This window comes from Bos taurus, chromosome 5 (assembly GCF_002263795.3).
Source record: "Bos taurus isolate L1 Dominette 01449 registration number 42190680 breed Hereford chromosome 5, ARS-UCD2.0, whole genome shotgun sequence".
Lineage (NCBI taxonomy): Eukaryota > Metazoa > Chordata > Mammalia > Artiodactyla > Bovidae > Bos > Bos taurus.
In genome coordinates, this window is record NC_037332.1 from 28,962,742 (window position 1) to 29,034,552 (window position 71,811).

A 71,811-nucleotide genomic window follows, 5' to 3' on the forward strand; every position below is an offset into this window, starting at 1 on the left:
TGACCCATGCCTCACAGGAGACTCTCAAACAGTCACAAGCAGGTCTAGCTTAGTCTCTTGTGGGGTCACTGCTCCTTTCCCTGGGTCCTGGTCCACAGAAGGTTTTGTTTGTAGCTTCCAAGAGTTTCTGCTTCCCCAAGTCCTGTGGAAGTTCTGTAATCAAATCCTGCTGCCCTTCTAAGTCAGATTCCCTGGGGATTCCCAGTTCCTTTGCTGGACTTCCAGGTTGGAAAGTCTGACATGGGGCCTAGAACCTTCACAGTAGTGAGAAATCTTCTTTGGGATTACTGCTCTCCAGTTTGTGGGTTGCCCACCTGGCCAGTATGGGATTTGACTGAAACATGATTGCACCCCTCCCACCATCTCACTGTGGCTACTCCTTGGTCCTTAGACACGGGGAATCTTTCTTCATGGGTTCCAACATCCTCCTGTCGAAGGTTGCTCAGCAGCTAGTTGTGTTTTGGGCGTTCTTGCAGGAGACGATGGGCACACATCCTTCTACTCTGCCACCTTGATATCTCATTTTCCACTATACTATACTAGAAATGTTTTCTTTCTATGATTTTACAGTGTGCATTTGGTGTCCTGAGCACTCATATGATCTCATTTTAATTCTTACAACTAAAGAATTAGCCTCTATACAGATGAAGTAACTGAAAGGCCAAAAAGAGGCTGTTGGTACCTAGCGGCAACAACGTTCCTAAAACCCCAGGTAATACCAGTGGGCTAAAAGGAGACTCAGTGATTGTCCCATGGTGAATGCAGAGGAGAGAAAAAGAGTAAGATACAACTTCACAAATGCCAGTACAAACCATTGGGATTAGGTCTCTAGGAGTGAGTCTGGCAATATATTTTTTTGCTTTGTTTTCATATTTATTTTTTGTCCACACTGGGTCTTGGTTGCATCTCGCAGGATCTTTCATTGCCATGCGCAGGCTTCTCTCTGGTTGCTGCTTGTGGGCTCCAGAGCCAGAGCTTGCTTAGTTGCCTCCAGGCATATGGAGTCCTAGTTCCCAGACCAGGGCTCAAACCTATGTCTCCTGCCTGACAAGGTGGATTTTTAACCATTAGATCACAAGGAAGTTCCTGGTAATGTGTTTTAGAAGCAGCTAAAGTAATTCTTATTCAATCTGATAAACGTTTGGGACCGTTAGTCATCTCCTTTTCTCTTAGCACATGCCATTTTATTATTATTTTTAATGAAAGGCTTTTCTCTGCTCAGGTGTCAAAGGATATTAAGGCCCAAATAATAGGGCTCAGGTGTCAAAGGATATTAAGGCCCAAATAATAGGGCTCAGGTGTCAAAGGATATTAAGGCCCAGATAATAGGGCTCAGGATTTACACCATTTGAAATTTGATTTCTTTTCTCTTTTTTGGCCACGCTGTGCAGCTTATGGAATCTTAGTTCCCTCACCAGGGACTGAATGCTAACCCTCAGCAGGAAAAACTCAGAATCCTAACCACTGGACTGCCAGAGAATTCCCTGAAATTTTATTTCTAACACACTTGGTATTAAAGTATAAAAGCTCACAGTGCATTTGCTCTTAATATCCTGATCAGAAACACCCATCCTGAGGTAGAGTGTCATAAGAATAGTTAAAGTGAAAATTTTGCATTTGGTATTACCTCAATCTTGATTTTAGCTCATATAGATTATTTTATATACAATAAACCATTCATCTGTCTGTAAGCCATTTATTTTCTGAAAGAAAATCAATATAGCAGAACTGAAACAAGAGCTACTTTTATATGCTGATTATAGGTACTTAAATTCCAATTTTAGAAACTAGCAAATCAGTCTAAGCCTTTTCCATCTTTTTGTCCTCAGCACCATCTGGGGTTGACAGTTCAACCTGAATGAACTCTACCTTGCGAACACCGCGGACGCTGACTCACTTGTGTCTAGATGGCGACAGCCTGACCAACTAATATGACCCACTTTCTCTCAGTCCTTTGTGCAAAGTGTCATGTTAATAAATGTTTGTTCAGTGGTGAGTTTTGTTCAAACATTTTGAACAAAAGGTAAAGATTTCCTCATAGGAAGGGCATGAAAGGCTGAAAGCTGTCAAGTGTAGGCCAGAGACCCACCCACCTCACAACAGTCCTACAGCTGCCAGAGTTAAATGATTAGCCTGTGGTGGCCACACACCCCTATGGGCTTGTGCCTGGACTTCTGGAATTAAATATATGTGTGTGTGTGTTTATGTAAACCTGAACTTACTGGTTTGGGTAGAGTTTTATATAAACATGATAGATATGTTGTATTTTTTAAAACAAATATTGCTCAGATAAATCAGATATTTATTTTGTCTGAATCACAAATGACAAAAGAAAAAGAGCACTGTTCTTTTTCAGAAAGAACTGGTCAAATTGACTTATTTTTAAAGTGATACTTGACTATGGCCCGTTAAACTTGACTTGGATTTAATTAAACAGCCCTTGGTAACTACTAGTATTTGCACTGCTGCTGCTAAGTCGCTTCAGTCGTGTCCGACTCTGTGCGACCCCAGAGATGGACCCCGCCAGGCTCCCCCGTCCCTGGGATTCTCCAGGCAAGAACACTGGAGTGGGTTGCCATTTCCTTCTCCAATGCATGAAAGTGAAAAGTGAAAGTGAAGTCGCTCAGTCGTTTCCAACTCCTAGCGACCCCATGGACTGCAGCCTACCAGGCTCCTCCGTCTATGGGATTTTCCAGGCAAGAGTACTGGAGTGAGTTGCCATTGCCTTCTCCAGTATTAGCACATCATTTCCAAAGAAGACTTTTCTTTATTTGACAGTTATATTTCATCCTGGTTGTCAGTATCCTCCATGATTGTCATTTTCTCTATTGTTTTTCTTGAAATTTTTTCCCCAGAGATATGATGGTATTTTCCAAAGAGCTTAATACCTAGGAACAGGATCCAGAAATTATACTTTAACCAATGATCAGTTTTCCATTCTGCACTGTAACTCAGCCCATTCTAACATTGTGGGTATAAAAAGAATTCTAACACTGAGCTTTGTAAGGCCCAACAGAAGATAATGATAATTTTCTTCCTAATGTATGTATAGTCCCACCATGTCTTTTCTTCCCCCTTTTCCCATTAATACTCCAGACATGATTTCTAGGTCAAAGTCTATTTCTGTAGTGGCTAATGTTTCTAATGCTGACTCTCCTAGGGAATGTTAAGCATTTTAAGTTATTTATAGCAAGTGGTATGAGATTACAACTAGACTGGGGCTTGGAAGATTAGTCCACAGGTCACAAACTGCCTGCCTGCATGTGGGTTATAGCTTTTTATTTTGACCCAGAGGTCTGACAGAATGTGATCCACTGGAGAAGGGAATGGCAAACCACTTAGTATTCTTGCCTTGAGAACCCTATGAACAGTATGAAAAGGCAAAATGATAGGATACTGAAAGAGGAACTCCCCAGGTCAGTAGGTGCCCAATATGCTACTGGAGATCAGTGGAGAAATAACTCCAGAAAGAATGAAGGGATGGAGCCAAAGCAAAAACAATACCCAGTTGTGGATATGACTGGTGATAGAAGCAAGGTCCGATGCTGTAAAGAGCAATATTGCATAGGAACCTGGAATGTCAGGCCCATGAGTCAAGGCAGATTGGAAGTGGTCAAACAAGAGATGGCAAGAGTGAACGTCGACATTCTAGGAATCAGCGAACTGAAATGGACTGGAATGGGTGAATTTAACTCAGATGACCATTATATCTACTACTGTGGGCAGGAATCCCTTAGAAGAAATGGAGTAGCCATCATGGTCAACAAAACAGTTGAAATGCAGTACTTGGATGCTATCTCAAAAACGACAGAATGATCTCTGTTCATTTCCAAGGCAAACCATTCAGTATCACAGTAATCCAAGTCTATGCCCCAACCAGTAATGCTGAAGAAGCTGAAGTTGAACGGTTCTATGAAGACCTACAAGACCTTTTAGAACTAACACCCAAAAAAGATGTCCTTTTCATTTTAGGGGACTGGAATGCAAAAGTAGGAAGTCAAGAAACACCTGGAGTAACAGGCAAATTTGGCCTTGGAATACGGAATGAAGCAGGGCAAAGGCTAATCAAGTTTTGCCAAGAAAATGCACTGGTCAGAGAAAACACCCTCTTCCAACAACACAAGAGAAGACTCTACACATGGACATCACCAGATGGTCAACACCGAAATCAAATTGATTATATTCTTTGCAGCCAAAAATGGAGAAGCTCTATACAGTCAGCAAAAACAAGACCGGGAGCTGACTGTGGCTCAGATCATGAACTCCTTATTGCCAAATTCAGACTGAAATTGAAGAAAGTAGGGAAAACCACTAGACCATTCAGGTATGACCTAAATCAAACCCCTTATGATTATACAGTGGAAGTGAGAAATAGATTTAAGGGACTAGATCTGATAGAGTGCCTGATGAACTATGGACAGAGGTTCGTGACATTGTACAGGAGACAGGGAGCAAGACCATCCCCATGGAAAAGAAACGCAAAAAAGCAAAATGGCTGTCTGGGGAGACCTTACAAATAGCTGTGAAAAGAAGAGAAGCGAAAAGCAAAGGAGAAAAGGAAAGATATAAGCATCTGAATGCAGAGTTCCAAAGAATAGCAAGAAGAGATAAGAAAGCCTTCCTCAGTGATCACTGCAAAGAAATAGAGCAAAACAACAGAATGGGAAAGACTAGAGATCTCTTCCAGAAAATTAGAGATACCAAGGGAACATTTCATGCAAAGATGGGCTCGATAAAGGACAGAAATGGTATGGACCTATTAGAAGCAGAAGATATTAAGAAGAGGTGGCAAGAATACACAGAAGAACTGTACAAAAAAGATCTTCACGACCCAGATAATCACAATGGTGTAATCACTCACCTAGAGCCAGAGATCCTGGAATGTGAAGTCAAGTGGGCCTTAGAAAGCATCACTATGAACAAAGCTAGTGGAGGTGATGGAATTCCAGTTGAGCTATTTCAAATCCTGAAAGATGATGCTGCCAAAGTGCTGCACTCAGTATGCCAGCAAATTTGGAAAACTCAGCAGTGGCCACAGGACTGGAAAAGGGCAGTTTTCATTCCAGTCCCAAAGAAAGGCAATGCCAAAGAATGCTCAAACTACCACACAATTGCACTCATCTCACACGCTAGTAAAGTAATGCTCAAAATTCTCCAAGCCAGGCTTCAGCAATACGTGAACCATGAACTTGCAGATGTTCAAGCTGGTTTTAGAAAAGGCAGAGGAACCAGAGATCAAATTGCCAACATCCACTGGATCATGGAAAAAGCAAGAGAGTTCCAGAAAAACATCTATTTCTGCTTTATTGACTGTGCCAAAGCCTTTGACTGTGTGGATCACAATAAACTGTGGAAAATTCTGAAAGAGATGGGAATACCAGACCACCTGATCTGCCTCTTGAGAAATTTGTATGCAGGTCAGGAAGCAACAGTTAGAACTGGACATGGAAAAACAGACTGGTTCCAAATAGGAAAAGGAGTACATCAAGGCTGTATATTGTCACCCTGCTTATTTAACTTATATGCAGAGTACATCATGAGAAATGCTGGGCTGGAAGAAGCACAAGCTGGAATCAATATTGCTGAGAGAAATATCAATAACCTCAGATATGCAGATGACACCACCCTTATGGCAGAAAGTGAAGAGGAACTAAAAAGCCTCTTGATGAAGGTGAAAGAGGAGAGTGGAAAAGTTGGCTTAAAACTCAACATTCAGAAAGCGAAGATCATGGCATCTGGTCCCATCACTTCATGGGAATTAGATGGGGAAATAGTGAAAACAGTGTCAGACTTTATTTTTTTGGGCTCCAAAATCACTGCAGATGGTGACTGCAGCCATGAAATTAAAAGACGCTTACTCCTTGGAAGGAAAGTTATGACCAACCTAGATAGCATATTCAAAAGCAGAAATATTACTCTGCCAACAAAGGTCTGTCTAGTCAAGGGTAGGGTTTTTCCAGTGGTCACGTATGGATGTGAGAGTTGGACTGTGAAGAAAGCTGAGCACCGAAGAATTGATGCTTTTGAACTGTGGTGTTGGAGAAGACTCTTGAGAGTCCCTGGACTGCAAGGAGATCCAACCAGTCCATTCTAAAGGAGATCAGCCCTAGGATTTCTTTGGAAGGAATGATGCCAAAGCTGAAACTCCAGTACTTTGGCCACATCATGTTTTCTAAAGTGTTGACTGAAACACGTCTGTTTGTTGGTGGCACCTGAAGAGCCTCATAGTAGGTGCAGATGGCAACTTTAAAAATAATTACCCTGAGCCAGTAGAGAAGAGTGCATATAATACATAGAACAGTGAGTTAGTGTCTAGACTGCAGATAGATGTTCAAACATTCTTGCATTTTTCCCTTCCCCAAACGCTAGACTTCACCTTCCTGTCAGAGTATTTCTCTACTACAGAAAATATCAAGGAAGAGGAAATCATCACCACAGATCATATTACATGCATTTTAGTGTATTTTTTGTTTTTTTTACCTTGCATTCTTGTTTTTATCTCAGTGGGTACTTTCTTTTCCCCACTTTGGTTTTCTTTCCCATGCCTGGAGTCAGAATAAATCTGAGGCATAGCAGTTAGGACTTCAACAAGATGGAACTAGTTTTTACAACCCTAGGGCTTACAGAGGAGCTTGGGGCCTCAGGTATACTTCACGTTTATTATCTTCTTTGTTTCTTGTGTTTTCTGCAGTGTCATGCCAGATTAGCAGTAGCCCAAAAGGACTAAATCTTTCCACTCCCACAATACTGCCATTTGAGGGAAAAGGGATTGTTGTAGCAATTTACCTTTGTATTCTTAGAAATACTTTCAAAAAGTATAAAGATGAATACACAAGTATTTAATGTTAGACATTTATGTTTGTGGTAAATAAGTCAAGTTTCTGTATGAGAGTGAGGTGTAGAGTGGTAAACCAATTTTTTTTTTTTTTTAATTTCACTGGCACCCGCCTTGCAGTGCACAGCCCTGCTGCCCCACAGGGGCCCTCAGGGCAGAACCAAATTTAAATAACAACGTGGCCATTCATTTGCCTCTGATGTAATTTTTGCCGATTCTAAAAAGGACTTTGTGAAAGCCTTAATTACCCTGCCCTGTCTGGAGAGAATTAAGCGATGAATACAGCATCACATTTAATATGAAGAAATTTTTTCTATAGCCATTATATAACTTCTAATTTTCAGATTGATTTGGCATAATATAGATTATTTTCTGCCACTAACTAAAAAATAAGAAATTTAAAAGTCAGAAAATCATGTCCTAGGTTCTAAAAGACATCAACAAATACATTTTTTAGTTGACTATTTATGATTGTTGATTTGGAAGTCAACATCTTAAACAATTGAAGGCTATGAGAATGCTGGCTGAAACTTCTGCAGTATAATTGGCCACATATTGAAAATTCATTCTTCGTAGGTACTTTTCAGAAGGCTTCTTATTTTTCTTGTGTGTAACTTCATTTTTTGTACCTATTGAAGAATCGAGGTCTAATGTAATCCTTGTACATAGAGTAGAGAACACCTAGAAACAAAATACGTATATCAATAGAGTATTCACGGGAAACAAACACTGCATTTCTTCACTTGTATTTTTTCTAAAACTAACCTACAATTAAAAACAAACACCCTCTATCTTATTAATTTTGGGTTTAGATCATACAAGTGGCTCCAGGAAAAAACAAAACAAAACTCAACTTCGATCCCTGAGTTGGGAAGATCCCCAGAGTAGGAAACAGCAACACACTTGAACCAACCCAGTATTCTCGCCTGGAAAATCCCATGGACAGAGAAGCCTGCTGGGCTATACAGTCCGTGGGGTCACAAAGAGTTGGACACATGCACGCTACCTCTTAAATGTAGGTGTTTCCTGCAGTTCTGATCCCAATGCTTTTCTCACCTCATTCACACCTGTTGTTTCACTTGTAAGCAAGTAGATCTCTCTTCTGAGAGTGAGACCCACATATAGACTATATTAAATGTGACATTTCTACATTCCATATGTAGATGGTCTCCAAAACTTGTATATAAGCAAATATGTTGAGCATGCCCCTCAAAATGTACACTTATAAACAAAATAAATGTACTATAGTCAGTCAATATACTGATAAATCTTTTTTGTTTTGTTTTGTTTTTGGCTTTGGCTGCGCAGTGTGGCATGTGTGCTTGGGTGCAAAATCATCTCGGTTGTGTCTGACTCTTTATGACCTTATGGACTGTAGCACACTGGGCTCCTCTGTCCATGGGATTCTCCAAGCAAGAATACTGGCATGGGTTGCCATGCCCTCCTCCAGGGGATCTTCCTGAACCAGGGATCAAACACGTATCTCCTGCCTTGGCAGGCAGGTTCTTTACCACTAGCACCACCCGGGAAGCTCAGTAAGGCATGCAGGATCTTAATTCTTCCACCAGGGATAGAACCCATGCCCCCTGAATTGGGAGTGGGGAGTCTTAATCGCTGGACTACCAGGGAAGTCCCCCCACAGGCATCTTTCTAAACTGTTATCCTGACTATGTTTAAACCCTCCCCTGTTTAAACCCTTCGCTGGTTTACTTCATCTTGTTACTCCTCAACTAGCAACCATGAAAATCTACAGGGGGATCTGTTTTATATCAATTTAGCTCAGCTGTCACTATGTTTTCCAGGATTCCCTTCTCTGCATGGTGGTGGTGGTAGTTTAGTTGCTAAGTCGTGTCCGACTCTTGCGATCCCGTGGACTGTCGCCCGTCAGAATCCTCTGTCCAAGAATACTCTAGTAGTTTGCCATTTCCTTCTCCAGGGATCTTACCTGACCCAGGGATCAAACTCGTGTCTCTTGCACTGCAGGCAGATTCTTTACCAACTGAGCTACTAGGGAAGCCTCCTTTTCTGCATAGTTCTGAGTTAGCTTGGCCATGAGAGACATTTGACTTGAGATCTGAAGGTGAAAAGTGAAGCAGCACCTGCCAAATACTTTTTGCACTTGTTAGGCTTAGTATAGAGGACCAGGTGCTATTATAGTTTGTGTGTGTTGTTTATCTGCTGGCTGTCTCTGCTACTGTTGGGCAGCAGTCAAGCCCACAGGCCTTTCAGCTCCTTGTGAATCTCCTCTATTAGCTTTTCTGGCTCCTGGGCCAGATGTGGATAATAGAAGGTGCCAGCTTTTCTGAACAGGCATGCCATCTAGATCAGAGTCGACAAGATTCTGACTCAAGTTTCCACCTGTCTTTGTGGGTTCCACTTCATCCTTGCAGAGTCTAGTTTCTTTTTCCTTCCCAACTGCTGCGTTATTCAGGTGCCAGGATTAGAAATATAACCAACAGCCTAACATGGACTGTTTGACCAGCTCCCCAAATTGCTTAAGGTCATATCTCTATAATAAATCCCTTTTTCTATATCACTACTAGTAGTTTTTGAAGGAAATGGCAACCCACTCCAGTATTCTTGCCTGGGAAATCCCATGGACAGAGGAGCCTGGCTATAGTTCATGAGGTTATGAAAGAGCTGGACATGACTTAGTGACTAACAACAAAAACAGCTAGTAGGTTTGCTTATCGGATTGAACAGAATGATACAGAATTTGGTATTAGAAGCTCCCAGAGGAACATAACCCTAACATAACATAACATAACCCAGAGGATTGGTTCTGTGAATTAGTTCTGGGTTATTTGGAGTTGATTCTCTAATCTGATTAGATTTAAAGGTATGAATGGCCTTTCTCCCCACTTTCAGTGGCTAAGAGTATGCTGGCAGTCCATGGCATACATTAGCAAAACATTTAAAAAATTATCACCTTGCAGATACCCTTAACCAGGTGCCTATAGAAAGCAAGACCTTAGGTGATCAAGTATATACTGCCGCAGAACATTTAGTGGGAATATGAAGTATAATATAGTTGGTTACTTCTAAGTGTACTGGAAAACTTGGGAAAACTATACAATGGGCTCATGGCTTTTTTTTTTTTTAAAGATGCAATTTATTTTTTTATTTAGATACACAAGGTCTCACAAAGTTGCAGCATGTGGGATCAAAGCCAAGTCCCTGCATTGGGAGCTTGGAGCCTTAGCCACTGGACCTCCAGGGAAGTCCCTGGGCTCATAGCTTTTAATTCCTAGCTCAGGTTTGCAGGAGGGATCTGAAAGCTTTATGACTTTCCAAAAAGAAACTCAATTCCTATGGCCATGAGATTGCTACTTTTGAAAAATATCCACAGAGTCTCATCTTGTGAGTGATTAATCACAACACAAAATGAATTCCCAACCTCACAACACCTCTTATATTAAAGTTTAGGGCATTGCTTTGGAAGGAATGGGACTCTGAAAATTGAAATGGGGACATATGGTCAGATTTCAGTGAAAGTGGGTCCTTGAGCCCCGATATCTTACTGACACTCCTTTGCCAGGAGAAACAGTCCTCTACATCTGTCTGAGAAAGATTGAAACTTGGACCAAAAAGTAGTCTCCACTAAATGAAGCTGAAATACCAGAACTTCCTTAGTATACTTCCATGGTAGAGCAGTGGTTCTTCTGACCTGTGGAGTAAGGGCTCTTATGGTAGGGAAAGCTAAGTGTAAACCATTCTATATGCATCTATTATCAAAGTAATACTGCATTCCCAGGGGGACTGTACAGCTTAGTGTCATCAGCAACACCTTTAAAGATGCCAGGGTGGCGATTTCTACCACATCTCTATTCATTTTGCCTCTTTTGCCAGAAGGCAGAGAGATCTTAGAGAATGATAATGGATTTATAAAAACTTAATCAGGTGATCAGTCTAATTGCAGCTATCATACAGGTGTGGTTTCAGTGCTATAGCAAACCAACATAATTTTTGCTACCTGATTTGCAGCTGTTAATCTGATGGATTGCTTTTTTCTGTACACCTTTTAGTATAAAAAGACTGTCAGAAGCAGTTTGCTTTCATCTGGCAGGGTCAGTGGTATACTTTCAGTGTTCAGTCTCAGGACTGTGTGAACTTTTCAGCCCTATGCCACAATCTAGTCTGTAGGACCTTGATCATCTCTGTTCCACAGGATAGCATATCAGTCCATTACACTGATCTGATCTATCAAGGGGAAATTGCTGCTATATTGTTAGGCTAGGGAAAAGGGTGTCTGGAATGTATACCTTCTGGGGCATTTCTTAGTACTCCCATGTCCTGTGATTAAAGAAGGTGGAAAATTACACCCAATACAGGAAGGATGATTAATGACCCACATCATTTAAGAATGAAGGTTTGGGTTAACAGCCCAGTCAAATAACTATGAATAGCCAAGGTGTTTTTGGAAGGCAAAGGATGGAAAAATGCCTAGTGGAAAAACATGGTTATAATATGAGCCATGCTTACCTGACCAGTTGCAAAAACAAAGACTGTGATGGTTAGGAATATTTATTCCTTGTTTTTATATGAATACACTTGTGTATATTCACCAGTTTTTGTTTTTGTTTTTGTTTTTTTTTTTTACTGTTTGCCACTTTCATTTACCTACCATCTAATATAAAAAGTGTTAATAGTAGTTAAACTTATATCTCAGTATTTAAGTCACAGGATATCAAAAGGGAACATGACTCAGCTCAAAAATGAATCAACATCACCCAAAGGGAAACTTGGGGAGAGAGCATGTTTTCGGTTATACAAGGCATGTTTGATTTTGCCATTTGTTTTTATTTGAAGGTAAGTGTATTAAGAGATGTATATATGGATGCCAGGTGGACAAGTAGTAGAAGGTGATGGATTTGTGTTGTGTCAACTTAGCTAAAATGTAACTAGGTTTTCCAAAATTCCTTTCCTTTTGTCAACTACAAATTGGAACTTGCCATCTACCTTGATAAGTATTAAATCGTGCGCTGCTGCTGCAGCTCTTGATTTTCAACACCCCCCGAAAGGAGTTTAGGGTAGAAAGCAGAAATGAGGCACTCTGTGCTCAGGGAAAACCTGGGAAGGCAGGTCTTCAGATAGTTAGATATTTTCAGGAGCTGACTTAATGAGCCCAATTCTTATATCTCCTATCTAGAAAAGCACTAAAATCCTTCATAGTGATGACTATTCTTTGTGACCACCAGAAAGCTTCACAAGACTAGCAGAAACCTTCTGGAAGCTATGTGTTTGACTCCATGTATTCCCCCTTCACCAAAATCACATACAGAATGATGTTACCCCCACTCCACCCGACCCCTGCCTCTTTGGAGTAATTTCTCAGAGCTATCTGAGGTGCTGCCTCCCAGGCTGAAATCTTCATTTTGCCCCAAATAAACCTCAACTCGCAACTGTCACATTGTGCATTTTTTTAAGTTGACACTTTCATTCCCTGAAAAACTGCACAGGAGATATTTAGCATGAGCCTAGAAGGCAGAGGTAAAGCAACAGCCAAGGTCTCTTAACCCGACAAGGCACTGCTGCAGCGTGTTTTTGCGTATCTGCTGGACCACTTCGTTGGCATGGGGCAGCAATCAGGAGTGCAGCTACCATGGCTCCCGCTGACTTTCCTCTTTCACTTTCTCTGACTCCTTGGCCAGGTCTGTGTTTAGTTCCAGGATGAGGGGCATCAGCTTTTTCTATGTCACTCCCAGCATCTACTTTGAAGGCTTAGAAATGGTGAGAACTCCACAAGGATTCCAGAATATCCTGTGTGTTCTAGGTCATCCTTGTAGGTTCTAGATTTTCCTTGCTTTTCTCATTTTTCATCTACCATTTCTTAATAACTGCTTGCTCTGACCACTTCAGGTCCCAGTTCCTGATACATAAGCAAGAGCCTTACGATTACATAAATCCAAATACCTATAACAATTCTCTTACTTTATGTTACTACTAGTAGTTCTACAGTCTCAACAAACACAGATTTATCTCCTACCATACCAAGCTATGTAGAGTTCCACTAACACGCCATGCTTTTGTGACTTTTTCCTCTGCCTAGAGCCCCAACTTCCTTCCCTGCTTAGTTATTTCCTCTATATTCTTGGCTCACCACATGGTTTGCATCCTTAGAGAGGCCTCCCTGGATTCTCAGCTCTAGATGCCCCTCCTTTGTGCTTGTGCTTCCATGGCAACCTGTGTTATTTTGCTGTCGTCCATTTGACTTTATACTGTCTTTTCCTGCTCTTGGTCTCAGAGAAGGCAATGGCACCCCACTCCAGTACTCTTGCCTGGAAAATCCCATGGACGGAGGAGCCTGGTGGGCTGCAGTCCATGGGGTCGCTAAGAGTCAGACACGACTGAGCGACTTCACTTGCACTTTTCACTTTCATGCACTGGAGAAGGAAATGGCAACCCACTCCAGTGTTCTTGCCTGGAGAATCCCAGGGATGGGGGAGCCTGGTGGGCTGCTGTCTATGGGGTCGCACAGAGTCGCACACGACTGAAGCGACTTAGCAGCAGCAGCAGCTCTTGGTCTCTCTCCCTAAGGAGACTAAACTGTTGGAGGGCAGGGAGTTACTTTTTATATCCCTAGACCAGCACAGTGCCTTGCACAGAGCACGTGCTCAGGGTTTGCTGAATGATGAAAATGAGAACACATTACTCTGTAGTAACGTTTCCTGTTGTATTTTGTTCAAGTATCACATATCACAACTCATAGTAAGAAGATAATTACCATATAACTCCCTCTAGGCAAGTCCCACACTCATCATCTCATAATCCTAGATCTACTCAGGCAGAATCTACTTTGCACAGTATGAAGGGGAGCTAAGAACATTGTGACTTGTTCTTATTAATGTAGACAAGAAACCCTAGATAATTTAGGTCCCAAAGTAAATTCTTTGTCTATCTGAACTATCTGATTTAGCTGTTGATATAGCCTGAATAAACCAGATAATTTTACACCATTCTTTGGATTTTACTGTGTAAATGTCACTTAATTTACAGACTAATAAAAAAAATTGCCTATTGCTCAAGCTGAATAGCTGAGTTACATAGGGTATAAACTATTCACTGGTCCTTTTATCACAGAGGATAATACAAACTATAACTTAGTTATTTACCGGGTTTTTCCTTTTAAAAATTGAAGTATATTTCACATACAACATTATGGTATACAACATAATGATTCTGTATTTGTATGTATTGTGAAATGATCATCACAATAAGCCTAGTTAACATTTATCACCAGATATAGTTACAGAATTTTTCCTTTTGATGAGAACTTTCAAGATCTACTCTCTAGGCAACCTTCAAATATGCAATACAGCATTATTAACTATAGTCACCATGCTATACATTATATCCCCATGACTTATGCATTTTATAACTGGAATTTTGTACCTTTGCCTACTGAGGTTTTTTCAGTGCTTAAAATACCACGACATTAAGCCTATAACTGGGCAGCAACCTCAACCAAGTGAAGATCGCTGCCTTTCTTTCCAATCCTCCTCCATTAATCATCTTGATCCAATATTCATGAATGAATATAAATGAATGAATAAATAAAAATACTCTAATCTGAATGAATGAATAATGAAAATACTCTCAAAGATGGTTAAATCATATACAAATTAAGTAGGTTACCTAGAGTCACAGCTCCTACAACAAATCCTTGGGCAGCAACTCTCATGTGAATAAGATGAATGGACATTTTCTGATCTCTTCTGTATTTTAACTTGTAAAGACCATAGGACACCACAGTCACAAAGCCTGCTATCCCTGTAAATTAAAAAAGTAGAGATTATATAAATAGCAGGCTAAAATTTCCCAAGAACTTAGAAATTTGAATAAAGGGCTGCCCATGGGATCAGTATGTGGAAGATAAGCAAGCAAAACACCAAAAAAATACTTCATTAATGGATTCAGTATCTGCAGTTTTGACTCTTTCAGAAAAAATCAAATTATATAGTATAGAAACTTGTCTAGTGTTTTCCTGAGGCATGGTTTCAAATTTGTAAGCAGTAAGACTTTTATTTGGGGCAAGCTGTTTAACCAGTGAGTGAACCAACCAAAATCTCAGCATTCAAAGCTTTTGGGTGTTTGGCTTTATTCCTCTCTACTTTTTATTAATATTAAATAAGGAGTAAATCTAGTGAAGTGAAAGAAACTTTAATATCTTAAGTGAAAATGACCTGTTGATTTTTAATAAGAGGTAAAAAGGTGTGAATATTTGCATGAGAAGCCTGTGAATCTGGGAAGAACTGTGATTCTAAAAAATTCCAGAAGCCCATACAAATATTTTTGTATTCCTTACACATGTCAAGAACTGAATATACAGCTGTGACAACCAAGATTGTATGCAGTTGACTCTAAAACAGAAACCTGAATAGCAATCAACTGAATAGGGAAAATTCTAGTAAGTGATTTGAAACAGTGTGAGAAGTTAATCCATGACAAATCAAAATAACCATATAACAAATAAGGGGATGACTATCTGAATTAGCTTGAATTTACATCTCACACCAGACCCTCCAAAAAACTCTGGATGGGTTAGAGTTAAGTATGAAAACAAAACAAATTTATTAAGAAAATCTAGAAGAAAATAGAACAGAATATTTATGACATCTAAAAAAGGGGTAAGGTAGACTTAAAGTGAGGACAAAAATGCTGTATTTTGATGACAGAATAAAGGAAACTTCTGCATGGTAAAAGCGTGGCTCTATTTGGGGGCTCTCTGTTCTACTGATTTATGCACCTACTTTCATCAATACCACATTGTCTTGACTACTATATCTCTATAGTAACCCTTAACTTCAGGTAAGGATGATTCCTCCCGCTTTTTCTCAAAAAGGTTGCTTTATGTCAAATCTCAACATGAATCAGCCGTAGGTATACATGTATCCCCTCTTGAAGCTCCCTCCCATCTCCCTCCCCATCCCAGCCCTCTAGGTTAATACAGAGCCCCTGTTTGAATTTCCTGAGCCATACAGCAAAGCAATTATCCTTCAATAAAAAATAAATAAATTTAAAAAGAGGTTGTTTTAGTCATTCTAGAACTTTTGCCTTTATATGAATTTTAGAATAAGTTTGTTTACATCTACAAAAAAACCCCATTGCTGGTATTTTGATAGGAATTACACTAAACCCATAGATGAGTTTGGGGAAAACTGACATCTTTATTGAGTCATACAATCCACGAACACAACAGTCTCTATATTCATTTAGGTCTTCTTTGATTTCTTTCATTAGCATTTTGTATTTTTCACCATACAGATTTTATACATGTTTTCTGAAGCTTGAAAGTGAAAGCGTTAGTTGCTCAGTCGTGTCTGACTCTTTGCAACACCATGGACTGTAGCCTGCCAGGCTCCCCTGTCCCCTGTCCATGGAATTTTCCAGGCAAGAGTACTGAAGTGGGTAGCTATTCTCTTCTCTAGGGAATCTTCCCGACTCAGGGATTGAACCCACGTCTCCTGCACTACAGGCAGATTCTTTACTGTCTGAGCCACCAGGAAAACCCTAATCATTTCGTTTTCTTTAGAGTGACTGTAAATGGTCTCATGGCTTTAATTTTGGCTTCCATGTGTTTGATGTTAGTATATGGAAATGCAATTGGTGCTTAACTAGAATAGCAAGTTTCGACTAACTATGTTGGCGTGTGTTTGCCTCTATGGGTGGGTGAGGATATATTTATTCTAAGAATCAGAGTAAATAATCACATTTATATGAAAATTTTGTATGCTAATTAGCAACAAGTGAAATTGAAATAAAAATGACAAACAAAAACAGCAAAAAACAAATTACAGTAAAACAGTGATGGCAGGTACACTGAGAAACAGGTACAATGCTGAAAGCTCTGTAAAGATTTAGCCAAATCATTCTGGAAAGAAATCTGAAAAGATATAATAATTGATATTAAACTAACATATGAGAAGTTTAAGAGGGAAGGGACATATGTGTACCTATGACTGATTCATGTTGATATATGACAGAAACCATCACAATATTGTAAAGTAATTACCCTCCAATTAAAAATAAAATTAAAAAAAAACTGAACATGCTTCATGCCCTGAAAATTCTACTTTGGGGAAAATACTCCAAGGAAGTAAGCAAAAGAAAAGTCAAGAAGTTGACACAGATGTTTATGGCTACACTATGAATGAGGAAAAACAAAACAACCCAAATGGCCCAAACAGAGGAAAAACTATCAGAGCTGTAAAAAAAATTGTAAATATAATTATGCTTACATTATAGTATAATATACTACTATGAAATATTAAGTAAAAGAAGCAAAAATAAATAATCTATTGACACAGAGTTTAAATAACATGTAATGTTTTGAAGTGTCATTATTTAGACCTTAGCAGTGAGCATAAGATTTTAAACAATATAAATCAATTATAACGACAGAAGTCAAGATAAGAAATTAAAACGTTCTATAAATTATCTGCATAGAATACTCCATCCTGCGGAAGAAAATACTTAGTAGATATTCTTAATAAAACGAGTAAAACAAACCAGTAATATATAACACAAATTTTATCATTTAGTTTTCTAGCAAAAACTTGGCTCTCTTCCCTTATCAAGACTCTGTTCTTACTGAAATTTGTTTTGCTTCTTTTAGAGATTAAAGTCAGACCCTTTACTGTTTTCCATACAGAATCTCTGTAGTTTGTATATAATTGAGTTTAGCTGGAAACACTTTCATCTTTCTACTTTAATCACCCTAAATGTCTCTGGAAAAACAATTTAATTTACAACAGACACAGTGATTAATCTGTTCATTATAGTGATCTGTTCAAGTGACACTGAGTTCTTGAATTTTTTTTCTAGTTAAAAATGCTAAAGATGATAAAATAATCACTATAAAATTATTTGCCTCCCTTTCTTGTGCTATTACAAGCCTTAATCAAATTAAGTGAAACTTTTAAACACAGAATACTACTTTAAAGTAAAATTTTGATTATTTTTGATACGTGAATAATGACACATAAAGTTGCTAGATTTGTAGTGACATTTAATGGAAACATATGACTTATACCTATCTAGAAGCTTTTGTGGAATTAATCACAAACTTATGTTTGTCTGATTTATATATATATACATTTAAATTTTATTGAAGTATAATTGATTTACAACCTTGTGTTAATTTCTGCTGTACAACAAAGTGATTCTGTTTTACATATATATATTCTTATTCATATTCTTTTCCATTTATAGTTAATCACACTATATTGAGTATAGTTACCTGTATATATGTATGATTTAAATACTTTTTTTTAAAATAGTTTCCAGACTAAACACTAGGAGAGAGGGATGGCTGAAGTATACACTAATAATGCTTAGGGCAGCTAAAGTATCCAAAAGAGAAGGAAAAGAAAGTTTAGCTTTTGAAACAAAATACTGGTGCTTAGATTTTTTTTTTAATTCCACATATATATAGTATTTGATAAAAATGTAAACACATTAAATGTGTTGGGAAAGGATAAAGAGGCCAAGACTCCAGATACAATTATAATAATATTGATACTTCTTGCATCAAGCATTTATTTAACCATCAATCTTAGCATCTGGAACACATCAGGAAGCCAACAACAAGCCTCAGAGAATGAACACCAAAGTTCATGCTCTCAATTATATAGGTAGGCCCAGACTTTCATTCAGAGCTTCTTAACTCTGAATTGACTCACAGTTCTTTGAGCTTGGGTATCTAGCTTCTGGCAACACAAAATATTAGAAGCAAAAGTTTCTGATGGTACCCAACAGTAATGGAAGAAAGAGAAAAATCTATAAACATTGGACACAAGAACTTAAAGAGATATGTAGATCTTCCTTAACTCGTGATGGGATTACATCTTGATAAACCCATAAGTTGAAAATACTGTAAGTCAAAAATTCATTTAATACAACCTCACCTATTGAAGCCGAGCCTACTTTAAACGTGCTCAGAGTACCTACATTAGCCTGTAGTTAGGCAAAATCATTGAATGCAAAGCCTATTTTATAATACAGTGTTGAATATCTCATGTAACTGATTGAATATCATACTGAAAGTGAAAAACAGGATGTTGGGTACAGAGTGGTTGTAAAGGTATTGGGTGTTTACCTTCATGATGGTGAGGCTGACTGGGAGCTGCTGCTAGCCAGCACCATCATAAGAGTATTGTATCACACATCGTTAGCCCAGGAAAAGACCAACATTCAAAGGATGATTTCTACTTGAATGCACATTGCTTTCTCATCATCTCAAAGTCAAAAAGTCATAACTCTGTATACAGAGTCTCTGTATACATCTTAATAGTTCCTAACAGACTCAGTCTAATAAACTGATTTGGCTGCTACTGATTCTGAATCATTATAGGAAAGTTACAGTCTATTCACTCAATTCTATTTAGACTGGTTGGGAAGTTTTTAAAAAATTTTTTTATATAAAACTGTAATTTTATTTTTTATATTTATTTATTGGCTGTGCCAAGAGGCATGTGGGATCTTAGTTCCCCAATTAGGCATTGAACCCATCCCCCCTGCACTGGACATGCAGAATCTTAACCACTGGACCACCAGGGAAGTACTTGGCAATGAGTACTTTTAAATAGACTGTGAATGAAAATGAATTAAATGGAATAAAAATCTGATGCTTCATAATAATAATAGCTAACATTTACTGAGTATTTGTCATATACTAGGAACCGTGCTGAAAGTTTAACTCATACATGCATAGCAGGGCTTAGCTTCAATTATCTGAAAGTATTCAATTATATAAAATATCTCAATACTCAAAGATACTGGTCGAGGTATTATTGTGTTATTACAGTTCTACAGTATCCAGTCAAGGCTTGTACTTACCTACAGGGACAAATGGGGAGTCTCTAGATTTTCTGATCAGTCGGGATAACTGGCCTTCGTCTTCATCTGCTGACCACTGGTTATCTGAAGACATTCTTCTCTCTAATAACTAGGGGATAAATGCGGTTGCTATGAATGATCAGAAAGAATCCGTTTCCCTCTTCCAATATACTCTTATGTGTTCTTCATTTGCTTGACATGACTGTCTGCTCAACTGAAATAAAGTTATCTTTCTTTCACCCTCTGCATTGTGGAATCCTTTCATTTTGTTTAGGGGTGGAGGAAAAAGAAATATACAGAGTGGTAAATAATAATCAGATTCCATGAATACAGAGTAAAACCATACATCATAGGAGTGTTACTCAGTCCCCTTTCACTGTTCAGCATTTGTAATCATTGGGAATCTCAGAACTTCCACAAAGAGTAAGAGCAGAGTTTCTATTACAAAATACAGTTTCAAAGAATGATGGCAAAGCCAACATAGGCAAAAATTACTCCAGATTTACAGTTGCTGGGAGAATGACCACTCCAGTTCTGCAGAATGTGTAGGGTACTATAAAGTCATTGAGATTTTTACCAAGCACCTACCATGTACCAGGTGTACCTAGTCAATTGAAATAATCTTCCTTGTCTGCATAAGATGAACGAGGAAGCTAGCAAGAGCAACTATAATCACAATCAACATGAGCTGGAATTATCTGTTTGTTATCCGTGCAACCCTCTATTTTTAACCCTCAAATCTGAAATACGATGGCTTCATTCTTTGATATCAACCAGCTTTCATCAGAAAATGTAATCTGGTAAACGGCAGAAGCACAATACCTTTAGCGTACTCCACCACCTGCAGCCTGTCTTCTGGTGTTCGCTTAGCAGGAAGCCGTGGATCAGAACAGGCTTTGCAAAGACGGGACACGTTCAGGTGCAATTTCTAATTAATTGATAATGGGAAAGCCAGTACCCTCGCCCCAGCAAGGAGGAGTGGCCGGCTGGTATTGGCCAAGGTTTCATAAGCCCCAGCTGGAAACTTACTAGTAGCAGGACCTGGACCACAAACATTAGGTTTTCGAAGATAACACTCAAGGAAACATTAAGCTTTTCAAGAAAAGGCCTTTCCTTCTGCCTTCAAAAGGGTGCTCCCAATTCCCTCTGTGGTTGAGTCCCCGTTACCCAACTCCTAGTCCAGAAATTGAATGGAAAGTGGGGGCAGGGTTACAACAGTGGGTTTGTAGGTGGGAGTGGGGTTAGCTTTATGAGGCCAAGATTCTTGTTGTCTTTTAGTGCGCTTGCCAGATGGCCGCCCACGGTGGCCGAGATCTGAGGCTGAGGAGCCGCGAGCCTGTTGGGACCTCATCTGACCGCCAAGCCCTCGCACCTGAGCTCCACGTGGAGCTGGGAGCTGCACGCTTGCCCTGCCAGGAAGGACGTGACATCACTGCGCCCTCGGCCAATCCGAAGGCCCGGGGCTGGGAGACAGACGGTGTGAGTGAGCTGCGCCTGCTCGGCGCGAAGCTACTGTCTTTCCCTGCAGGTGGTGGTGGACGCTGTCTTCGCTGCTTCTGTGAGGGTGCAGCCTTGAGGCCTCAGAGAAATTCTGACTCCGGTCTCCCAACTGCAGCCACGAACGCCTCAGGTGGAGGACAGAGGACCAGGTAGAGTTTGCGCTTTTACCTTAGAAGTTTGAAGTTTTTAATTATTTTAGATTTACAGAAAAGTTCCCAGAATACTACAAGAAAACTGTATATCTGATAACTTGGATTCCCCTTTGTTAACATTTAGTCGCGTTTGCTTTATCATTTTCCTCTGGATATGGTTTCTTCCTTCCTATGAGCCACCTGAAGAAAGTTGCACACGGATAGGCCTGTACCCCTATGTACTTTGTGTGCACTTGGGGCATTTTGTTACATAACCGTCGTACAAAGAGCAAAAATAGGAAATTAACAGTGCTATAATATGATAATCTCAAGATTTTATTCACATTTCACTAATGGTCCCAATAATCCTTAACAGCAAAAAAAAAATTTTTTTTTCTTGTCAAGGATCCAGTCCACTCCAATACACATTACATTTGGTTGTCAAGTGTCTTTTAGACTCCTTTAATCTGGAACATTTCCTTAGTTGGTCCATTACTCAAGATTCTTCAGAGAAACAGAATTGATGGGTTGTTTTTTTTTTTTTTTTTTTTAATATTCATTTGTTTCTTTGGCTCTGTTGGGTCTTAGCTGCGGCACACGGGATCTTCATTGTAAGCCATGGACCCTCTAGTTTTGTCTCACGAACTCTAGAGCTCAGTGGGCTTTAGTAGTTGCAGATTCTTAAATTTCTGATCTTACTCAGTGACTTTTTTTCCCCCCTTCTGTGAAATGAAGAGTGAAGCTGTCTGCTGAGAGGAACATTGTGGAAATGAGTGTGGTGAAGGTTTGTCCTTTGTGGCAACTGAGGGCAAATTATGAGATTTCTTAGCAACAATGAAAGTCTAACTCAGATTTTGTACTTTCTCCTGAGAGCAGCAGAGGAAGAAAATGGCTGGGATCAACTGTTTGTTTAACAAAGGTTAATTGAGTGCTGCAGACAGAAAGATGTCTTAAGACAAATGCCCTGTCCTCAAGAAGCTCAGAATCAAGTTGGGGAGATGGATGAGTAAAGCAGTGTCACGTGAGAACCTGTTGAGATGATGGGAGGAAGAGGTATGGACTTATAGGAGCTAAAGGATCTTAAAATTCAAACTGCAGAGTTAAAGAATTCTTTTAGAGAAAGTGACTTATGGGATTTTTTTTTAAAGAAAACTTATAGATTTTAGGTGAAGAGATGGTAGGGATGTTGCAGGCAGAGGGTACAACTTGTGGAAAGGCACAGAGGCAAACAGCAAAAGTGGTTCAAGGTGTAGAATTGGGTGGGAGTGGCTTGTAGAGGATGGAGCTATACGACCAGTGAGGCCAGATCATGAGACCCTTGCATTTTATTCATTAAAATTTTTTTATTGGAGTATAGTTGATTTACAATATTGTGTTAGTTTCAAGTGTATAGCAAAGTGAATCAGTTCTCTCTCTCCATAAACATATATCCATTCTTTTTTTAGGTTCTTTTCCCATGTAAGTTGTTAACAAAATATTGAGTAGAGTTCCCTGTGCTGTATAAGTCTTTGTTAGTTACCTATTTTATATATAGTAGTGTGTATATGTTAATCCCAATCTCCTAATTTATCACTTACTCCCACGTTTTCCCTTTGGTAACAGTAAGTTTGATTTCAAGATTTGTGAGTTTGTTACTATTTGTAAATAAGTTCCTTGTATTGTTTTTAAAATTAGATTCCACATATAAGTGATATCATGTGATATTTGTCTGTCTCTGACTCACTTCACTTAGTATAATAATCTCTGGGTCCATCCATTTTGCTGCAAATGGCATTATGTCATTCTTTTCTATGGCTGAGTAATATTCCATTGTATACACGTACCATATTTTCTTTATCTGTTCATCTGCTGATGGACATTTTGGTTGCTTCTATGTCTTGGCTATTGTAAATTGTGCTGCTGTGAACATTGGGATGCATGTATTTTTTTGAATTATGTTTTTTTGTGAACATATACCAAGGACTGAGACTGCTGGATCATATGGTAGATTGATATTTAGTTTTTTAAGGAACCTCCATATTGTTCTCCATAATGATTATACCACTTTAAATTCCCACCAATCGTGTAGGAGGGTTTCCCTTTCTCCACACCCTCTTCAGCATTTTTTTGGTTTGTTTTTAGACTATTTGATGATGGCCATTCTGACTGGTGTGAGGTGATTCAGCATTGCATTTTTCTAATGATTAGTGATGTTGAGCATCACCAGCTTACAACCAGCCTTACTTACAACCAGCCTCCAATTTCTCTTCCACATGGAAGTAACAACTGAAACAGGGTAAATAGCCAGGCTTTGTCCCCTGAGGACACCATAAAATAACAGTCATGGCAGGAACAGAGAGGGGCTAAACCTTGTTTGAGTAAAAGGATCAGTTGAGCTCAGTTCAGTCACTCAGTCTTGTCTGACTCTTTGCGACCCCATGAATCGCAGCATGCCAGGCCTTCCTGTCCATCACCAACTCCCAGAGTTCACTCAAACTCATGTCCATCGAGTTGGTGATGCCATCCAGCCATCTCATCCTCTGTCGTCCCCTTCTCTCCTGCCCCCAATCCCTCCCAGCATCAGAGTCTTTTCCAATGAGTCAGCTCTTCGCATGAGGTGGCCAAAGTATTGGAGTTTCAGCGTTAGCACAGTCCTACCAAAGAACACTCAGGACTGATCTCCTTTAGAATGGACTGGTTGGATCTCCTTGCAGTCCAAGGGACTCTCAAGAGTCTTCTCCAACACCACAGTTCAAAAGTATCAATTCTTTGGTGCTCAGCCTTCTTCACAGTCCAACTCTCACATCCATACATGACCACTGGAAAAACCATAGCCTTGACTAGATGGACCTTTGTTGGCAAAGTAATGTCTCTGCTTTTGAATATGCTATCTAGGTTGGTCATAACTTTCCCTCCAAGAAGTAAGCGTCATTTACTTTCATGGCTGCAGTCACCATCTGCAGTGATTTTGGAGCCCCCCAAAATACTGTTTTCCCATCTATTTGCCATGAAGTGGTGGGACCAGATGCCATGATCTTCGCTTTCTGAATGTTGAGTTTTAAGCCAACTTTTTCACTCTCCTCTTTCATTTTCGTCAGGAGGCTCTTTACTTCCTCTTCACTTTCTGCCATAAGGGTGGTGTCATCTGCATATCTGAGGTGTTTGATATTTCTCCCGGCAATCTGATTCCCACTTGTGCTTCTTCCAGCCCAGCGTTTCTCATGATGTACTCTGCATATAAGTTAAATAAGCAGGGTGACAATATATAGCCTTGACGTACTCCTTTTCCTATTTGGAACCAGTGTGTTGTTCCATGTCCAGTTCTAACTGTTGCTTCCTGACCTGCATATAGGTTTCTCAAGAGGCAGGTCAGGTGGTCTGGTATTCCCATCTCTTGAAGAATTTTCCACAGTTTATTGTGATCCACAGAGTCAAAGGCTTTGGCATAGTCAATAAGGCAGAAATAGATGCTTTTCTGGAACTCTCTTGCTTTTTCAATGATCCAGGGGATGTTGGCAATTTGATCTCTGGTTCTTCTGCTTTTTCTAAAACCAGCTTGAACATCTGGAAATTCATGGTTCACATATTGCTGAAGCCTGGCTTGGAGAATTTTGAGCATTACTTTACTAGCGTGTGAGATGAGTGCAATTGTGCAGTAGTTTGAGCATTCTTTGGCATTGCCTTTCTTTGGGATTGGAATGAAAACTGACCTTTTCCAGTCCTGTGGGCACTGCTAAGTTTTCCAAATTTGCTGGCATATTGAGTGTAGCACTTTCATAGCATCATCTTTTAGGATTTGAAATAGCTCAACTGGAATTCCATCACCTCCACTAGCTTTGTTCGTAGTGATGCTCTCTAAGGCCCAGTTGACTTCACATTCCAGGATCTCTGGCTCTAGGTCAGTGATCACACCATCATGATTATCTGGGTCGTGAAGATCTTTTTTGTACAGTTCTTCTGTGTATTCTTGCCACCTCTTCTTAATATCTTCTGCTTCTGTTAGGTCCATACCATTTCTGTCCCTTATCGAGCCCAGCTTTGCAAGAAATGTTCCCGTGGTATCTCTAATTTTCTGGAAGAGATCTCTAGTCTTTCTCATTCTGTTGTTTTGCTCTATTTCTTTGCATTGATTGCTGAGGAAGGCTTTCTTATCTCTTGCTATTCTTTGGAACTCTGCATTCAGATGTTTATATCTTTCCTTTTCTCCTTTGCTTTTTGCTTCTCTTCTTTTCACAGCTATTTGTAAAACCTCCCCAGACAGCCATTTTGCTTTTTTGCATTTCTTTTCCATGGGGATGGTCTTGATCCCTGTCTCCTGTACAATGTCACGAACCTCCGTCCATAGTTCATCAGGCACTCTGTCTATCAGATCTGGTCCCTTAAATCTATTTCTCACTTCCAAGGTATAATCATAAGGGATTTGATTTAGGTCAAACCTGAATGGTTTAGTGGTTTTCCCTACTTTCTTCAATTTCAGTCTGAATTTGGCAATAAGGAATTCATGATCTGAGCCACAGTCAGCTCCTGGTCTTGTTTTTGCTGACTGTATAGAGCTTCTCCATCTTTGGCTGCAAAGAATATAATCAATCTGATTTCGATGTTGACCATCTGGTGATGTCCATGTGTAGAGTCTTCTCTTGTGTTGTTGGAAGAGAGTGTTTGCTATGACCAGTGCGTTTTCTTGGCAAAACTCTATTAGCCTTTGCCCTGCTTCATTCCGTATTCCAAGGCCAAATTTGCCTGTTACTTTAGGCAGTAACTCCTGTTACTACCCGAGGCAATCTACAGATTCAGTGCTGCTGCTGCGTCGCCTCATTTGTGTCCGACTCTCTGTGACCCTATAGACGGCAGCCCACCAGGCTCCCCCATCCCTGGGATTCTCCAGGCAAGAACACTGGAGTGGGTTGCCATTTCCTTCTCCAATGCATGAAAGTGAAAAGTGAAATTGAAGTTGCTCAGTCGTGTCCGACTCTTAGCGACCCCATGGACTACAGCCCAACAGGCTCCTCCATCCATGGGATTTTCCAGGCAAGAGTACTGGAGTTGGGGTGCCATTGCCTTCTCCACAGATTCAGTGCAATCCCTCTCAAATTACCAATGCCATTTGTCATAGAAATGGAACAAAAATGTTTTAAATTTGTATGGAAACACAAAAGACCTCGAATAGCCAAATAGTCTTTAAATAGGAAAACGGAGCTGGGGGAATCAGGGCTTCCTGATTTCAGACTATACTACAGAATCTTGCATTTTAAGCTAAGGATTTTGAACTTTGATCTGAAAGCCATGAGAAGCCACCAAAGTATTTCAGGCAGGAAGTGGTTTTTTATTTAGCTTCTAGAAGCATCATAGAGAAGTTTGGGAGGGATGGGGCTGTGGCGAGGCTTAATTGAAGTAAGGAGTGGTGTGTGCAGAAGCAATGGAAGAAGAAGGGAAGGGTCGGTATCTGGTTGTAGGAAGAAAGAGAAAGCTAGGATGATGTCTTGGGTTCCCAGCTTGAGTAACAGTGACAAACAGTGATTTTGCAATTTGCTGAGATTAAACAAATAAGAAGCAGGTTAGAGGTAAAGGAAACCCATAGTCAGATATTGGCAGATTTTATGGCAATAGGAAAATGAGGCATGAATGGGAGAGTGGTGACGAATTGATTTACACTACAGTCCAGCCTGGTTAGAAAAGGGAATCAATCTTGGTTGGTAACCAAGACAGATTAGACTTATCCGAGGTTTCTAAGTTGAAAAATGGGTGGGAGAGGTAAAAGGCTGGAAGGCTGGGTTTCAAGAATGAAACTTTAGAGTAAAATTTTATATGTGGCACTTTGGAGGTAATGATGATGTGGTTCGATAGATGTTTAGTATGTCTGTTTTCCTCTAGAAATGGTAAGTTTATTTGTAGGAGCATTTTTTTCCCAAGGAGAGGATCTGTATCTTTCATCAGACTCCCAAGGAAATCTCTTAGGACCCTATAAAAATAAAGAATTGGTATTAGCCCCATCATAACCTGTTTCTCATATTTTCAGACATACCTGTCATGTAGTTGCTATATGAGCAGAAGGCAAATGTTTCTTTATAAAATTTAACTCAGAAGGGCCCTACAGAATATGAAGGGAAGAAAATAGAAGCACAATAGCAAAAAGGTAGCTGACAGGTTAGCAATTTATTAATAGTGTCTGCTCTCTCCAGTGTTTCCTCCCACTTTTAATATTGGGGCAGATGAGGGGTATGCATTGGCATGCAGTTTGGTATATGGCATCATTTATGTTTATAAATAAATGTATATCTTACTGTTTAAGCCTTTGGTTTTTTAGAAAGAAAGTTTTTCGATTTCTTTGTTCCTAAGCTTTGGTGGACAATAAAGTGGAACAAAAAGCTCTTCCTCTGGGATCAGAGTTAATAATTTGTTCCCATAACCTGAGAAGTGAGATAGAATTTGAAAGGAGTGATGTTTCTTTTATAAGCTTAATACTACCTGCTTAGCTTGACAGGTAAGATGGAAGCCAATATTGGAGGGACTAAGAAAATCCTGTAAGTATCCACAGTACTCCCTGTAGAAGTTACTTTCAGCAGCTGAAGCAAACACATTTCATGCAGGTGCCAATTTTTTATTGTCAGGTACAAAAATGAGAGCTTTTCCAAATTTTTATGAAAGATTTTAAAAATACGGACTCTTCAGAAAACATTATACTGTGTAAATAATTAAGTCAGTTGGAATTCCAGGATGACATTTATAGAAATGAAGGATCTTTTCTGATAGGAAAGTAGTCTTTATTCCTCTCACAAATACTTAGGGAGGCAGGGTCTTGACCACAGTGAGGGGCCATGTGGAGCAGTTCCAGTGCTCTTACTAACCATCTTATATATTGTTTCATCCTCACAAAAATCCTAGGACGTGTGGGTACTGTTACCCTCTTATGCTAAGTGACTAAAATATTAATAAAATGTGATGAGATTTGTTCAAATATTCTGACTTCAGGGACTTCCTTGGTGGTCCAGTGGCTAAGACTCTGCACTTCCAAAGCAGGGGGCCGGAGTTTGATCCCTGGTCAGGGGACGAGGGAGCTTCCCTGGTGGCGATAGGGTTAAAGAGTCTGCCTGCCAATGCAGGAAATGCAAGCGATGTGGGTTCGGTCACTGGGTCGGGAAGATCCCCCGGAGTAGGAAATGGCAGCCTGCCCCGGTATTCTCCCTTGGGAAATCCTATGGACAGAGGAGTCTGGCAAGAGTCCATGGGGCCACAGAGAACTGAACAAAACTGAGCAGCAAGTGACTAGATCCCGCATACTGCAACTAAAGATCCTGCACCTGGCACAGCCAAAATAAAGAAATATTTAAAAACAAACATTCTGGAAGCTTTTTTTCACTGGACCACAATGCGGGAAAAAACATTGAGGTGTCATTTGACAGAGGCCTTAAATAAAGAGTTGAGCAGCTTAAACTCAGTTTAATGCTGAATAGATATCTTTGTGATTTTGAGTTGTGGGAATGATCGAATTAAATTGTTCTGGAAATTATGAGCTCATGCTCAGAAAGGGGTGATGAAGGAGTGGAGGCATGGAGACCTGTTTGAAGCATTTTCTGGTATGAGAGACCAGGACTTGGGTGAGATATCTGTGCCTGCCTTAGGAAGCCACTTCTTTGTACCCCAGGAAAGTTGTTTGCTGAACTTCTGCTTTATTGTGGGTTGAATTGGGTGAAAGAGGGAAAGGAAGGTTAAGTCGGTTGTAAAAGGAATGTCTTTGTACTACTGTATCCAGATATATTATCCCCTCCTTGCCTTAGAGCTACTTCTGTCATACCCTTGAATCAGGTAACACCTGGCCAAGTCCCAGCGTAAATGGTTTATCACTCTAGCCATCTCCGTTCAGTCTATACATGTGGTCATCCAGGCATTAATTCTGAGGCTAAGATGGTTGCTGTGCAAGTGCAGTAGAAGGGACCAGTTGAGAGATTTGAAGAAGAGGCAGGACTTCATGATGAATCCATTGGCTTCAGAGTGAGTGCCTGCTATATAGTACACACTGTATTGGGCATGTAGAAGAAAGGAGGAACAGACTGGTGGCTATTGATGAGTGCTAAGAGATTTCTCAAAGATCCAGCGTCTTGAAACAGCCAGCAAATGCTTTCTAGGGCATCACTTTACCTCTTTCTTAGGACATCATTACAGATATTGAGGAAGCTGGAAAATGTTGTTTGTTTAGGGAAGAAGAGAGTGAATTATTTTTTGATGTGGTAAATCCGAAATATTAAAGTCATGGCAATTGTGAGGTTTAGGAATCTTCTTCACATAGATGGTGGTTCACAACCTAAGTTTATAAGAAACTCTCAAGGGACTGAACACAGACCAAATGAGTCCTAAGGGATGATTCAAGAGAATTGGTGGAGGAAGGGGCAAATGGTTATAGAGACTAGGATTCAGAAGAGCTGGAGAGGCAGGGCAGCATTGTAAGGAAGTCTGGGCTTTGGAGTCAGTTGAACTACGTGGGAATACCAGGATGGCCATTCACTCGGTGGCCTGGAAGTGACAGAACATCCACTGGTCTGCTTTCTTCTTTGTCGGGTGCAGATACTTACACCTGCCTGGTAAAGTTGTGAGTATTGTATGAAATAATTCTGTAAAACTCCCTAGTATAAAGAAGGTGGGTAATAAATGAAAATTTTTATTATTAGCTGTTAGAGTCATGGAATAAACAAATCATTCCAAGGAGAAGGTTGATATCAGTTTCAGATACATTGAAAGATTCAGATACGTGAAGGATGCAGCCTGGGTTGCACTGTGGGATGTGAGAGATTTTTATCTTTAAAAATGGTGAATTCTGGGAACTTCCCTGGTGGTCCAGTGGTTAAGACTATACTTCCAATGCAGGGGGTGTGAGTTCGATCTCTGGTCAAGGAGCTAAGATCCCATACGCCAATCATCCAAAAACAAAAGGTAAATTCTGAGTGGTAATTTTCCTTGTTCCCATGTAATTCTCTGTAGGTTCCCAAATAGTTTCCTTTAGAAACAAAATAATGTCATATATTATCTGTGTATTATTATTATTTTAAAAACTGAACTAGAAATGGGGAACATTGGCCACTTTATGTTCATTTCCCGGGCCTTCAGTTAATATGACATTTGCCTCAGGTCTGTGGTGATTCCATGGTTCAGGGAATCCTGGTTATTCTTTATGTAACCTGAATGCTTTTAGTTTTAAATATTGAGGTATTTAAAGTGACACTTATTGAATTGCTTTATTTTTTGCTTTTGTTGACATTAGTCTGCTATGATTCATTACACTGTGAACTCCTTAGCAGATAAATAAGAATTGAATTTCAGTTATGTTAAGTTCTGTGTTTTCTAAAGCAATACCAAAGAGAAAGGCTTATATTAGGGTCAAGAGTACAAAAGGAACTATTATGTAATGTTTTCCTCACTTTCTATTCAAGTGTGAAATATGTAGGAATTCAGGGGAAGCAGCTGGATTATTGGAACAGTTAGGAATAGGATATAATAAATATATAAATATAATAAAATTTAGTAAGTTTTTTTTGTTGTTATCCATTAAAATAAGTGTTGAGCTTATGGACCCAGGGTCTTAACAAAATTAGGAACAAGCTGATGGAAATAGTAGCCATCCCAAAATCTGCCCTTCGGGTTCCCAGCCCTGCCTACTGTCTTTCAGTTCCTTGAAGATATTGTTTTTCTTTTGTTTGTTTGTTTGTTTGTGACACAAGCTGATCCATTATGCTGAAAGACTCTATTCATCCTCTGAAATTCAGCTCAGATGTCACTTCCTCAAGGAAGCCTCTGATACTCTCCCTGAGAGGGCCAGATTTCATTCTCCTGAACTTCTTCCTCAGAGAGAGCACTGATCACAACTGTATATGCTCCCTAGGGCAGAGAACAAGTCTAGCTTATTCAGGGCTCTAAGCCAGGCACCAAGAGCAGAGTACACAGTAGGCATGCAGTAAATGTTGAATGAAGTTCAGCATTTATTAAGCACTAAGTACCTCACCTCATTAACTCCTCACAGTTACCCTTTAGGTAGATTATCCCCATTAACAGATGACGAGAGTGACACTAGCAAAGTAACTTGCCCCAGGTCATATAGTCAATGAATGCCGCAGCCAGAACTTGATTCATGTCATTTTGATGGCAAAGCCAGTGTCCTTTTTTTCTTTTATTTCTCTCATTGCATGCTATTTTCCCATGGAAAAGCCAGTATTCTGAATATGGCACTATGCTTAGAAAGACAAACAGGAGGGTCTGATCAGAATGCAGAGATGTATTTATAATGGCCATTTGTAGTGTGCCTTCCCACCATACATTTCTGCTTTCCCTAATCACAGGCCCTGCTTTCATTTGGAGGATACACAACTCTCCTTGTCTCAGTCCCCATGGTTTGGGTGTCCTCAGCCCCTGGGATGAAGTGCTGTGCCCATCAGCATGACCCATCCCATTGAAATAGGATGAATGACTCAGGGATGGACTTCTGACCTAGTATTGTCAATTGAAGAATCAACTGAGACTCAAATGTAGAACTCTGGAGTGTTTCAAAAAGTTGTCTTGATCTTTTCAACTGGCCATGGGTCCTGGAAGCATGAAGACTGGCATTATTTCCAAAGACTTTACCACCTGAAAGAGAGAAGAGGGCAGATGTGGCCCTAGACACTGTCTGGCCACTGATAACATTATCTGAGCCTTGCCCAGGCTGTGCCTCGGGCTCTCTGTTCCTAAAGTGAAAGTGAAGTTGCTCAGTCATGTCTGACTCTTTGTGACCCCATGAAGCCTACCAGGCTTCTCCGTCCATGGGATTTTCCAGGCAAGAGTACCGGAGTGGGTTGCCATTTCCTTCTCTAGGGGCTCTTACTGAACCAGGGATCGAACCCAGGTTTCCCACATTGCAGGCAGACGCTTTACCCTCTGAGCCACCAGGGAAGCCCCTCTGTTCCTAAACCTTTCACTAATTTGAGTCAGAGTTCTTTTCCACTTAAGTCTTTTTGGGTTGGGAGTTCTGTCACCAGAAATCAAGGGAATCTAACCAACACAGGACCTAAAAAGCATTGACATGTTTTGCCTCTTATCTGTTTCCATTTTGCATAGGCTTAAGCCATGTCCTTAGGTTCTTGGAATGATCATAAATGTGTGTTTTCTGGACCTGAGAAGGTAGTATAGCAGCGATGCTTGTCAAAACAGGTATTGTGGTTTTAGGAATCAGGGCTCTAAGACTAGCTGAGTACCTTGTGGAATGTGAGAAACTTCACTTATTTATCGCCCCCCCGCCCCTCCCCGTAGAGAGTAAGGATAATATTTGCTACACTGTTTAAACAAAAGGGAGTTGAGAAGAATGTGCCCAGTACTTTGTACTTTGGTATTACACACCTTCCAGCAAGCCAATAATACTTCAGCAAATCAACCTTGGTTTTTCAGATTTCTCAATCCCTAGACTGACCTAACCAGTAGTAAGTTGGGCAAATAAAGACATCCCTACTTTTAGGAGACCCTGGTGGGGGGATATTCACATTCCATAGTTCAGGAGACTGTAGACTCATGTTCTAACCTCACCGTAATGAGATTAGGTGTTTAACTAATTAGGTGTTTAGCTAATTAATTAGGTGTTAACAGTTGTTAACTGTTTTCATGCACAAGAGAACAGTAAACTTCCTTTCTTTCTGCTCTATGGATTTCACAAAGGGAGTTTTTGGACTTGAACTGTTCAAAACCCATTCAGACCCTTCCAAAATTGCCTTTTATTTTTACTTTTTGGCCATGCTACATGGCATATGTGATCTTAGTTTCCTGACCAGGGACTGAACCAGCATCCTCTGTCATTTGAAGTGCAAGTCTTAACCATTGGACAACCAGGAAAGTTCCCAAATTGCTTTTTCTGAAACCTGCTAGCTGTATTTAGTTATTTGGCTGTAGAAGGAAAAATCTGTACTTTCAAATAGCTTAATTTTCCACCATGAAGGAAAGCCCTCCCAGAGATGCTAAGAAAAATGAAAGTAAGCCAGCAAAGATATAAATCATTCATTTTATTTCCATTCCTAAATTATATGTGAATTTATTGATTTGATATTTAAAATAGTCCTTTTGCAAAATCATCTCAGAAAACATACTAAATTTATTAAAATGCATACAAACTTTTGCTGAAAATTCTAAATCCTCTAACTGATTAACTTGTTTTCAATGCACTTGTGATGATTTCCCAAGGTTTCTGTGGTTACAAGGAACAAAGAAATCATCTTGGGACCAGAGTAGAAATTTGATCAGAATAATCCAAACAATATTTGTCTACCTCTTTACAGACTCACAGGTTGCCTATTTTGAGGGGGCTCTTACAAAGTGTACCCAAGCTTTCAGTGTTTCCCTCATTACAGTGGGCATTTTCTTTGCTTACAGTTTAAAACATTCAGCCAAGAACATGCTAGATAATAGGCAAAGTGAACCCAAGAACTTTGCTTCATGAAGTTTTATGGATATACTAAAGTGTATTGTACAATCTTCCTTGTAAGAATTAAAGACTGGAATGCAGGAGAACAAACTCTGGTGGAATACTGGAATAAAAAACATAACAGAGCTGGGCAGAATCAGGTGTGGCATCCTGGTACATTAACTTTGAAAGCCAGCCCATTGATACTAAGAACAGCAAGTAGATTCAGATTCCTTTAAAAAAAAAAAAAAAAAAAATCTGTGCTTAGTATTTCTTTATTCAGTTTGTGAATTATTAAGATCTTTTGCATCTCCCTTTTCAAAATCTTCTTCTGTGTGATTTAATTTTTATTAGCATCAGCCTCATAGAAATGGTGAAATTAAAATCTGTTGGGTCATAATTTAAATAAGACAAATTGTGAAGTTCTGGAATAAAATAAGATCTGAGGATAATGGTGGAATTTAATTATGGAAGCCCACTGTTTCTTTCAAGAGAGAGTTCAAAGTTGTTTTGTTTTTGATTCTTGGGAGATGATAGAAAATGGCTAACTAGGTTATAACATAAACTTTGAGGGATGAAATGCAAATTTACTCAAAAAAGGGAGTTCCCATCTTCCAGTTACTATTTTAAGTGTGAAGCCAAAACCTTAAATTATTTGAGCCCTTTGGGTCTCAGCTCCCTGCTTCCACTATTTCACAGCATATCCATAGATGTGAGGGCGCACTAGCTCCCAGGACAGAGGGGCCTGTAAGTGCTGCAGCTTCAGCTTGGAGAAGCGGGCCTTCTCCAGGGCCTTCCAGCTCTCTCTGGTCAGGTTGCATCCATCAAACAGTAGGTACCAGACGGGATCCAGGACCTGTTGCCAGAAGTAATTCCAGGTGGAAGGCTTATCTGCTACATGCTCCATGAAATAAAAAGCTCCTCCCTGAGAAAGAAAAGGAGGAAAGAAAACCACACCAAGAATTTTAGTTTGGGACAAACAATTCGATAAGATGTTTAAATGTCAGATTTCAGTGGCCCCAGAGGTCCACTTCACGAGAAGACATGGAGAAATCCAAACTTACTACGATACCATTGTGGTTAATAGTGTCATTTTCTGTCAGATTGTATACAGAGCTGCCAGTCTATATTGTCTGTTCATAAAAGTAATACATAATGATAGCTAAATTTAAAGCAATTTAAAGCATTCAAGGCCTATTCTTAATGCCTGTCACATGCATGCTTGCGTGCTCAGTCACTTCCAACTCTGTGACACCATGGACTGTAGTCCACCAGGCTCCTCTGTCCATGGGATTCTTCAGACAAGAATACGAGTGGGTTGCCATGCCCTCCTCCAGGGGATCTTCCCAATCCAGGGACTGAACCCATGTCTCTTGCATCTCCTGCATTGGCAGGTGGATTCTTTACCACTGAGCCACCTCAGAAGCCTGGTTGTCAAGCTGCCCTTTGGAAGAGTTGCCCCAGTTTGTATTCATACCAGCAATAGATGTGAGTGCCCATTTTCAATAAATGCTCATCTATATTTTTAAAAATCTATTTGATGTGTAATGTGGTATTTTTTATAACATGCATATCTTTAGTATTTTTAATTATGACATCTTTTACTAAACGTTATGTGTTGGAAAGATCCCCTGTAGAAAGGAATGGCAATCCACTCTAGTATTCTTGCCTAGAGAATTACATGGACAGAAGAGCCTGGTGGGCTGTACAGTCCATGGGGTCTTAAAGAGTCTGACATGACTGAGTGACTAACTCTTTGACTACTAATACTGGCTGTTTGGATTTCTGTTTTTCTGATTTGTCTGTTAATGTCCATTATCAGTTTTCTAATAGGCTATTGGCTTTTTTTTTTTTTTTTTTTACTGATTAGTAAGGGCTTTTCGGAGAAGGCAATGGCACCCCACTCCAGTACTCTTGCCTGGAAAATCCCATGGACGGAGGAGCCTGGTGGGCTGCAGTCCATGGGGTCGCTAAGAGTTGGATACGACTGAGCGACTTCCCTTTCACTTTTCACTTTCATGCATTGGAGAAGGAAATGGTAACCCACTCCAGTGTTCTGCCTGGAGAATCCCAGGGACGGGGGAGCCTGGTGGGCTGCCGTCTATGGGGTCGCACAGAGTCAGACACGACTGAAGTGACTTAGCAGCAGTAAGGGCTTTTATTATAAACTACATACACTACAAACGTTTCCCCCATTTTTTGTTTGCCTTTTAATTACAATTTTTTAATTTCTCTTTTTATTTAAAAATAGAAAAAAAAAAAAACCTTTAAATTCTTCTGAAAATTTTTCTTAGGCTCCACTTTGCAAGCCTGTGGGAGTCTGAAACCATACCAACCACTGTCTGAGGCTAAATAACCATGTCCTGTACTTTTGTACCATTATCATAGAATGAAAGTGATAGGATTAATTTCAGAAAATTAATCATCTAACAAATGAGAACATACTGTACAGCACAGGGAACTCTACTTAATGCACTGTGGTGACCTGAATGGGAAGGAAGTCCAAAAGGGATTCACTTTGCTGTATGGTAGAAACTAATGCAACATTGTAAAGCAACTATACTTTAATAAAGATTAATTTTAAAAAGTAGGGAAAAAATAAAAGCACAAGTTTTTGAAAAAAACAAACAAACAAAAACCACTGTGTCTCTTTGTCAGTGACACAAGTGGGAGCACTGGGACAGGAGACTTGAAGTGGAACTTCTTGGATTGTTTTAAGAAAATGGCAGACAAGCCCAACATGGGGAAATCAACAGCTTCGGTAAGGCCAAGCTGAAGAAGACTGAGACGCAGAAGAACAGCCTTTCCACCAAAGAGATCATTGAGCAGGAGAAGCAAGCAAAGTGAAATTTCCTGTGAACCTGGAGGATTCTCCACCGCATCATCTTGGAGACCCTGTCCGTGAGGTGGAGGAAAGTCCACCTGCAAGATATACACAAGTGACAAGCTGCACTGTGAGATTAAACAATATGTGTCTAAATTATGAACAGGTTACTGAAGGAATCAAAAAAGAAATTAAAAATTTCCTAGAAACAAATGACAATGAAAATACAACTCAAAACCTATGGGATGCAGCAAAAGCAGTTCTAAGAGGGGAATTTATAGCAATACAGTCCTACCTCAAGAAACAAAAACATTGAATAGACAACCTAACTTTATACCTAAAACAACTGGGAAAAAGAAGAACAAAAAAACCCCCCAAATTAGCAGAAGGAAACAAATCATAAAGATCAGAGCAGAAATAAATGAAAAAGAAATGAAAGAAACAATTGTAAAGATTAATAAAAATAAAAGCTGGTTCTCTGAGAAGATAAACAAAATTGACAAACCTTTTGCCAGACTCATCAAGAAAAAAGAGAGAAGAATCAAATCAACAAAATAAGAAATGAAAAAGGAGAGGTTACAACAGACAATGCAGAAATACAAAGGATTATAGGAGACTTCTGAGCAACTATATGGCATAACCTAAAATGGATAATCTGGAAGAAATGGGCAAATTCTTAGAAAAGTTCAATCTTCCAAGACTGAACCAGGAAGAATTAGAAATTATGAACAACCCAATTACAAGCACAGAAATCGAAACTGATCAAAATTTGCCAAAAAGCAAACCCGGGAGCAGATGGCTTCACAGGTGAATTCTGTCAAACGTTTAGAGAGGAGCTAATACCCATCCTTCTAAAACTCTTTCAAAAAGTTGCAGAGGAAGGAACACTTCCAAACTCATTCTACAAGGCCACCATCACCCTGATTCCAAAACCAGACAAAGACAACACAAAAAAAGAAAACTACAGGCCGATATCACTGATGAACATAGATGCAAAAATCCTCAACAAAATTTTAGCAAACAGAATTCACCAATACATTAAAAAACTCATACACCATGATCAAGTTGGGTTTATTCCAGGGATGCAAGGATTCTTCAATATATGCAAATCAATGTGATACACCATATTAACAAATTGAAAGATAAAAACCATATGATAATCTCAGTAGAAACCTCAATAGAAAAAGCCTTTGACAAAATTCAGCACCCATTTATGATTTAAACTGTTAAAAAAATGGGCATGGAAGGAACCTACCTCAACATGGTAAAGGCCATATATGATAAGCCCACAGCAAACATTATTCTCAGAGTGGTGAAAAACTGAAAGCATTCACCCAAAGATCAGGAAGAAGACAAAGGTATCCACTCTCACCACCATTATTCAACATAATTTTGGAAGTCCTAATTACAGCAATCAGAGAAGAAAAAGAAATAAAAGGAATCCAGATCAGAAAAGGAGAGTGCTCCCTGTTTGCAGATGACATGATACTATACATAGAAAACCCTAAAGATATTATTAGAAAATTACTAGAGCTAATCAGTGAATTTAGCAAAGTTGCAGGAGACAAAATCAATACACAGGAGTCACTTGCATTCCTGTATACAAACAATGAAAAATCAGAAAGAGAAATTAAGGAATCAGTCCCATTCACCATTGCAACAAAAAGAATAAAATATCTAGGAATAAACCTACCTAAGGAGACAAAATAACTGTATACAGAAAATTATAAGACACTGATGAAAGAAATCAAAGACAACTTAAACAGATGGAGAGATATTCCATGTTCCTGGGTAGGAAGACTCCATATTGTGAAAATGACTATACTACCAAATGCAATCTACAAATTCAGTGTAATCCCTATCAAATTACCAATGGCATTTGTCACAGAACTAGAACTAAAAATTTCACAATTCATATGGAAACACAAAAGACCCTAAATAGCCAAATCAGTCTTGAGAAAGGAGAATGGAGCTGGAGGAATCAACCTTCCTGACTTCAGATTATACTACAAAGCTACAGTCATCAAGACAGTATGGTACTGGCACAAAAACAGAAATACAGACCAATGGAACAAGATAGAAAACCCAGAAATAAGCCCATGCAATATGGATACCTTATTTTTGACAGAAGAGGCAAGAATATCCAATGGGGCAAAGACACCTCTTCAGTAAGTGGTGCTAGGAAAACTGGACAGTTACACATAAAAGAATGAAATTAGGACACTTCCTAACACCATAAACAAAGATAAACTCAAAATGGATTAAAGACCTAAATGTAAGACCAGAAACTGTAAAACCCTTAGGAGGAAAACATAGGGAGAACACTTGATGACATAAAGCAAGATCCTCTGTGACCCACCTCCTAGAGTAATGGAAATAAAAACAAAAGTAAACAAGTGGGACCTAGTTAAACTTAAAAACTTTTGCACACCAAAGAAACTATAAGCAAGGTGAACAGACAGGTCTCAGAATTGGAGAAAATAATAGCAAATGAAACAAGGGTTAATTTCCAAAATATACAAGCAGCTCATACAACTCGGTACCAGAAAACAAACAACCCAATCAAAAAGTGGCAAAAAGACCTAAACAGACATTTCTGCAAAGAAGTCATACAGATGGCTAACAAACACATGAAAAGATGCTCAACATCACTCATTATTAGAAAAATGCAAATCAAAACTACAATGAGATACCACCTCACATGAGTCAGAATGACCATCATCAAAAAGTCTACAAACAATAAATGCTGGAGAAGGTGTGGAGAAAAGGGAACCCTCTTGCATTTTTGGTGGGAATTTAAGTTGATACAGTCACTATGGAAGACAGTATGGAGAGTCATTAAGAAACTAGGAATAAAACCACCATATGACCCAGTAATCCCACTCCTAGGCATGTACCCTGAGGAAACCAAAACTGAAAAAGACACATGTACCCCATTGTTCATTGTAGCACTATTTACAATAGCTAGAATGTGGAAGCAACCTAGATGTCCATCGACACATGAATGGATAAAGAAGTTGTGGTACATATACACAATGGAATATTACTCAGCCATAAAGAGGAACACATTTGAGTGAGTTCTAATGAGGTGGATGAACCTAGAGCCTATTAGAGTGAAGTAAGTCAGAAAGAGAAATACCATATATTAACACATATATACAGAATCTAGAAAGATGGTACTGAAGAATTTATTTGCAGGGCAGCAATGGAGAAACAGATATAGAGAGCAAATTTATGGACATGGGGAGAGGGGAGGAGAGGGTGAGCTGTATGGAGAGAGTAATATGGAAACTTACATTACCATATATAAAATAGATAGCCAATGGGAATTTGCTGTATATCTCAGGAAACTCAAATAGGGGCTCTGTATCAATGTGGAGAGGTGGGATGGGGGGAGAGATGGGAGGGAGGTTCAAGAGGAAGTGGACATATGTATACCTATTGCTGATTCATGTTGAGATTTGACAGAAAACAAAATTCTATAAGCAGTTATCTTTCAACTAAAAAATATTATTTTTTAAAAAAAGACAAAGATACTGAGCCATCTAAAAGTGTTACTGAATTCATGATAATATTTTGTAATTCGATTTTTTTCCCCAATCAGTGGATACTGTATGTAAATAACTGTCAAATAGCAGTAACTGCTGGTTTCATCTAGGACAGTCCTGTAAATATAGATCAAGTCTGGACACAGTAGAGGGTACACATTATTAACGAGTCTTCAGAAGTTTTCTACTTAACCTACCTCTGGGGCGAGAAGGAGGAAAGGGACCAATGAGTACCTCCAAAACCCATTCTCCTTAGCCTCTTCTAGCTTCCCTAGTCTTAGCTGTCCAGGCAGAGTTTAGAGAGGGAGTTCCCCCTACTTGCCCCTCTGTGGGCAAGTACGAGACATGTGTTCAGGAATGGAAAACTTGAAATTTCCTGATGGAAAAAAATTTTTCCATGGAAGAGGACAGGAGAGAAGAGGAGACCCAGGTCTGAGGAGGTTGCTGATGCCCTCTGGGTTGCACAGGTTAGACTAGAGAGCCTGTTACCCTTTCAGGTGACTTGTGTAGCCAACTGGGCATGAAGATTTGGGATTAGAAGAGAGATCTGAGCTTGATACTTAGATTTGGAAACCATCTGTGTGTGTGGTAATTGAAAACTTTGGTGGTACATGAGATTACACAGGGGGTGTATATAAGCAAAATTAGAGCCAAAATAGAAACTCCAGTGTTTAAGGGATGGGCAGAGGAAGAATAGCCAGCAAAAATGGTAGAAATGTTGAAGTTGAAGCAATACAAAGCCCCAGTGATAAACACTGTGGTGCAGTGATAAGAATATGTGCATTAAAGTCAGATCTGCTGGCTGCGTTGGAGAAGGCAATGGCACCCCACTCCAGTACTCTTGCCTGGAAAATCCCATGGACGGAGGAGCCTGGTAGGCTGCAGTCCATAGGGTCACTACGAGTTGGACACGACTGAGCAACTTCACTTTCACTTTTTAGTTTCATGGATTGGAGGAGGAAATGGCAACCCACTCCAGTATTCGTGCCTGGAGAATCCCAGGCATGGGGGAGCCTGGTGGGCTGCCATCTATGGGGTCGCACAAAGTCGGACACGACTGAAATAACTTAGCAGCAGCAGCTGACTGCGTAATGTGGGGCAAGTTTCTTAACTTCCCTAGGTCTGTTTCCCCAGCCCAACATGAAGACAGTCCCTGCGTTAAGGACTGTGTGATGGGGTGAATGACAATGCAGGAAAGCCTCTGGTTCTATTCAGCAGTGAGTGGGTGCTTTGTAGGAGCTAAAGGAAGAATATGATCCCCTAAGAGCATTCTCAGTGCTTAAACCCGAGGTGATCATTATTTGCTTTGCAGAGGCGTTGTGAGATTAGTAACACATAAGCAAAATGTCTCTTAAATGTGCCCAGTTAATGCCCAGTCTTGGGACAGATGAACCCAGGATTTGAATGTTAGAATCAGACCTTTTTCAGTTACAGTTTTGATGTCGGCCTATTCTTGAGCCAAACACAGAATTACAGTCGGCCCTCAGTATCCTTGGCTTCAATCAACAGATAAAAAATATTAGGAAAAAATCCAGAAAGTTCAAAAAAGGCCAAACTTGAATTTCCCACATGCTGGCAACTATTTATGTAGCATTTACTTTGTATTAGATATTAAAATAATCTAGAGATGATTTAAGGTATGTGGGAGGTTATGTGTGGGTTATATGCAGATTCTATACCATTTTATGTAAGGGACTTGAGCTTGTATAGATTTTGGTATCTGTGGTGGGGGTAGGGAGTGACTCTCAGGGACAGCTGTATATTATTGCCTCTAAACACTATCTTTAAGTCCATTTCTTCCTGAGGAACTTCCTCTGTTAGAAAATAAAACTGAGGTCTCCGGTGGTATCACCCTAAACACGGCCATCTCATCTGATCTCAGAAGCTAAGCAGGGTTGGGTCTGGTTGGTACTTGGATGGGAGAAAATAAAACTGGGGATTACAGACCATCTTTTCCCCCTAGAAGAGTAAATTCAAATGTTAAAATACTCATATTTTATGTATGTTCAGCTTTGTTTAGAATTGTTGTTCAGTTTCTCAGTCATGTCTGACTCTTTGCAACCCCATGAACTGCAGCACACCAAGCTTCTATTTAAAACTAGCTTTTAAGTAAACAATAAAGGTAATATGTGAAAATTACATACAGGTATAAAGAATTTCAAACTGTACGGAGAGGTATAAAATGAAAAGAAATTCTTTCCCCTCATCCAGTTCCCTTCCCAATTAACTTAAAGTGTTAAGTAAGGTAACCACTGTTAATCGTTACATATTTATAATTCCCATTAACATAAATACTTATATAAGTATATTCTATCCCCCACACAAATGGATTAGCACTCTACATAATATTCCGTTTTCATTGCTTTTAAAATTAACACTGTCTCTTGAGGATGTTTTTCATTGACATAGGTAAAAATTTCTTGTTTTAACAGCTGCAAAGAAATCCTTTATACTATGTGACAATTTACTTAACAACTTCCCATTGATGGATGTTATTTCCAATTTATTATATTAAAAATACTGTAATGAATATTTTTACCTTTAAATGAGTTTTTGTGTATTTTTGCACAATAGCTATAGGATAAATTCCTGTTGGATGAAGATGTAAATTACTTGAAAAAAAATTTTTTTTTTTTTTTTTTTAAGAGACTGGCAGTGTACTCTACACGATTCACTGGCAAGGAAAACCCTGCTCCATCCGAGCCGCCTGGCCACACTCTTACTTGAAAATTTGATATTATTAAATTGCCCTCCAAAGAGGACAGTTCCTCCAGTTGGGTGTCCAGACCCCCAGACCCACCCCAATACCATATTGAACTTAAAAGTCTCTGACAGAATAATAGATAAAAAGGGTCTTGCTTTAATTTCTTTTTAATTGAAGTATGGTTGATTATGGAGAAGGAAATGACAACCCACTCCAGTGTTCTTGCCTGGAGAATCCCAGGGACGGAGGAGCCTGGTGGGCTGCCGTGTATGGGGTTGCACAGAGTCAGACACGACTGAAGCGACTTAACAGGAACAGCAGCAGCATGGTTGATTATAATATTAGTTTCAGGTGTACAACAAAGTGATTCAAAATTTTTATAGTTTATACTCCATTTAAAGTTATTACAAAATAATGACTACACTGTGCTGTAGAATATATCCTTGTTGCCTATTTATTTTACACATCCTAGTTTGTATCTCTTAATCCCATACCACTCTTGCTCCTCCCTTTTTCCCTCTCCCAGGTGGTAACCACTAGTTTGTTCTGTATATCTATGAATTTATTTCTGTTTTATTATATTCATTTGTTTTATTTTCAAGATTCCACTATAAAATATCATGCTTTAATTTGTTCTTTAATTACAAGACTAGATATTTAAATCATATATTGGCTATTTTTATTTATATTTCTGTTCCTGTGCTTTGCTTTTTTTCCCTCTTTTTAAAAATAATTTAAGAATCCTGTTGATCTTGTTGATTTGTAACACCTTTATGAAGGAAGTTAACTCATTATCGTCCTTGGTAAATATTTTTTACAAAATATTTTTGTACTTCAAATTTATTTATGGTCCTTTTCCCTGCAGGAGTTCTAACATTTTTTTTTTATTCATGTACTATCAATCTTTTCCTTCATAGCTTCTGCACTCGAATATTTTTTAAAAATTCAACAGTATTTTTTCTAGTAGCTTTACTTTTATGTTAGGGTGTTTGATCTACTGAAATTGGGAGGACTGCCCGTGGTGATGTGCTTGCCACTAAGCAGCCCTCCTCATGCCCGCACTCACCGGCCTCAGCACTCGGCACACTTCCTGGAGGATCTGCTCCTGGTTCTTCACCGAGCAGAGCACCAGGGTGCAGACCACCACATCCATGGAGCCTGAGGCCACCTGGTGCATGTTCTCCCCGGCAGCCACTATGAAGCGCTCAAACTGCAGGTGTCGGTTCTGGGCAATGCTCTTGATCAAGAACTTCTCAAAGTTGGGGTTGGGATCAACACAGGTCACCTGGCATCCAGAGGGGTAGAACTTGAAGTTGGCCCCCGTGCCACAGCCCAGCTCCAGCAAGGAGAGCTTCCCAGAGGGGCCCATGAACTCCCGCAGGTTGCTGAAGAGCTCCTGCTTTTTGCTCTCCATCTGTTTATTGTACATCACAGTGAACCTTGCCAGGAAGTAGGGGAACCACTGTTTGCATATCCAGTTCCACAAGCCCAGAAAGTCCAGCAGGTACATGGGAAATGCCAGGATGCAGACAGCCAGCCGGAGGATAAAAATGGTGAGCGCCATCACTCAGAAGAGAAGAAAACAGGCCAGCAGTCAAAGAGCTGACTCCTTTAATTGCAGGAAGTAGGTTTCTGGTCACACTCCAGAGCCAATCAGCTGCAGAGGAAAGAAGAACTGGCTGTGCTGGAAATACACAGCTGAAGTCAGATCTCAGGCAAGAGACCCATTTTATTCCGTTAATAGATGTTTGGCAGAAATTGCCTCATGGCTTATTTTTCATGAAGTGAAATGAGAAGGTTCCCAGCTTTTCCTTAGAAGGAAAGCTGATTACAGCCCCTTATTCCTGCTTGGAGACTACTGCTGCAGTTTTAAATGCAGAGTGTACTCACAGCTTCTGTTCTCCAGTCTCCTAAGAAAACAATCTGTGGGTGGAGCCTGGTTAAAACACACCAGAAGGCCGTTGGTAAACCCGATTTATTACTCTGTGCCCCGTCCTACTTCTGTTCCATCCTTCCCACCTCTGCCTCATTTTTTTTTTAAAAAAGAAGTGAAAGCACATGCCTGTCTGGTCACAGCAAGAGTTTTCCCTTTTGCATTCTAGGCAGAGGTTCTTAGATGTTCATAACTGCACAGTGGGATTATTTTTAAGTCACTGTTTTGGGCTGCCCATTTTTAAAGGGCAAGTTTCACCTTCAAACTGTGCCAAATTACTACATTACTGAATTAACTTACCAGAGAAGGCAATGGCACCCCACTCCAGTACTTTTGCCTGGAAAATCCCATGGATGGAGGAGCCTGGTAGGCTGCAGTCTGTGGGGTCGCTAAGAGTCAGACACGACTGAGCGACTTCACTTTCGCTTTCACTTTTCACTTTCATGCATTGGAGAAGGAAATGGCAACCCACTCCAGTGTTCTTGCCTGGAGAATCCCAGGGATGGGGGAGCCTGGTGGGCTGCTGTCTATGGGGTCGCACAGAGTCGGACACGACTGAATTAACTTACATAAAAATAGTCCCCAGAATATTCACTTTTGGGAACTTAAAGTGTTAAGAAAATATTTTCAGAAACCTGGGCCTTAGGGTGTTCAGGAAACATAGAAATGCTCAAAAATAATGGTAATGTTTACTTTTTAAAACCATGTGATGGACACAGGGAGTGTTTTGTTTCATTATATGTTATACCCAATACGTATTTTATAAATATGTGCTCCATCTTAACAGCTTTCTTGAGGTAGAATTAACATAAAATAAACTACACATATTTAAGCTGTATCATTTGGTTAAATTCTGGCACATGTACACACACATGAAATCACTGCTTCAGTCAAGGTAATGAATATATCAGTCACACTCCCTGCCTCCCAAATACCTCTTGCCCCTTTGTGATCCCTCTTTCCTGCCCTCCGTATTCCCAGGCCACCACTGATCTATTTTCTGTCACTGGAGTTAGTTTGCCTTTCCTATAGTTGGGCTTACAAGAATCCGCCTGCAATGCAGAAGACCCCAGTTCAATTCCTGGTTGATTCCTGGGTCAGGATGATCCTCTGGAGAAAGGATAGAGTACCCACTCCAGTATTCTTGGGTTTCCCTAGTGGTTCAGATGGTAAAGAATCTGCCTGCATTGTGGGAGACCTGGGTTTGATCCCTCGGTTGGGAAGATCCCCTGGAGGAGGATGGCAACCCACTCCAGGATTCTTGCCTGGAGAATCTCCATGGACAGAGGTCTTGGCAGGCTACAGTCCATGGGGTCACAAAGAGTTGGACATGACAGAGCGACTAAGCCCATACACATACATCCTATGATTTTATGTTAATTGGAATCATACAATATCTACTTTTATTGTCTGATTTCTTTCATCCAGCATAATTAAGAGTCATTCATACTGTTGTATGTATCCATTGATTTTCCACTGAGTAGTATTCTATTGTATGGATCTATAACAGTTTGTTTATCTACTCTCCTGAATTTGATGGATATTTGAGTTGTTAACAGTTTTCATAGCTTATTACAGTAGCTTATTACAAATGAAGCTACTATGGGGACTTCTCCAGTGGTCCAGTGGTTAAGAACCCTCCTTGCAATGCAGGGGACTCAGGTTCGATCCCTGGTTGGGAAACTAAGATCCCACATGCTGCATAGCATCTAAGCCCCTGAAAGGTTGTTGCTGAGCCATGAAAAATGATGGGATTCTTGGCCTCTCTAGGAGAGGAGTTCAATCTGGGGCCAGTGACAAGGCTTGATTGCTTGAAAACTTGTAATAAAGTTTTATTAAAGTATAGAAGAGACAGAGAAAGCTTCTGACATAGACATCAGAAGGGGGCAGAAAGAGTGCCCCCCTACTAGTGTTTAGCTAGATGTTATATAGCTACTGCTGCTGCTGCTAAGTCACTTCAGTCGTGTGTGGCTCTGTGTTACACCATAGACGGCAGCCCACCAGGCTCCTCCGTCCCTGGGATTCTCCAGGCAAGAACACTGGAGGGGGTTGCCATTTCCTTCTCCAATGCATGAAAGTGAAGTCACTCAGTCGTGTCTGACCCTTAGCAACCCCATGGACTGCAGCCTACCGAGCTCCTCTGTCCATGGGATTTTCCAGGCAAGAGTACTGGAGTGGGTTGCCATTGTATAGCTACTAGCAGTCTGCTAATTAGAGAAAGGAAATGTCTCAAAGCTCAGAGACTGGTACTAGGCCCCTCACGCACAACATGCATTTTGAAATAACATTGGCACAAGGTGAGATGTCCCAGGCCATAAAATGATTGACATGTATTTTGAAGAGAGGCAGGTTTCCAAGCAAATACAGTCTCATTAATGTAGCTTAAGAGAACATTTGCATGAGTAAAGCATACTGGTTTGTCAAAGTCTGTTCTTTTTTTTTTTTTTTAATTTTTTAAAATTTTATTTTATTTTTAAACTTTACAATATTGTATTGGTTCTGTCATATATTGAAATGACAGTTCTAAAAGACATTCTTTTAAAAAATCAACATGAAAAAAAAAGAAAAAAAAATCAACATGAAACATTAAAGAAATCACATTCAAGGCTACAACTGCTTCCGTCACTAAATTTCAAAGTTTTTATTATAGATTTGACATTTTCTGACTAAATTAGAATAAACCTAGAAAGATTATCCTCTCACATAGAGTAAAAAATTTGAAAATTATTTTTCTAAGAAACTCATGAATCAAAGAAATAATTTTAATAGAAAAATCTACGAATTGAATGATTGTGAAAATACTAATAGGAAGCCAGAAGAAAATAACTTTAAATGTTTATTTGAGAAAACAAATAAAGGTCCAAATACACAAGTTTATTACCTGATAAAAAGTTTACCAAAAAAAAACATATTCTTGACCTAAAAACAGAAGCCAGAAAATGATCAAGATACTACTACAAATCAATGAACCAGAACAAAACATACAATAGAGAATCACAAAAGCCAGTCTTTCAGCATTCGAATATTTGAAGATGAATGACAATCCGAAAGGATGAGTCAAGGAAAAAAAAACAGTAGAACACAAAAAATGTATCAGGAATATAACATTAGGACATCCTAGAATAGGCTACAGATCAGGGATGTAATCACTTCCTCAAACACAGTAGTGATCCCACTGTTCATACATTCAGTGAGACACATAGAGGAATGGAGAATGAAAGCAACAAACAAAAATATAGAAACACAAACATACCAGCACAAATAGAAATACCAATGCACATATCATAGGCCAATATAGAGGTTGGGGGGGCGGGTCTCTATACTTTTTCACTATTGCTCTTTATTACTGTTTCAGTTTGCAACCCTGTTGTCACACACGCTGAAATCATCCTATTGACTTGTTCATTATCATTATGCTCCAAGTGGCCAGTGACTAGTCAGTTAAGTCCACTTCTGCAACTTCAGTTCATAGCAAATCAGGGCCTGCTCTAGGATTCTTCCTTATGTTGCTGTCTGCCAGGAAGCCATGGTAAGCCTGCATCTCCAACAGGCTGTGGGTTGTCAGCCTCTCTTCCCATGGTGTCCTGAGTGTTCTGTTCCTGGGGCTGGGTCACCTGCTGGAGCTTATCCTTAGGAAGATCCAACTCCTGTGGTATCTCTGCCTCTGCTTCATTGAATAGCTGCTTACCCTGCAGGGTGTATAGCAGCTGGAGGAAGGTCTGGTGCCTCTGCCGCTTGTCCTTCTCCTGCCCTGCCTGCTGCTTCAGGGTTCCAAGTTCCTGATATAGTCGTTGAAGTTCCTGTTGAGCTCCTGTCTGACGCTCCCTCACTTCTGACGAAGCCTCTGCCAGATTCTGCAAATGCTTCTCCTGTTCCAGCTGCCACTGCTTCTGGGCTATTCTGAGTTTTTCCATGGCCATTTGCTTCTTGGCCTGGAGCTGTTTAAGGGCCTCCTGGAGCTGTGCCTGCTTTATTTGGGCCTCCTCCACCTTGGGCAGTGCCTCGGTCAGGGAATTTGTGATAACCTCCACATGCTCTTGATATGTGGCCTTCAGCTCTTTCCATTGCTCTTTGGCTTCAAGTGCCTTCTGCCGGCTTGTGTCTTCAGAAGCCAAGGGGTTCTGGTCCTGGGCAGTGCCTTCCTGAACCAAGAAATTCTGCAGGAAGTCTACTACTTGAAGCTGGCTGCAAAGGAGCTTGTCTTTCTTCCGAGAGTCCATCACAAACTCAGCCAGGATCTGGGCAGGCAGTTCAGCTTCCTCCTGAAAACCAACAGGCTCCAGGATGTCTGCTACCTTGGCCAGGACCTCTCGGGCTGCAGTCTCCACTTCAGACTCTGCAGCCCCCATTTTGCTCCAGGCTGCGCTCCAGCTCTACTCTGGGACTCCAAAGTCTGTTCTTAATCTTAGGTGGAACTAACTTGAAGACAGAGTCTAGGGTAAATACATAGTTCATTAACATAGCTTAAGACAGATATTTCCATAAGAAAAATACATTGGTTAGCTCAAGGTTTGAGAAAAGTTAAGTTCAGGTGGAATCAGGTGTCATCATGGCAACACAGATCTTAAAAGAAACCTCTTTTTAAATTTATATAGAGAAGGGGAGAGCTTCCCTCATAGCTCAGTTGGTAAATCATCTGCCTGCAGTGCAGGAGACCTGAGTTCAATTCCTGGGTCAGGAAGATCCCCTGGAGAAGGAAGTGGCAACCCACTCCAGTATTCCTGCCTGGAGAATCCCATGGACAGAGGAGCCTGGCAGGCTGAAGCCCATGGGGTTGCAAGAGTCAGACACTGTTGTAGCCATGCATTCTGGGAAACAAACTCACTCAGAAGGACAATGCAGATAGTGGAGTGCAGTTTATTACACCGGCGGGCCCAAGGCGGAGTTTCCTCTTAGCCAAGGACCCCGACCAGTTTTTGTGAAAACCTTATATATCCTAAGTGTACTTGCTCAAACCCACCTCCCCAAATTTCTTGAAACTAGTCTGGACAAGGTAAAAGATAATGATCAAAGTTAACCCATGATTCATGTGTCACAAGACTAGATGAACAGTGGATATTTATCAATAGGACTGTGGTCATATTCCGATAAACATAATGGAATTTACCACTTTGATCTATTACAGAGATAATTAGCATATTCTTTTAGGCAACAGAGAGTCCAAGTACAAGTCCTGAGGCTCTTTTATCAGGGAGTGGGGGCGGGGTCTGGTTTTCCATTGGTATGCCACTTCTATAGACACTGGGAACAAAGTTCAGAGTCTACTGGGAGAGTGACCAAGCTTGTAGCCTAATGTTCTCAGCCTGGCCTAAGATGGAGTCCAGCTCTGTCTGTTTCCTCCTTCAACACGACTTAGTGACTATACCACCACCACCACCAGAGAAGGGGATAAAAACACTAACACTTATAGTTTGTTTCCTCCTGCTGCTTAAGAGAGAGAGAAAAAATGTCTGACACTTGCAGCCTGTTTCTTCCGTTTGGAGACCCCTAGCCTTCCTGTCTGGTACCCTCTCACCCCCACACCACAGCTACTGAACCTGAGTGCTCTGGAACCCACAGGTCACAACTAGAGAGTCCGTGCGCCTCAATGAAAGATCCCAAATGATGCAACAAAGATCCTGCATGCCACAACTAAGACCCAATGTGGTCAAACATATTTTTTTTTAAGTTAAGCTACTGTGAACATTAGTGTACAAGCCTTTGTATGGACATATGCTTCCATTTCTCATGGATAAATTTCTTTAATAGAATGTAAATGTCACATGGTAGGTATATGTTTACCTCTTAAAGAAAAATGCCAAACTGTTTTCCAGGCTGATTGTACCACCAGCAAGTGTATGAGAGAGTTAGCTGCTCCACATCCTCACCAACACTTGGTGTGGCCGTCCTAAATTGTAGGCATCCTCAAATGTATCTAGTGGTCCCTCACTGTTGTTTTAACTTGCATCTCCCAGATGATCAATGATGTCAAGCATCTTTCAATGAGCTTATTTGCCATCCATGTATCTTGTTCAGAGTGTCTGTTCAAATCTTTGGAACATTTTATTTTTTATTATTGCTTTTTTGGCCATGCTGAATGGAATGCAGGCTCTTAGTTCCCCAGCTAGGGGTTGAGGCTGCACCCCCTGCAGTGGAAGTGCAGCATCCTAACCACTGGCCTGCCAAGGAATCCCCTGAACATGTTTAAATTGGGTTATTTTCTTATTATGTGTTGAGACTTCTTGTATCAAATCATGTATGTATCAAATATGTGATTGGCAAATGTTTTCCTACTCTGCGGCTTGTGTTTTTAATGGTATTTTCAGAAGTGCAGAAATTTCTTTCTTGTGGCATCCTTGTCTGGTTTTGGTATCAGAATAATGCTGTCCTTGTGAAATGAGTTTGGAAGCATTTCTTCCCCTTCTATTTCTCAGAAGAGTTAGAGAATTCTTGGTATTAATACTTTGCATATTTGATAGAGTTCAGTAGTGAAGTCCTCTAGTCCTAGACTTTTATTTGTTGGATAATTTTTGATTACTGATTTAATCTCTTTACTAGTAATCTGTCTGGAGAAGGCAATGGCAACCCACTCCAGTACTCTTGCCTGGAAAATCCCATGGACGGAGGAGCCTGGTAGGCTTCAGTTTATGGTGTCATGAAAAGTCGGACACAACTGAGTGACTTCACTTTCAGTTTTCACTTTCATGCATTGGAGAAGGAAATGGCAACCCACTCCAGTGTTCTTCCCTGGAGAATCCCGGGGACAACGGAGCCTGGTGGGCTACCATCTCTGGGGTCGCACAGAATTGAGCAACTTAGCAGCAGCAGCAGTAATCTGTCTCGTAACCTTCTAGTAATATACACCAAGGCTGTATATTGTCACCCTGCTTAATAACTTATATGCAGAGTACATCTTGAGAATGCAAGTTTGGATCATTCACAAACATAATATCAATAACCTCAGATATTCAAATGATACCATTCTAATGGCAGAAAATGAAGAGGAACTAAAGAGCCTCTCAATGAAAGTGAAAAATGAGAGTGAAAAAGCTGGCTTAAAACTCATCATTCAAAAAACTAAGGTCATGGTCCTTATGGACCACGGACCAATGAGGTCCATCACCTCATTGCAAATAGAAGGGGAAAAAGTAGAAGCAGTGACAAATTTTATTTTCTTGAGCCCCTAAATCACTGCAGATGGTGACTGCAGCCATAAAAGACGCTTGCTCCTTGAAAAGAAAGCTATGACAAACCTATACAGCATATTAAAAAGCAGAGACTTTTTTTTTTTTTGTCACTAAACATCCATCTAGTCAAAGCTGTGGTTTTCCTGTAGTCAAGTATGAATGTGAGAATTGGACTATAAAGTAGGCTGAGCATCAAAGAATTGATGCTTATGAATTGTGGAGCTGGAGAAGACTCTTGAAAGTTCCTTGGACTGCAGTGGGATCAAACTAGTCAGTCCTGTAAGAAATCAACCCTGGGTATTCAGTGGAAGGATTCATGCTAAAGCTCCAATCCTTTGGCCACCTGATGTGCAGAACTGACTTGCTGAAAAAGACCCTGATGCTGGGAAAGATTGAAGGCAAAAGAAGTCTGTGGCAGAGGGTGAGATGGTTAGCTAGCAACACTGACTCAAAGGACATGAATTTGAGCAAACTCTGGGATATAGTAAACGACAGGGGAGCCTGACGTGCCACAGGCCATGGGGTCTCAAAGAATCATACACAACTTAACAACTGAACAACAGTAAAGTATCTGTTCAGATTTTTTATTTCTTCATGATTCAGTCTTGGTAGGTGGTATGTTTCTAGGAATTTATTCATTTCTACGTTATTAACCAGTTTGTTGGCTCAAAGTAGTGTCATATAGTTCTTTGTATTTCCATGGTGCCAATTGTTAAGTCTTCTCTTGCATTTCTGATTTTGTTTATTTGGGTCCTCTCTTTTTTCTTAATGAGTGTAGCTAAAGTTTTGTCTATTAAATCTTTAAAAAAAAAACTACTTAGTTTCATTGATGTTTTCTATTGTCTTTTTAGTCTCTGTTTTATTTATTTCCAGTCTGATCTTTATTATTTACAAAGACCTCCTGTTAGGTAGTTAGAATAGGAAACAGGAGTCCAGAATGGCGGTGGCTAAAAGACAAGGGAAAAGCCCACGAAAATAGAACAAAGGAAGGTCCAAGGACCAGAGTGAGGACCTCAGGTAGAACAAACAGCACTCCTGGCTAGCCCAATTTACACAGGGCAGGCCCAGGGGGGAGAACAAAACATACAAGAGCCAAAGGGCCGGGCCCTCTCTTCTCTTCGTCTCTTTCAGTAGGCATGCCCTCACGCCTCGAGGATATATTTTGCAAATAAAACTGAGCTGTAACACAGAGCTGTAACACTGATCTGTCTAAGAGCTATAACACGGTCGGTCCGAGAGCTATAACACAATCTGAGAGCTGTGACATGCAGAGGGCTTTAAGTCCCTCACTTCAAATTTTTGTTGAGACGAGACAGAACCAAGGAGATTACACTCCTCTGGCACTCTCTTATGCTAACTTTGATCTTATTTGTACTTCTTTTTTTAGTTTCTTGAGGTATAAAATTAAGCTATATGAAATTTTTCTTGTTTCTTGAAGTAGGCATCTATCATTTTAAACTTGCCTCTTAGAATTGCTTTTGCTACATCCTATAAGTTTTCGGTCAGTTCAGTTCCGTCGCTCAGTTTGTCCGACTATTTGTACCCCATGAATCACAGCATGCCAGGCCTCCCTGTCCATCACCAACTCCCGGAGTTCACTCAAACTCAGGTCCATTGAGTCAGTGATGCCATCCAGCCATCTCATCCTCTGTCGTCCCCTTCTGCTCCTGCCCCCCATCTCTCCCAGCATCAGGGTCTTTTCAAATGAGTCAACTCTTCGCATAAGGTGGCCAAAGTATTGGAGTTTCAGCTTTAGCATTGGTCCTTCCAGTGAACACCCAGGACTGATCTCCTTTACAATGGACTGGGTGGATCTCCTTGCAGTCCAAGGGACTCTCAAGAGTCTTCTCCAACACCACAGTTCAAAAGCATCAATTATTCGGCACTCAGCTTTCTTCACAGTCCAACTCTTACATCCATACATGACTGCTGGAAAAACCATAGCTTTGACTAGATGGACCTTTGTTGGCAAAGTAATATCTCTGCTTTTCAATATACTATCTAGGTTGGTCATAACTTTCCTTCCAAGGAGTAAGAGTCTTTTAAATTTCATGGCTGCAGTCACCATCTGCAGTGATTTTGGAGCCCAAAAAAATAAAGTCTGACACTGTTTCCACTGTTTCCCCATCTATTTCCCGTGAAGTGATGGGACCAGATGCCATGATCTTCGTTTTCTGAATGTTGAGCTTTAAGCCAACTTTTTCACTCTCCACTTTCACTTTCATCAAGAGGCTTTTTAGTTCTTCTTCACTTTCTGCCATAAGGGTGGTGTCATCTGCATATCTGAGGTTAGTGATATTTCTCCTGGCAATCTTGATTCTAGCTTGTGCTTCTTCCAGCCCAGGATTTCTCATGATGTACTCTGCATATAAGTTAAAAAAGCAGGGTGACAATACCCAGCTTTGATGTACTCCTTTTCCTATTTGGAACCAGTCTGTTGTTCCACGTCCAGTTCTAACTGTTGCTTCCTGACCTGCATATAGGTTTCTCAAGAGGCAGGTCAGGTGGTCTGGTATTCTCATCTCTTTCAGAATTTTCCACAGTTTATTGTGATCCACACAGTCAAAGGCTTTGGCATAGTCAATAAAGCAGAAATACATGTTTTTCTGGAACTCTCTTGCTTTTTCCATCATCCAGCAGATGTTGGCAATTTGATCTCTGGTTCCTCTGCCTTTTCTAAAACCAGCTTGAACATCAGGAAGTTCATGGTTCATGTACTGCTGAAGCCTGGCTTGGAGAATTTTGAGCATTACTTTACTAGCATGTGAGATGAGTGTAATTGTGCAGTAGTTTGAGCACTCTTTGGCATTGCCTTCTTTGGGATTGAAATGAAAACTGCCCTTTTCCAGTCCTGTGGCCACTGCTGAGTTTTCCAAACTTGCTGGCATACTGAGTGCAGCACTTTGGCAGCATCATCTTTCAGGATTTGAAATAGCTCAACTGGAATTCCATCACCTGCGCTAGCTTTGTTCGTAGTGATGCTTTCTAAGGCCCACTTAACTTCACATCCCAGGATGTCTGGCTCTAGGTCAGTGATCACACCATCGTGATTATCTGGGTCGTGAAGCTCTTTTTTGTATAGTTCTTCTGTGTATTCTCACCACCTCTTCTTAATATCTTCTGCTTCTGTTAGGTCCATACCATTTCTGTCCTTTATTGAGCCCATCTTTGCATGAAATGTTCCCTTGGTATCTCTAATTTTCTTGAAGAGGTCTCTAGTCTTTCCCATTCTGTTGTTTCCCTCTATTTCTTTGCATTGATCTCTGGGGAAGGCTTTCTTATCTCTTCTTGCTATTCTTTGGAACTCTGCATTCAGATGCTTATATCTTTCCTTTTCTCCTTTGCTTTTCGCTTCTCTTCTTTTCACAGCTATTTGTAAGGCCTCCTCAGACAGCCATGTTGCTTTTTTGCATTTCTTTTCCATGGGGATGGTCTTGATCCCTGTCCTCCTGTACAATGTCACGAACCTCTGTCCATAGTTCATCAGGCACTCTGTCTATCAAGTCTAGTCCCTTAAATCTATTTCTCACTTCTACTGTATAATCATAAGGGATTTGATTTAGGTCATACCTGAACGGTCTTTTTTTTCTTTGCATTTCAGTCCCCTAAAATGAAAAGGACATCTTTTTTGGGTGTTAGTTCTAAAAGGTCTTGTAGGTCTTCATAGAACCGTTCAACTTCAGCTTCTTCAGTGTTACTGGTTGGGGCATAGACTTGGATTACTGTGATAGTGAATGGTTTGCCTTGGAAATGAACAGAGATCATTCTGTCGTTTTTGAGATTGCATCCAAGTACTGCATTTCGGACTCTTTTGTTGACCATGATGGCTACTCCATTTCTTTTAAGGTTTTCCTGCCCACAGTAGTAGATATAATGGTCATCTGAGTTAAATTCACCCATTCCAGTCCGTTTTAGTTCGCTGATTCCTAGAATGTCGACATTCACTCTTGCCGTCTCTTGTTTGACCACTTCCAATTTGCCTTGATTCATGGACCTAACATTCCAGGTTCCTATGCAATATTGCTCTTTACAGCATCGGACCTTGCTTCTATCACCAGTCACATCCACAGCTGGGTATTGTTTTTGCTTTGGCTGCATCCCTTCATTCTTTCTGGAGTTATTTCTCCACTGATCTCCAGTAGCATATTGGGCACCTACTGACCTGGGGAGTTCCTCTTTCAGTATCCTATGATTTTGTCTTTTCATACTGTTCATGGGGTTCTCAAGGCAAGAATACTGAAGTGGTTTGCCATTCCCTTCTCCAGTGGAGCACATTCTGTCAGATCTCTCCACCATGACCCGCCCATCCTGGGTTGCCCCATGGGCATGGCTTAGTTTCATTGAGTTAGACAAGGCTGTGGTCCTAGTGTGACCAGACTGACTAGTTTTCTGTGAGTATGGTTTCAGCGTGTCTGCCCTCTGATGCTCTCTTGCAACACCTACCGTCTTACTTGGGTTTCTCTTACCTTGGACACGGGGTAGCTCTTCATGGCTGCTCCAGCAAAGCGCAGCCGTTGCTGCTTACCTTGGACGAGGGGTATCTCCTCACTGCAGCCCTTCCTGACCTTCAATGTGGGATAGCTTCTCTAGGCCCTCTTGCGCCCACGCAGCCACTGCTCCTTGGATGTGGGGTTGGTCCTCCTGGCCGCTGCCCCTGACCTCGGACACGGTGTAGCTCCTCTCAGCCGCCGCCCCGAACTCGGACTTGGGTAGCCCTTCTTGGCCATTCCTGCGCCGTTGCAGCCTGGCACTCTCGGCCGCTGCCCCTGACCTCAGACGTGGGGTAACTCCTCTTGGCTGCTGCCCTTCGGGCATGGGGTCCTACCGGCTTCTGCCCCTGACCTCGGACATGGGGTAGCTGCTCTCGGCCGCGCTTAGTGCACTGGCCGCAGCCGCCGCCGCTGCGCTTAGTGCACAGGCCGTAGCCGCCGCAGCCGCCGCCGCAGCCGCGCTTAGTGCGCCAGCTGCAGCCGCCGCCGCCGCGCTTAGACTAATAGAGTTTTGCCAATAAAATGCACTGGTCATAGCAAACACTCTCTTCCAACAACACAAGAGAAGACTCTACACATGGACATCACCAGATGGTCAACATTGAAATCAGATTGATTATATTCTTTGCAGCCAAAGATGGAGAAGCTCTATACGGTCAGCAAAAACAAGACCAGGAGCTGACTGTGGCTCAGATCATGAACTCCTTATTGTCAAATTCAGACTTAAATTGAAGAAAGTAGGGAAAACCACTAGACCATTCAGGTATGACCTAAATCAAATCCCTTATGATTATACAGTGGAAGTGAGAAATAGATTTAAGGGACTAGATCTGATAGACAGAGTGCCTGATGAACTATGGAATGAGGTTCGTGACATTGTACAGGGGATCAAGACCATCCCCATGGAAACGAAATGCAAAAAAGCAACATGGCTGTCTGGGGAAGCCTTACAAATATCTGTGAAAAGAGAAGCGAAAAGCAAAGGAGAAAAGGAAAGATATAAGCATCTGAATGCAGAGTTCCAAAGAATAGCAAGAAGAGATAAGAAAGCCTTCCCCAGCGATCAATGCAAAGAAATAGAGGAAAACAACAGAATGGGAAAGACTAGGGATCTCTTCAAGAAAATTAGAGATACCAAGGGAACATTTCATGCAAAGATGGGCTCGATAAGGGACAGAAATGGTATGGACCTAACAGAAGCAGAAGATATTAAGAAGAGGTGGCGAGAATACACAGAAGAACTGTACAAAAAAGAGCTTCTCGACCCAGATAATCACAATGGTGTGATCACTGACCTAGAGCCAGACATCCTGGGATGTGAAGTTAAGTGGGCCTTAGAAAGCATCACTACGAACAAAGCTAGCAGAGGTGATGGAATTCCAGTTGAGCTATTTCAAATCCTGAAAGATGATGCTGCCAAAGTGCTGCACTCAGTATGCCAGCAAGTTTGGAAAACTCAGCAGTGGCCACAGGACTGGAAAAGGGCAGTTTTCATTCCAATCCCAAAGAAAGGCAATGCCAAAGAATGCTCAAACTACTGCACAATTACACTCATCTCACATGCTAGTCAAGTAATGCTCAAAATTCTCCAAACCATGCTTCAGCAATACGTGAACCATGAACTTCCTGATGTTCAAGCTGGTTTTAGAAAAGGCAGAGGAACCAGAGATCAAATTGCCAACATCTGCTGGATGATGGAAAAAGCAAGAGAGTTCCAGAAAAACATGTATTTCTGCTTTATTGCCTATGCCAAAGCCTTTGACTGTGTGGATCACAATAAACTGTGGAAAATTCTGAAAGAGATGGGAATACCAGGCCACCTGATCTGCCTCTTGAGAAATCTATATGCAGGTCAGGAAGCAACATTTAGAACTGGACATGAAACAACAGACTGGTTCTAAATAGGAAAAGGAGTACATCAAGGCTGTATATTGTCACCCTGCTTATTTAACTTATATGCAGAGTACATCATGAGAAACGCTGGGCTGGAGGAAGCACAAGCTAGAATCAAGATTGCCGGGAGAAATACCAATAACCTCAGATATGCAGATGACACCACCTTTATGGCAGAAAGTGAAGAAGAACTAAAAAGCCTCTTGATGAAAGTGAAAGTGGAGAGTGAAAAAGTTGGCTTAAAGCTCAACATTCAGAAAACGAAGATCATGGCATCTGGTCCCATCACTTCACGGGAAATAGATGGGGAAACAGTGGAAACAGTGTCAGACTTTATTTTTTTGGGCTCCAAAATCACTGCAGATGGTGACTGCAGCCATGAAATTAAAAGACACTTACTCCTTCGATGTTTATATCTTTCCTTTTCTCCTTTGCTTTTCGCTTCTCTTCTTTTCACAGCTATTTGTAAGACCTCCCCAGACAGCCATTTTGCTTTTATGCAGTTCTTTTCCATGGGGATGGTCTTGATCCCTGTCTCCTGTACAATGTCACGAACCTCATTCCATAGCTTATCAGGCACTCTATCTATCAGATCTAGGCCCTTATATCTATTTCTCACTTCCACTGTATAATCATAAGGGGTTTGATTTAGGTCATACCTGAATGGTCTAGTGGTTTTCCCTACTTTCTTCAATTCCAGTCTGAATTTGGCAATAAGGAGTTCATGATCTGAGCCACAGTCAGCTCCCAGTCTTGTTTTTGCTGACTGTATAGAGCTTCTCCATCTTTGGCTGCAAAGAATATAATCAATTTGATTTTGGTGTTGCCATCTGGTGATGTCCATATGTAGAGTCTTCTCTTGTGTTGTTGGAACAAGGTGTTTGCTATGACCAGTGCATTTTCTTGGCAAAACTCTATTAGTCTTTGCCTTGCTTCATTCCGTATTCCAAGGCCAAATTTGCCTGTTACTCCAGGTGTTTCTTGACTTCCTACTTTTGCATTCCAGTCCCCTATAATGAAAAGGACATCTTTTTTGGGTGTTAGTTCTAAAAGGTCTTGTAGGTCTATAACCTCAGATATGCAGAGGACACCACCCTTATGGCAGAAAGTGAAGAGGAACTAAAAAGCCTCTTGATGAAGGTGAAAGTGGAGAGTGAAAAAGTTGGCTTAAAGCTCAACATTCAGAAAACGAAGATCATGGCATCTGGTCCCATCACTTCATGGCAAATAGATGGGGAAACAGTGTCAGACTTTATTTTTCTGGGCTCCAAAATCACTACAGATGGTGACTGCAGCCATGAAATTAAAAGACGCTTACTCCTTGGAAGGAAAGTTATGACCAACCTAGACAGCATATTCAAAAGCAGAGACATTACTTTGCCAACAAAGGTCCATCTAGTCAAGGCTATGGTTTTTCCTGTGGTCATGTATGGATGTGAGAGTTGGACTGTGAAGAAGGCTGAGCACTGAGAATTGATGCTTTTGAACTGTGGTGTTGGAGAGTCCCTTGAGAGTCCCTTGAGAGTCTCTTGAAAGTCCCCTTGACTGCAAGGAGATCCAACCAGTCCATTCTGAAGGAGATCAGCCCTGGGATTTCTTTGGAAGGAATGATGCTGAAGCTGAAACTCCAGTACTTTGGCCACCTCATGCGAAGAGCTGACTCATTGGAAAAGACTCTGATGCTGGGAGGGATTGGGGGCAGGAGGAGAAGGGGATGACAGAGGATGAGATGGCTGGATGGCATCACTGACTCGATGGACCTGAGTTTGAGTGAACTCCGGGAGTTGGTGATGGACAGGGAGGCCTGGCGTTCTGAGATTCATGGGGTCGCAAAGAGTCGGACACGACTGAGCGACAGAACTGAACTGAACTGAACTGAACAGTCTAGTGGTTTTCCCTCCTTTCTTCAATTTCAGTCTGAATTTGGCCATAAGGAGTTCATGATCTGAGCCACAATCAGCTCCCAGTTGTTTTTGCTGACTGTATAGAGCTTCTCCATTTTTGTCTGCAAAGAATATAATCAATTTGATTTCAGTGTTGACCATCTGGTGATGTCCATGGGTAGAGTCTTCTCTTGTGGTGTTGGAAGAGGGTGTTTGCTATGACCAGTGCATTTTCTTGGCAAAACTCTGTTAGCCTTTGCCCTGCTTCATTCCGTATTCCAAGGCCAAATTTGCCTGTTACTCCATGTGTTTCTTGACTTCCTACTTTTGCATTCTAGTCCCCTATAATGAAAAGGACATCTTTTTTGGGTGTTAGTTCTAAAAGGTCTTGTAGGTCTTCATAGAACCGTTCAACTTCAGCTTCTTCAGTGTTACTGGTTGGGGCATAGACTTGGATTACTGTGATAGTGAATGGTTTGCCTTGGAAATGAACAGAGATCATTCTGTCGTTTTTGAGATTGCATCCAAGTACTGCATTTCGGACTCTTCTGTTGACCATGATGGCTACTCCATTTCTTTTAAGGTTTTCCTGCCCACAGTAGTAGATATAATGGTCATCTGAGTTAAATTCACCCATTCCAGTCCGTTTTAGTTCGCTGATTCCTAGAATGTCGACATTCACTCTTGCCATCTCTTGTTTGACCACTTCCAATTTGCCTTGATTCATGGTCCTGACATTCCAGGTTCCTATGCAGTATTTGCTCTTCACAGCATCGGACCTTGCTTCTATCACCAGTCCCATCCACAACTGGGTATTGTTTTTGCTTTGCCTCCATCCCTTCGTTCTTTCTGGAGTTATTTCTCCACTGATCTCCAGTAGCATATTGGGTACCTACTGACCCGGGGAGTTCCCCTTTCAGTATCCTATGATTTTGTCTTTTCATACTGTTCATGGGGTTCTCAAGGCAAGAATACTGAAGTGGTTTGCCATTCCTTTCTCCAGTGGACCACATTCTGTTAGACCTCTCCACCATGACCCGCCCGTCTTGGGTGGCCCCACACAGCATGGCTTAGTTTCATTGAGTTAGACAAGGCTGTGGTCCGTGTGATCAGATTGACTAGTTTTCTGTGATTATGGTTTCCATGTGTCTGCCCTTTGATACCCTCTTGGAACACCCACCGTCTTACTTGGGTTTCTCTTACCTTGGACGTGGAGGTATCTCTTCACAGCTGCTCTAGCAAAACGCAGCCACTGCTCCTTACCTTGGACGAGGGTTATCTCCTTACGGCCGCCCCTCCTGACCTTGAAGGTGGAGTAGCTCCTCTTGGCCCTCTTGTGCCTGCGCAGCCACCGCTCCTTGGATGTGGGGTAGCTCCTCCCGGCCGCCGCCCCTGACCTCAGACGTGGGGTAGCTCCTCTTGGCCACTCCTTAGTATAGCATTTAAACTGAGTTGTTGTGTAGCCATCAGTTTGAGGCTTAAAGATAAAAACACTTTATGTGACTAAGACTAAGGAATGTGGAGGAAAAAAAAATGTGTCCTTTCGTCCTTCTTGAGAATTCCAGACTTCTATCTCCTCGAGAACCGCAGACCCCTCTCTCCTTGGGGACCCTGAGACTTTTTGTCAACCTGCCTAGGAATTGACTCTCTCAGTAGTAGAATGAATCAGTCTCTCTTATGGCTCCTGGGTTTTATGTCATAGTTTGAAAGGCCTTCCCTACTCTGAACTTCTGTAGAAATTCCCTCAGGGCTTTTTCTAGAAAATGTGTGTTTTTGTTTTTTACATTTAAATCCTCGACAGCAATTTGGAAGTTATCCTTGTGTGATCCTTATGGATCCATCTTTATTCTCAGTTGGCTACTCAGTTGACCCAACATCATTTATTTTTACTTTGTCATTTCTCCATTGATTTGAACCTGGTGGTAGTTGTGGGAGGCAGGTTGGTGGGTCAGATTTACCACCTCCTGCCCCACAGCTTTTCCCTTCCCTTCTCCTTTCCCCCCGGCAAATAATTCCACAGTTTCAGACCTGGCAGAAGTTTAGCTGTGCATTGAGAAGGCTTAACCTTGCCAACTCTTTGAAGGTGCATATGGTTCTCAGTGTAGACATTCTGATGGGAGTGTGTGTCTCAAAGTAACAGATGATGAGGGACTTCCCTGGTGGTCTAGTATCTAAGATTCCCTGCTCCCAATCCTGGGGGCCCACGTTCATATCCTGGTCGGGAAACTAGGCCCCACATGCCATAACTAAGAGTTAGTACGCTGTAACTAAAGATCCATATACTGCTGTTTAAAAAAAAAGATTGAGAAATTTCACAGTCAACTAATGTGACTTATGGTAGCCAAGGAATTTTGCAGTTTTGCCAGAACACATAAATGATTTGAAATGAAGGCTCTTATCAACATGCTCTTAGGAAATAATTATGTTGAATTTGAGAAAGTGTTGGACAGAAAATACTTTATGTAACTAAGTGGACTATCCAAAGAGGAGAGATCTTTTTTTAAACTTTGTTTTTTAACATTCACTTAGCTTAGGAATGAATGTAAATGCTTTTGTGTGGGTGTGTGCTAAGTCGCTTCAGTTGTGTCCAACTCTATGAAACCCTATGACCCACCAGGCTCCTCTGTCCATCAGATTCTCCAGGCAAGAATGCTAGAGTGGGTTGCCATGCCCTTCTTCAGGGGATCTTCCCAACCCAGGAATCAAACCCACGTCTCTAATGCCTCCTGTATTGGCAAGCAGATTCTTTACCACTAGCGCCACTGGGAAGCCCATGAGAGCCTTTATTTATGTTTTAGAAATTGAAGAAATGTATCTTGGAAATATTTTTGTAGCCTATTTAATGTTTGACAAGATATGTAGTTATTTCTCTGGTAAAGTATTAGCAATTTGAAAATGAGATAGCAAGAGAGGCTGTTTCTTCCTTAAAGCTTATCTATCTTTAAAGAAAATTAAATGCAACCTTTTTGCTGGACTGACATTTCTTTTGGAGCATAAAAAGTGTTTGCTGTAATAACCAATAAATATAAAATATATTAACTGGAATTAATTATGCACTGCTACTGCTGCTGCTGCTGCTGCGTCGCTTCAGTCGTGTCTGACTCTGTGCAACCCCGTAGATGGCAGCCCACCAGGCTCCCCTGTCCCTGGGACTCTCCAGGCAAGAATACTGGAGTGGGTTGCTATTTCCTACTCCAGGGGACCTTTCCAACCCAGGGATTGAACCTGCATCTCTTGCATCTCCTGCATTGGCAGGCAGATTCTTTAACCACTGTGCCACCTGGGAACCCAGATCATATGGTAGTTCTATTTTTTATTTTTTTGTGGAAGCTCTGTACTGTTCTCCATACTGGCTGCACCAAGTTACATTCCCTGGTAGGTGGTGATTTTAATAAGCAAGGGAACTTATTTACAAAGCTTGTCTTGGGCAGCCTCAAGACAAGTTCATCTCCACACCTGCCCATCAGAATTGTAAAAATTTATCTAGTGGCTTTAACTGGATTCATCTGTGTACTCATGGCCTCAGCAGCACCTTACTTACTCAAGGATGAGTCCTGGGAACTGCTCCCAATGTGGGAATGGTAGGCAAAATGTACATTCCATGGACAGAGGAGGAGGTAAGGAGCTTGATTGCCTGGGTCCAGCTCACAGGTCAGCTGGCTGTGATGTCCTCTGAATTACCTCCTCCAGCACTTCACCCCTTGTGACTGACTTTTATGATCTTACACGTTCCCCCTTCCACAATGTGCCTGAAGCAGTCAGCAAGGGGTTTTACTGGCATGGAGGTGGCTTATTTGGTGGCTGTCTAGCTATGTTGGCAGCAGATGGTACAGCAACAGTATAGACACATGCAAGAGAAAACACAGATTAAGACAATGATTCCCAAAATAAATAACGTTTTCCACTAAGCCCCCATGATCCACACCACTGATTTATTCAGTCCCCTATGCTGGGGGTCAGGTCACTGAGGGCATTCATTTGTGTCTTCATTTGATTTAATAGAGATGACACTTTAACTCATCAGGTATGAACACACAACATTCTGTTAGGATGATGGCACAAGTGCCTCCTTCTGAGGCAGGAATAATGTCTAAGGAACAGCTTTTCTTGTTAGAGACATTTCAATGTTTGATAAGGACAGGCTTTTCTGACTGTCATTTAAGGCTTGCTGGGTAAATTTAGTGAGGACTTTTGTGTGAACTGTATTGTCTTCCAGGCCAGTGGAGGGAACAAAGACAGCAGCCAAATGATAAACCCAGAGGAAGATAGAATGTGCTCACCTGGCCTTGAGTAGAAGGAGGCTGGCAACTTTAGGAACTTGACCTAGTTGTACGTAGCGTACATGGGGCTGAGGGAGGCAGCACTGTCAGGTGTGAGGAGACGGGCTGGGTGGTGGGATATGCCAGACCAGGACCCACACCTGCTTCTCTTTCTCCACGTGGCTTGTTCAATTTCAGGCATAGTGTTTCAGCAGGTCCAACTTGCAGCAAGAAAATAGGATCCCAGTGGAGATGGATTGCCACTCACCCAGGGGCACGAAGTAACTCACCCATCCTGGTGGGATGTCTTACTACAAATTCCAGGAGATAACATGTTTCCCAGGTGTGATGGGCCTTGGTGTTTTCAGCAGAACAGCACATTGATTCATGGTGAAAGTCAGGGCAGTGGCTCTTTCCTGTGACTTTACGGTGTTGGATGTCTTTGCAGGGGTCCCCCTTTATGCATGTGGGGTGACTGGCCCTACTGATTGATCATTCAGATGTATTAAAACTTGGGACAGTACTTTAGTCTACCTGGCCAAGGTGGTTTTTCCTGTTAGTACTTTAGTCTACTGCTTCCAATATTCCGTTTTTCCTTTTTACCAACCCTACTGCTCACAGATTATAGGTGAAATAGAGCCTCTACTCAATGTCATGTTCTTTTGCCCCGACTTGCACATCATGACCTTTGAAACTTGACTTCCAATTGCTGTCTATTTGACAAGGCACTGTTCCAGATGAGGGTAAAGGGTGCTCCAAAACCACAAATCCCTACAAAGGCTTACCCTCTTTTATATTTGTAGGAGTTGACTAGGCTTGCACATTATCACTCATAGCTTCTGGGACAACTCAGGACTTTCTTGACCAGACAACTCCTGAAAACAGTGCCTGCGCCTTGAATTTTCTGTGGGTTCACCACCCTTCCTTTTCCTCACCCTGAAGCAGAGGCAGGTCTTCACATGTTAGCATTATATCATCAGCATAATGGGTCCATTTTGCTGATGTGGAAACAGGAACAAATCTTGCACTACAATTCTATGACATATTGTAGGGCTGTGCACGTAGCCTTGGGGAATTACTTGATAGGTACATTATTATCCCTCCACATGAAGGCAGATTGATCTTAGTTATCAGAAACCCGTACTTGTTTGAGTCTTCCGCATGAATCTCCTTAAAGATGAAGCACTTTTGCAGGGACACTTTTTTGAAAGCATCAGGGTAAAATGGTAATGGCCTGTAAATGACAAAAGACTTAAAAAAAGGCCATGGTTAAGGATCTGATGAGAGTTCATTGATATAGTGCAATTGACAAGGAAATTTAGTTATTTATGTGACATACATTTAAAATTTTGATTGATAATATTATACCAGGACATATTAATTTATAGAAATTTCATACAAATACACCCTTCGAGTGTTTACCATCACTAGTTATTTGACACTGCCTCCTCTGTCTTAGGTGGCCATGAGATGAGTAGATCTCCACAGCCACCACCAGAATCATAAAAGTTTAAATAGAGCCCTTCACTGGGATCTGTCACTCCACAGTCCAGATGGTCTCAGCAGCACCTTTCTCTCTTGAGGTTGTGTCTTTGGAACAGCTTCCACTGGGAACAGGGGAAAACGGACATTCCTGGGGCAGTTGAGGGGGTGAGGAGCCTCTGATTGCTCAAGTCCGGCTCATCAGTCAGTCACTGATCATGTCCTCTTGAAGACCTTATCTAACATAGTCTGTGTCCTTTTTTTGGTCAGTTTATCCAAAAGTTTATGTCTTGTATTGATCTCTTCATAAAATGAGCTTTTAGTTTTGTTAATTTTTCTCTAGTCTTTGTTTTCTGTTTTATTATTTTCTGAACTTTAGTATTTTTTTCTTCTATTTACATCAGGTTTAATTTGATCATCTTTCAATTCTGAAGTTGAAAGCCTTGATAATTGATATTAACCCCTTTTCCTCTTCTATAAGTATTTGAAGCTATAAATTTTTATTATAGCACTATTTTAGATGGATGCACAAAATTTGATGTATTCTTTTCATTTTCATTCAATTTAAAGTATTTTCTAATTTTCCTTGTGTGTGTGTTTTTTTTTTTCTTTGACCCTGGGATTTTTAGAAGTTGCTTAAATATTTGGGCTTTCTTACGTATCTACATATATTGATTTCTAATAATCAATAATTATATTGTCACAGAACATACTATATGGGCTTCAGTCTTTTGAAGTCTATTGAAATTTGCTTTATCACCCAGAATATATTCTTTCTTGGAAAATGGTCCAGGTTCATTGAAAAGAATGCTGAAGTCATCAGGTGTAATGGTCTATAAATGTCAGTTAACTTAAGGTAGTTGAAAGTGTCATTCAGATCTTCTGTATTATTAATTATTTAGTTGCTCTATCAGTTATAGTGAAAGATGTATCGCATGCTCAGTCACTCAGTCGTGTCTGATTCTTTGTGACCCCATGGACTGTAGTACCCCAGGCTCCTCTGTTCCTGGGATTTTCCAGGCAAGAATACTGGAATGCATTAGTTGTCATTTCCTCCTCCAGGGGATCTTCCTGACCCAGGGATTAAACCTGTGTCTCTTGTGTCTCCTTGCATTGGCAGGCATATCCTTTACCACTGAGCCACCTGGGAAGCCCTACAATTATGATGGTGAATTTGTTTCTCCCTTTAGTTACTTTAATTTTGCTTCATGTATTTTGAGATTCCATTATTAGGCACAAATGCATATATAATAGTCATAGCTGCCTGATATATTTCCTTTTTATGAATATGAAGTGTCCCTCTTTATTTTTAGTGTTTGTTTTTGTTCTAAAGTCTATTTTGTCTGATATGTATGTAGCCACTCCTTATGCTTTCTTATGTTTCCTCTTTCCAACTTTAAATTTTTACCTATATGTATCTTTATATTTTAAATGCATCTGTGGACATCTTTGGGCTTCCCTGGTGGCTCAGATGGTAAAGAATCTGCCCGTGATGCAGGAGACCTGGGTTTGATCCATGGGTTGGAAAGACCCCCTGGAGAAGGCATTGGTTACCCACTCCAGTATTCTTGCCTGGAGACCACTTGGTTCTTGTTTTGTACCTAGTTCGGTAATCATTGCCTTAAAATGTGTTAGTATGTTAAATTGCGGTAAAATAGACATAATATGAAATGTACCATCTTAACCATTTTTAAGTATTCAGTTCAGCAACATTAAGTACATGCATATTGTTGTGCTACTGTAACTACCTTCCATCCACAGACTCTCTTCATCATGCAAAACTCTATCAATTAAGCAATAACTCTCCATTTCTCCCCTTTCCCCAGCATCTGATAACCACTATTCTTTTTGTCTCTGAATTTGACTACTCTCGATGCCTCATAATAATTGGAATCATACAATATTTGTCCTTTTGTGACTGGCTTATTTCTGTTAATATAGTGTCCTCAGGGTGCATCCATGTCATAGTAAGTGACACAATATCTTTCTTTTTTAAGGCTGAATAATGCTCCATTGTACATGTATACCATTCTGTTGATGGACACGTGGGTTGCTTCTACTGTGAATAATGCTGCCGTGTACATGATTATTCAAATATTTCTTCGAGAGCCTGCTTCCAATTCTTTTGTTATATGCCCAGGAGTAGCACTGCTGAATCATACAGTGATTCATTTTTAATTTTTCATTATACTATTTTCCATAGCAGTTGCACCATTTTACATTTTTTACCAACAGTGCACAAGGGTTGTCTACATCCTAATAAATACTTGCTTTTTTTTTTAAAATAGTTGTATTTGCTTCTAAGATTGGGATAAAGCAAAGCTCTCCACCCTCACCACTTCTAGTCAACATTGTACTGGAAGTCCTAGACAGTACAAAAAGCAAGAAAAAGAAATAAAAGTCATATGGAAAGAAAAATGTAAAGCAGTTATTATTCACAGACATGATTGTGTATGTGGAAAATCCTAAGGAATTTACAGAAAAGCTACTAAAGTTATTCAGAGAGTTTATTAGCAAGGTGATGAGATACACAGTAAACAGGTAAGACTAATAATGCCAGTTGGAACAATTGGAAATTGAAGTAAATTAAATTTAAATTGTCATGTAAATAGCATCAAAGACATTAAATAATTGGAGATAAACTTAGCAAAAATGTGTATACAATAACAACCACAAAAGACTGCTGAGAGAAATTAAAGATTATAAATGGAAAGATACAGCAGGTTTATGAATCAGAAGATTCAGTATGATTAAGATGTCAATTCTTCCCAAATTAATCTGTAACTTTAATTCAATTCCAGTAAATATCCCAGCAAATTTTATGTAAAAATTAGGAGTTGTTTCTGAAATTTCTATTAAAATACAAAGGATCTAGAGTAGCCAAAAATAATTTTGAAAGAGAAAAGTAAAGCTAGAGGATTTAAACTATGTTACAAAAAGAGTTAGTTATGAAGACAATGTGTTTTTTGTGTATATATAAATATATCAATCAATGAATAGAATAGAGTCCAGAATTACACCCATGATATATGGTCAATTGATTTTTGAAAAAACTGCCAAGGTAAATTGATGAAGAAAAGGGTAATCTTTTAAACAATGACAGGAACAACTGAATATCCTTATATAGAAAACTAAACTGCAAACTTTACCTCATTTATACAAAAACTCAGAGTTGATCATAGACCTAAATATAAAAGCAAAAACTTAAAACTTCTAAAAAGAAAATCCATACGACTTTATTTTAGGCAAAAAATTTTAGGATAGATATAAAAAGCACAAATCATACATATAAGCTGTGTATTATATATAAATATGTATATATGTGTGTGTTATATAAATGACATTAAGCATATCACATATATAATGAGTTGCAGTTCATTAAAATTAAAAATCTCTGCTCTTTGAAAAGACACCAAAACTAAAAGGCAAACCACTGAATGGAAGAAAATATCTTTTATATCTGACAAAGGACTTACATTCAATATCTAAAAAGAACTCTTAATTCAGTAACAAGACAGCCTAATATAAATGAGTTCAGTTGCTCAGTCATGTCCGACTCTTTGCAACTCCATGAATTGCAGCACGCCAGGCCTCCCTGTCCATCACCAACTCCTGGAGTTCACCCAAACTCATGTCCATCAAGTCGGTGATGCCATCCAGCCATCTCATCCTCTGTCATCTCCTTTTCTTCCTGCCCCCAGCCCCTCCCAGCATCAGAATCTTTTCCATTGAGTCAACTCTTCACATGAGGTGGCCAAAGTATTGGAGTTTCAGCTTTAGCATCAGTCCTTCCAAAGAACACCCAGGACTGATCTCCTTTACAATGGACTGGGTGGATCTCCTTGCAGTCCAAGGGACTCTTAAGAGTCTTCTCCAACACCACAGTTCAAAAGCATCAATTCTTCGGTGCTCAGCCTTCATCACAGTCCAACTGTCACATCCATACATGACCACTGGAAAAACCATAGCCTTGACTAGATGGACCTTTGTTGGCAAAGTAATGTCTCTGCTTTTGAATATGCTGTCTAGGTTGGTCATAGCTTTCCTTCCAAGGAATAAGCATCTTTTAATTTCATGGCTGCAATCACCATCTGCAGTGATTTTGGAGCCCCCAAAAATGAAGTCTGACACTGTTTCCACTGTTTCCCCATCTATTTCCCATGAAGTGATGGGACCAGATGCCATGATCTTCGTTTTCTGAATGTTGAGCTTTAAGCCAACTTTTTCACTCTCCACTTTCACTTTCATCAAGAGACTCTTTAGTTCTTCTTCACTTTCTGCCATAAGGGTGGTGTCATCTGCATATCTGAGGTTATTGATATTTCTCCCAGCAATATTGATTCCAGCTTGTGCTTCTTCCAGCCCAGTGTTTCTCATGATGTACTCTGCATATAAGTTAAATAAGCAGGGTGACAGTATACAGCCTTGACTTACTCCTTTTCCTATTTAGAACCAGTCTGTTGTTCCATGTCCAGTTCTAACTGTTGCTTCCTGATCTGCATATAGGTTTCTCAAGAGGCAGGTCAGGTGGTCTGGTATTCCCATCTCTTTCAGAATTTTCCATAGTTTATTGTGATTCACACAGTCAAAGGCTTTGGCATAGTCAATAAAGCAGAAATAGATATTTTTCTGGAACTCTCTTGCTTTTTCCATGATCCAGAGGATGTTGGCAATTTGATCTCGAGTAGAAGATTTAAATAACAAACTTCTTTTGGCTAATAATAATCTTCAACATCATTAATTATCAGGGAAATGCAAACTCAACCCACAAATAGATAACACTACACACCTAATTGAATGGCTAAAATTTTGAAGACTAACAATACCAAATGTTAGCATGAATGTATTGGGTTAGCCAAAAAATTTATTAATTTTTCCCTTGTTACAGAAAAACCCAAGCAAACTTTTTGGCCAACCCAGTGCAACTGGAACACTTATACATTAACTGGTGGGAATGTAAATGGTATATTAACTTTGGAAAATTGCTTGTTACTAATAAAGCTAAAGGTACACTTAACTGTATTAGCCCTTAGCAATTTCACTCCTCTGTATTTGCACAAGAGAAAGGAAAATTATGTGCACATGATGCATGTAAATGTTCATAGCAGGTTTATACATAAAAATCCCAAACTAGGAATATCTCTAATGTCCATCAGTACAGAAATGGAAAAACAAATTGTGTCATATTCACGTTTGCCTCTATTCAGCAGTGAAAGGAAGGAACTACCGGAATGTGAAAGAACATGGAAGAGTCTTAGAAACATCATATTAAGTGGAAGAAACCAGCCTCGAAAGAGTGTGTGTTAATGACTTCACTAATATGAAACTTTAGAAAGGACAAATATGTCATTATAGAAAACTGATCAAGGTGGGATTTAGGCAAGGGGTACAAGGGAATTTTTGAGCTGAGGAAAATATTCTATGTCTTGATTATGAGGATGGTTACATAAGTATATACATTTTTCAAAAGTCATATTGTACACTTAAAATGTGTGCATTTTGTTTATAAATGATATCTCAATTGAGTTGATAAAAATTAAATCTTTATAAAAGGGAAGAATAAACTCTAAAATCAGATGCAGATGGAAATAAATATTATTAATGGATAAAACTGCTACACAGAAAATTACTTAGTTCATGTAACCACTAATATAGTACTCTGTCCTCACAGAAAAAAGAGATACAGTGATGTCTTGAATTTTACCAAGTAGGTGTCTACTGGTATAGATTTCAGTGTAGTGATTGTGAAACTATTTTGTGTGTGTTACAGAGCAAATTATGTTGTGGGTAGTTATTGCAAAGGAAGGGAGGTGCAAATATGAACTAGGGAAAGGTACTGAATAACACTTTGATATTGGATTTAAATTGGAAATATCAATATGAAGTGTTAGTCACTCAGTGGTGTCCAAATCTTTGCAACCCCATGGATTATAGCCCA

At 40.4% G+C, this 71,811-nt stretch overlaps 3 protein-coding genes and 1 pseudogene across 4 annotated transcripts; 1 reads left to right on the top strand and 3 right to left on the bottom strand.

Annotated features, from left to right (window-relative positions):
* Nucleotides 1-6,529: 6,529 nt before the first annotated feature.
* On the bottom strand, nt 6,530-19,773 carry HIGD1C (HIG1 hypoxia inducible domain family member 1C). The gene is made up of 3 exons (XM_010805008.4): nt 19,673-19,773; nt 14,471-14,605; nt 6,530-7,516 (listed from the first exon to the last, which is right to left on the bottom strand). Exons 1-3 carry the CDS (start codon nt 19,764-19,766, stop codon nt 7,452-7,454), a joined length of 294 nt encoding a protein of 97 aa, XP_010803310.1. The 5' UTR covers nt 19,767-19,773; the 3' UTR covers nt 6,530-7,451.
* Nucleotides 19,774-33,273: 13,500 nt separating this feature from the next.
* On the bottom strand, nt 33,274-45,092 carry TMT1A (thiol methyltransferase 1A). Of its 2 annotated transcripts, XM_059886695.1 has the most exons (3): nt 45,001-45,092; nt 43,834-44,451; nt 33,274-34,616 (listed from the first exon to the last, which is right to left on the bottom strand). In XM_059886695.1, the coding sequence occupies exons 2-3, from the start codon at nt 44,329-44,331 to the stop codon at nt 34,380-34,382; spliced, it is 735 nt and encodes a 244-aa protein (XP_059742678.1). In that variant the 5' UTR covers nt 44,332-44,451; nt 45,001-45,092; the 3' UTR covers nt 33,274-34,379.
* LOC132345262 (thymosin beta-10-like) lies at nt 35,422-37,947 on the top strand (annotated as a pseudogene).
* Nucleotides 45,093-47,540: 2,448 nt separating the features above from the next.
* LOC101904477 (ZW10 interactor-like) lies at nt 47,541-49,080 on the bottom strand. Its single transcript, XM_059886892.1, has one exon. The coding sequence runs from the start codon at nt 49,047-49,049 to the stop codon at nt 48,189-48,191; it is 861 nt and encodes a 286-aa protein (XP_059742875.1). The 5' UTR covers nt 49,050-49,080; the 3' UTR covers nt 47,541-48,188.
* Between the last annotated feature and the right edge of the window lie 22,731 nt (nt 49,081-71,811).

Bases quoted from the DNA above. Each gene is read 5' to 3' on its own strand.
- HIGD1C (XM_010805008.4), bottom strand. From the start codon at position 19,766: ATGTCTTCAGATAACCAGTGGTCAGCAGATGAAGACGAAGGCCAGTTA. The intron at 14,606-19,672 runs GTAAGTACAAGC...TTTAATTTACAG, and splicing joins CTCCCCATTTGTCCCTGTAG to GGATAGCAGGCTTTGTGACT. The intron at 7,517-14,470 runs GTAACCTACTTA...TTTTGTTTCTAG, and splicing joins TGTAGGAGCTGTGACTCTAG to GTGTTCTCTACTCTATGTAC.
- TMT1A (XM_059886695.1), bottom strand. From the start codon at position 44,331: ATGGCGCTCACCATTTTTATCCTCCGGCTGGCTGTCTGCATCCTGGCA. The intron at 34,617-43,833 runs GTGAGTGCGGGC...TTTCTTTCTCAG, and splicing joins TGTGCCGAGTGCTGAGGCCG to GGAGGAGCTTTTTATTTCAT.
- LOC101904477 (XM_059886892.1), bottom strand. From the start codon at position 49,049: ATGGGGGCTGCAGAGTCTGAAGTGGAGACTGCAGCCCGAGAGGTCCTG.